The sequence below is a fragment of the Solanum lycopersicum genome, chromosome 9 (assembly GCF_036512215.1).
Source record: "Solanum lycopersicum chromosome 9, SLM_r2.1".
Classification (NCBI taxonomy): Eukaryota; Viridiplantae; Streptophyta; class Magnoliopsida; order Solanales; family Solanaceae; genus Solanum; species Solanum lycopersicum.
The window spans coordinates 17,409,460-17,481,548 of record NC_090808.1 but is presented as its reverse complement, the minus strand read 5'-3'; the positions used below and the strand labels follow the sequence as shown (position 1 = coordinate 17,481,548).

At 34.7% G+C, this 72,089-nt stretch overlaps 3 protein-coding genes across 4 annotated transcripts; 2 read left to right on the top strand and 1 right to left on the bottom strand.

The window, feature by feature from the left end:
* The first annotated feature begins 13,830 nt into the window (after window positions 1-13,830).
* On the top strand, window positions 13,831-22,100 carry LOC138338398 (uncharacterized). The gene is made up of 5 exons (XM_069289354.1): window positions 13,831-14,015; window positions 14,316-14,515; window positions 15,584-15,668; window positions 20,948-21,047; window positions 22,002-22,100. The coding sequence occupies exons 1-5, from the start codon at window positions 13,831-13,833 to the stop codon at window positions 22,098-22,100; spliced, it is 669 nt and encodes a 222-aa protein (XP_069145455.1).
* A 24,729-nt stretch (window positions 22,101-46,829) lies between these two features.
* Window positions 46,830-48,827, top strand: LOC101250246 (CBS domain-containing protein CBSX3, mitochondrial). Of its 2 annotated transcripts, none has more exons than NM_001308004.1 (6): window positions 46,830-46,862; window positions 47,227-47,487; window positions 47,561-47,642; window positions 48,063-48,136; window positions 48,224-48,284; window positions 48,365-48,827. In NM_001308004.1, the coding sequence occupies exons 2-6, from the start codon at window positions 47,233-47,235 to the stop codon at window positions 48,505-48,507; spliced, it is 615 nt and encodes a 204-aa protein (NP_001294933.1). In that variant the 5' UTR covers window positions 46,830-46,862; window positions 47,227-47,232; the 3' UTR covers window positions 48,508-48,827. The 2 variants fall into 2 exon arrangements, with proteins under 2 accessions (NP_001294933.1, NP_001294932.1); NM_001308003.1 differs by lacking the exon at window positions 46,830-46,862 and adding an exon at window positions 47,071-47,118.
* A 4,468-nt stretch (window positions 48,828-53,295) lies between these two features.
* LOC101250723 (ubiquitin carboxyl-terminal hydrolase 2) lies at window positions 53,296-61,096 on the bottom strand. The gene is made up of 7 exons (XM_004246207.5): window positions 60,863-61,096; window positions 60,007-60,083; window positions 59,385-59,428; window positions 57,226-57,272; window positions 54,611-54,657; window positions 54,375-54,477; window positions 53,296-54,285 (listed from the first exon to the last, which is right to left on the bottom strand). Exons 3-7 carry the CDS (start codon window positions 59,413-59,415, stop codon window positions 53,509-53,511), a joined length of 1,005 nt encoding a protein of 334 aa, XP_004246255.1. The 5' UTR covers window positions 59,416-59,428; window positions 60,007-60,083; window positions 60,863-61,096; the 3' UTR covers window positions 53,296-53,508.
* Window positions 61,097-72,089: the final 10,993 nt, after the last annotated feature.

The window sequence follows — 72,089 nt, the reverse complement described above, 5'->3', positions numbered from 1 at the left end:
GTTCAAACTTTACAAACAATAGTCAACTGTGCACTCAAAGTTTCAAACTTTGACTCACGATTATCAAGTATACTTAAGCTCACAAGGATTGCTTCAAAGGCAAGTTCAAACTCAAAAATATTAATATTCAAATGCCTTCACAACAAAGTTGATTCTGTATTCACAGAAAATTTCTCAAGAATGTATTGTTCCATAATCAAATACAACTCTTACACTCACAAATATGAACATATGAATGACTCCACCTATACACTTGCCGTTATTTTCCAATCAACATTTGTTTCAGCTCACTTAAGATCACCGAGGTCTTTTCAAGGCTTGTAATAGACCTGAGTGTAAAGGTATAGTCATTTAGTCTTAGTGATTTCTCCCTTCATAATGTATGACCTGAAAAATATATTTTTCTATCTTTCACATTCAAATATGTTCATAATCCACCCAATTATTCAACTAAATATAATTCATCGGATACCCCATTTCTTTTACCATCTTCACACACTTTATTTCACAACTTTTTCGCTCTTTCAATCATTTTCACCTATTTATTGTTTTTACATGGAAGGTTCCATATTTTTCAAAAACAATACATCAAGGGGGAATTTTTCACTTCTTGACACTTCTCCTTTTTCACCACACCCAACTTAGGCTTTCCTGTGAGTTTTCATAGAAATCTCGAGGGAAATCCCCATGTAATTCACAATTTTCTTGTAATGAATGAACCAATACTTCATGAAGGTTATAGGTGATTGGGATCAAGGTCAAAGTTTTTCAAGTTTCTTCCAAAGAAAAGGATAGGCTCAAAAGGTGTCAAGAAAGGTTCACACTTCTCATAAGGTGTCCAGAAAGAGGTAGATTAGCAATTTGGTTCATTCTTCAAAAACTTTTGTCCAAGATCATTTCAATCGCTTGCTTCAATTAATCAATCGGACCAATGGGAAAAATTCTAGGTGTCATCAAGCATAATGTTCAAGATAACCTCACCACACAAGGCATTTGATACAATTATCAAACAAGACTCCACACTTTTAAGTTGCGTGTAATGTTCATCACAAGAGACTTAATTGACAATTGGCTAGTCATAACGAGATGCTAAAATTCCATATATTGCTTATATAACTCAGTTTTCCTTATCGTAGCTACACATCCATGTCATACAATTAAAAGTACTATTCAATTCATCGATATTGATCACAACCGACACTAAAATTTGCAAGAGAATAGCCACAATCACAGACAAACGAGGTGGCAAATTTTTTTAAAATCGGTTTAAAACCATTCTCATATTAAAACAATGTATCAACAACCAACATATATATATATATATATATATATATATATATATATATATATATATATATATATATATATATATATATATATATATATATATATATATATATCCAATATTCACAAAACCAAAATGTTAAACAAACCAATATTCACAAAAATAGCCCAATAGATGTAGGTATGGAAATACCTCACCCATCCAACAAAAATTAGCAGTTGTTCACAAATGCAACCAAAAACAGAAATAGTATAAAAAGGGAACCCTAAACCCTATACCCTGAACATAAACATGGTTGAGAGTGTTGATGGATGGTGCGTTTATTCTTGTGCAAATTGTCATGTCTATGATGACAAATAATAATTTCAATAATATACTCATCTTGAGTAGCCCAAAATCATCATGGTTGTGATTCTAACACTACTCAACTTCGTGGAAAGACAGATGTTGAATTGTATTTTACACTATGGAAGAATGTTAACTTTAAATGCTGTACTTTATACTCCTTGTATGAGGAAAATTTTGATGTCTATTTTTCTTCTTAATAAAGCAGACTTTAAACATATTATTGAATCTAATCAATATGCAATTATAAAAGAAAGGGTATTTTTGTGGGAAAGGGGTATGTTTGTTATAGAATGTTTAAACACAATGTTAAAATGAATAAAATTTCTACGTTTGTTTATATGCTTTCTTCTACCAATTTTTTGCATGCTCGTTTGTGTCATATTGCTGATCATTATGCTGGAATCATGAGTAGTTTAGAATTAATCCCAATGATTAAAAAGAATTTTGAAAAGTCTGAGCCTTGTAGTGAAGCCAAAATCACTAAAAGACCTTATTTTCAGGTTGAAAGAAAAAGTGATTTGTTAGAATTAGTTCATACTGATATTTGTGAACTTGTTGGAACTTTAACTCGTGGAGGTAATAGATATTTAATCACTTTTATGGATGATTTTTCTAAGATTGTGTATGTTTACATATTGAATAATAAAAGTGATACTTTTGAAAATTTTAAAACATATCTCCATGAAGTTGAAAATTAGTTTGGTAGAAAAATAAAAAGGATTGGGAGTGGTAGAGGTTGTGAATATGAGTCAAATTAGTTTAATTCTTTTGTTGTATCATTGGAAATAGTTCATGCATTACTGCTCCTTCATATAATGGTGTAGAGGAAAGAACAAATAGAATTTTGGTAGAGGTTATTAATGTCATGCTTATTGAGTCATATGTACATTTTAATTTATGGGGTGAAACTATTTTGACTGCTTGTTATAATGTGTTAAATCTTGTGCCTCATAAAAAATTCTAAATTGAAACCTTTTGAATTGTGGAAAGGTCACAATCTAAGTTTGGAATATCTAAGAGTTTATGGTCGTCTAGCCTTTGTGAGGCTAATGGATTACCAAGATTACAAAGTTGGGTAAAAAATTACAACTTGTGTTTTTCTTTGTTATGTTTCAAATAGTAATAGCCTATAGATTTTTTAGTATTGAAGATAATATAGTGATAGAACTGGATATTGCTATTTTTTATGAGAATATATACCCATTTGATTCTAAAAATAGTGGGGTTCAAGGGATTGAACAAATATTTTTGTCACTACCTAGTTCTTCTACTTTTACTTTAGAAATAAAAAAATTGATGATTTTGAGTTAAGAAGAAGTAAAAGAGCTAAAGTTGCAACGACCCAGACCGTCGTGATTGGTGACCATACTAACCCTCTGGTGGGAGAACCACTACTACAACTAAAACCCAAATAACTAAAGTAATAATTAAGACATTTAAGTTATGTAGCAAGTTAAATAACTAAGTAAGAAGTTTCCATAACTTCAAACAGGATTATAAAGAACTAACTAAACATATGTTGAAGTAAGCATCTTAGAACTTGAAAGTCAATGTACGAATACTACTAAATGATAACCAAGTCTAAAGCAAGAAGCGATGCAACCGCAATGTAATGAATTAACAACTAACTAAAGCAAATGTCTATGTCTGAAAATGGTGGACATAAACTAAAGAAAATTCCATGGAAGCCCAGAAAAATGTTAGCTCACCCTTGAATTCGAAAGCAACGATCACAGATCTTCTAAGCCAGGTTGTCAATAGCGGTCGAAAGATGATCTATACTCAATAAAAATAAGATCATGTGTAGTATCAGTACACAACCACCATGTAAGGGTAGATGCGACTATCCACTAAGTTCAACATAAACAATTTAACTACAACAATATAATCATGCAATATATCAAACATATACAATATTTAATATCACGTGCTTCAACAAATGCACATTTTTCACAAGTTGTTGGTCCTATCATGGAATTCAAACCCAAAATATTAGTGCACTGGAACGTGGTAACCGACTCCATAGTCATGACAAAATGTGGAAATTCGATCCTATTTATGCCTGAACGTGATAATCTGACTAAGTTAGTTATATCGGAATGTGACAATCCGATCCATCACACTACAATCACAAACACAAGTATACTTTCAAGTCATACATTCAAATGACTCATGGCATATTGTCATTCATATATCTCAATTAAAATAAGTTTGAATCAACAATGCAACATTCGCATACATATATACATCATAATGAAGATATAACAAGAATGTATCACATAATCATAGAATAACTACCATCACCTCCGCTAAACAAGCTTGCAATATAAGAAACTTGATCCTTCCCTTTTCAAATTTGTTCCGCTTGTTCTTGGTCTACAAACAATCATAACAACACCAAAATCAACAAGCAATCGCTAATTACCCAAAACTATAAAAATTCTATGAACCCTACATTAAACCCATGATCCCAATTATCCAATTTAGGGTTGTTTCCACCATAGCATCTCTATCCGAAACCTTCCCCATCAATACTAACTCATTCTATTACGTTCTACGGATCGGAAAAAGGATTCGGGGAGTGAAAAACTTATCTTTAGCCTCAAGAATGGTGAAAAATGAGTAGATGTTGCCTGGGGTTCGTTACTTATCTCAAAAAGTCAAAAAGTTCATAATGAGTTCATTTAAGGGTCTATTAACGACTTTAATTCGTGTCCTGCTTGCCATAACGATCGTCACCCTACTAGGACGACATCACCAAAGTAGCAGAAATGCTTGCCAAGGAGGGTTCTCGAACCAGTGATTTCAAGAATTTCCAAATGCCCATTTCACAACAAACCTCTAACCCACGACGCTCAGAAAATACCTTTATGCTAAGTTCGATTACGGGCGTTCTACTCATCCATATTTAATTTTATAAAGTTATATGGATTCCTTAACAAGTTACGTAACTATTCATGAAATTAAAATCCTTCATGGTTTACCCGATTGTTACTAGATATCCTTACACCTCAAATACTCCAATTTCATTTAAATCTGGACTAGGTTGGGAAAATTCCAAATACTATGACAAAGTTTATCGACCCCAAAATTTTCCCCGCTGGATTTCCTCTTTCAACTAAAAATAGTCGTTATAAAAGTAGAATTTTTTTTATATGATTTATATGTGTTTAATGTTAGAAATGAACCTATCATTTTGAAAGAAGCTTTATCTTTTCATGCTGCTACTTTCTTGCACCGAGACTTTAAATGATAAAATGAAATCACTACTTTCTAATAAAATTTGCAAGTTAGTTGATTTAACACTAGGTTTTAAAACAATTGGTTGCAAATGGGTCTTAAAAAAAGGTTAAAACAAGATGGATCTATTGATAAATACAAGGCTAGACTAGTTGCAAAAACAAAATTTTAAAATGGAAACCTGAATGAGGAAATTTATATGGATCAACCTGAATATTTTGTTGAAGCAGGCCATGAAACAAAAATGTGTAAACTTACTAAATCACTATATGGTTTGTAATAGGTATTACAACTTGAACCTACATCCTGGACATGGCCGACACTCGAGAATCATTGTTGGTCCCCAAGCAAACCATCATACTGGCTGATTACAAGCGAAAGACTAACTCCAACATTAAATTAAAGTATACGTTTAAAAATTGTTTACTGAATCTCAAAACTACGCTGGAGATATTGAGTATCAAACATAAGTTTTAAAGAAAACCTCTGAAACTGAATGACTCTCCAAAACTGTCTATTTATGAAGCATGAGTGTCGAGACAATACCCACGACTCCTGAAAAGATATACTACTAACAAATCATAAAATTGGAGTATTTCAAAAGTGGAGAGGTCTCACTCATAAGAACACGAGCTGATGGAGTGATCTCATCAGACTTTTGTGAGGATCCTAATAATCTATATCTAAATTATTAAAAGATATCGGTCGAATGGCATCAATAATTGAATGTATGAGCATATAATTAGTTGAAAAAACAAATAACTAAAAGAAAAGACTACATTAAATAATAATGTACCCAAGATGAATGTAAAGAAAAGAGAACTTCAATTATTTAAGGCTTTAAAAAATACTTTCTCATCTCTAAATTTAACATAATAATTAATATATAAAAATAAACTTTAATTTTATTGATATATGCTCTAACAGACAACCATCACAATGAGCTACGTGTTGATACAACATCTCGCCCATGCTGTCAAAACTATCTAATATCTTGCCGAGATATAGGGATCCACAACTAAGTTGATTCACTAACCTATGCTTAAAAGAAATAAGGAATCATCTAAAAACATCATTTATGGGGTTTGTGAGTCTTCTGAACTCTCCCCCATATCAGTGCTTAATACTACACCCAATAATTTATACTCATGCTAATATGTTTAGAAATATTACTTTTCCTCTCATTTGAACTAGTTGCTAAAACTAACCTCTTAAAAGAGGTAAATGCTCTTTAAATATTTTTTGAACTGATAACTCATGTAGAAATCTTTGTTTCTCTTTTATCAATACAAAAATTTATACTTCTGGAATACAAAGTCCCCTTGTAGTCTTACTCAATTCTTACATAAATTTTCTTTCTTAAAAACATATCAAAACCATATTTTAATATGAACATTGATGACTCGAAAAGTCATATTGAATAAACATTGATGGTATTACCTAGATACCATACTGATCATGCATCGTGGCGTATTCCATTGTCATACTAATCATGTTTTAGAAAATCTTTTTCAAATATCATTTTTACTTTCTCAAAACTCAGTTTAAGAACTAAAGTGCTGGCTTTTTACAAAAAACTTTCCAAAATTTATAACTCAAAATAGGGTTCATGTTGAATTATAGACATTAATAAGTCAACTCAAGGATCTCAATAAAAAATATAAAAACTCAATAATTAGGAATAGAATTTTTGAAATAAACATGAACTCAAGAACTAAAAATCAACCTATCTCAAGAATACTCAAATATAGGGAAAGAATACTAGATTACTCTTTTACAGATCTGAAAAAGATGTAGGGCGTGAGGATAAACTAGTCCAACACTATGATAGTCTTACATACCTAGAAAAACAAGGTTCTTGAAGAATTAAGAATATTGAAGGTCAACAATTAAGAAAACCTTTCTTTAGATTCTAGAAATCTTTATGGCCAAGAATTACGATTTTCATTAGTGATTCATAATTGTATGGAGGAATTTGAATTGGAAAGAATGAAATCTTAAAGAAGACTTACCTTGAAGAAGAATCTTCTAAAAGATTAAAAGAATCATGAATGAAGTCTTCTACTTTGATTTTTCCTTAGGATTTTTCTTAGGTTTCAGAGCGAAGGGAATTATGGATTCAGAGATGAAAATATGAATTTTTTGGGCCTTTAATTCATAAATAAATTTGTTTAGGGTTTACTTAGAGGTAAAATGTGAGACTCCGTGGTCCTTTTTCATAATAGGCATAGTATTGCATGAGCATATGATCTTTATACAACTTGGTGTATCACGTAAGGAGAATTATTTTGCAAAGGTATGGTGAAAAATGAGAGAATTAGACTAACTTTATGGGCCAAGAATGTCCTTAAAAAAGTTCGAGTTAAAGAATGTCTATTCTAATACCCCGCCGGTTCGGAATGTCTAAGTTAAGCGGTACCTTAGGGGATATGACAAAGAGTGTCTTATATGATAATAAATATGTTTTATAAGGTGATGTAGTCACCCAATGATCTTAAGTTAAGTTTAGAATTCAAACAAGTTGGCAAATAAAAATTAACAAAGATTAGAGTAAGGTTCTTTGATAAACCTTCTGAAATTTAGGTTATGTCTCGGAGATGTTCTCCTAGTATATAGAGCTTTAAAAGAACTCCAATATATATGGTCAAAGGTCTACGAGTCTAATTACCAACGCACTTAACCATTTGTCCATACGACTTTAGAATTGAGAGATATTCAAATTTTAATGATTGCACAATCAGGCACATGAAGGTGGGCCCCTAGCTCCTATGTCGGCTTAGCTTTATATGACCTGATTTCTCCTTCATTTTATCTCATTTTTTCTACCAAAATAGGAATAAAACAGTCATAAATCCTCTCTAAAGTTTTGCCTATCATCCAAGAAAATATCTACAAGATTTCAACGTGGTTTCACCCTTGGAACGTTCATAGAGATTGTGTTACTTCATTCTTCCATGTTGGTTGTGATTTGAAGGATTCTTCGTGGTGAAGGAATCTAGTTTTGACATGGGGTTTCAACGTATTGGAGGTAATAATTCTCACCCTTCATTCAATTGAGTGAATCCAAGTTATAGTCACTCTATAGAAGTAAGAACATGATAGACTGCTCGAAAAATTGTATTTGAATAGTTACGTGATGTTGGGCTGTTTTGAAGTATTTTATGATATTGCTATTGCTGGAATTTTTTTTGAAATGCTTTGTATGTGTGTGGTTCTTGTTTGTATGAGTCTGTTTTTAAATTATTTCTTTTTGGTTCAACGTCTTGTGTTGAAGGAGAATGTTTGTTATTGACAAGACATGTTAAAGTTGTAACATTCCAGAAAATATACCCGTCTAGTGAAGAGTCCAGTAAGTCCATTAAAATGCGTATTAAGGTAATAGGCATCCCAATGCCCAATATTGAGAAATATTGGGCATAGTATAGAAAATTGGCTAAGGGGTGTTAGCTAATTTCTATATATACTAAAATAAGCAAAATATATTCCAAGCTTATTTAGAACTGTACCTGCAAAGAAGACCCTAAACTAAGAAAAATATTTTGTAACTATACCAACATCAAGTACTAGGCATTCAAGTGTCAAGCCTACTACCATTGTACATAACCATTTAAAATGATCATGTAGATTAAGCAGTGCCCAAGGACATAGTGAGGATCGTTGGAAGAATAAGTAAACATTCTCAAATGAATCATAAATAATAGTTAGTTAGGAAAGTACAACCAACCCATGTGAAAGCACATGTGCTGGACACGTGAAGAAGTGGGCAAGGAGGGGACCACCCTAACCGAATTCAGTTAGGGTAGTTGGGGGGGAACATGCACAAAGGACCCCTCCATGTGGGGCATTACTTCCTAACTAATTATAGACTCTAACCTACTGCCCTAAATAGCTAACTTACCTAGGACCAAAGGAAATAAACTAATTAATGCACCCGACAACCTAGGACAAAAATCAGGTTGACACTAACCTAGTACTAGTTAAAGAGATAACCTAGTACCTAACTTAGGATAGTCCAAAAGGTTAGTTATGGTCCTAAAAAATTAGTGGTACTTTTGAAATTCTCATATGTTACTTAATTAATTAATTTAAAACGTCTAAGACCGAAACTAAAAAGGAAATTTTTAGATTCCGGTTATGATAAGAAAGGGACAACCTAGTACCTTACCTATGATTGTCCAAAGAGTTAGTTAAGGTCCTAAAACCTAGGTATACATTAGTAATTACCCTAGGATACTTAAATAATTAATTTAGAAACTTAATTAATTAATTTAAAGGGGCAAAATCGAAATCACAAAGCAATTTTCAGATTTTGGTTAAAACAAGAAAAAAGACAACCTAATACCTAACCTAGGATGGTTCAAATGATTCGTTATGGTCCTAACGACTTATGGGTACTTTAGTAATTACCTTAGGTAACCTAATTAAGTAAATTAGAAATTTAATTAATTATTTTAAATGACCAAAATGAAATTCTTACACTAACCTAGTATAACTCAAGAAACATCCTAGTACATAACCTAGGATGGTCCAAAAGGGTTAATTTTGGTTCCAATGACTCGAGGATACTTTAGTACATATCCTAGGTACCTAAATTAATTAAATTAAGGATTAAATTAATTAATATAAAAGTCAAAATATTGACCAAAACCATAGTCAACACCAATTTCCAGATTTGACTAAGTGTTATGTTCTCCTATGTTTAGTCAACTTAGGAGGGGCATTTTGGTAATTGGTTAATTATTTTATTAAATTAACTTATTAAACCTAAGTTGTATAATTCAATACCAGTTCTTGAACCTAAAAATTACGTTCAAACTCATAGAAAAAAAGGACGCAAAAACAGTAAGCAACTGACGGAAAGAAAAACAGAAAATTCCATTGATTCTCCTAGGCGATTTAAAGTTTCTCCATGTTTTTGTTCAATATGGTATTATCAGATTAAATTATACTTAAGGTATGACTTTTTCTCTTGGAAATCTTTCTCCAAGATTATTTCCCTTCGAACGATTCACAAGATCTTGAAAACTAGGGTTGTTCCCGTCGTTCTCGTTGAACTTCCCTTTCCTAGTATCCTTTTAGATTTCAATGTTTATTAGGTAAGAGATAATGTTGTTGGTATGTGGTGCTGGATGTTCTAAACATTTATTGTTCTTGAATGATGAGTATCGAATGAACTTATGAACTTGTAATTGCGTAAAGTTAATCTTATCATGATAATTAAGGATCGATGATATGCTAAGTTAAGTCCGTGATGTGTTAAGTGAATATGTGTAGTTAAGGTTTTTCCTTTTAAACTTTTATTTCTTATGAAGAGAAATACATTACTCCAAATGTAATCATTGGACGAACGTATAAGATGATGATTGTAAGCGGTGAGTTCAATTTATTGTGATTATATTAAACAATTATAGGACTGCATTTACATACATTTTTTATGGAGTAAGTGGTTTGAAGACACGAGTTTAGGATTTTATTATGGTTATTTTGGGGTTGGAAAAGAAGGGTGTGGCGATACGCCGAGTTTTTTCTGTTGTGCAGGCATACTCTATTTGGTTGTTGTTGACTATTGGGTAGGCCTCCACTTCTTAATATCTGTGGAAAAAGTATATGTTATTTCATTAATTTGGGATTGTAATTTTAGAGAAAATAAGGTAATGAATCATACATTTAAAAATGGTCTAGCGAGCTAATCACTCTACTAGTGAGCTCTAAATTGCTACCCATTAATATTGTTTGCGAATTAAGGAATTGAATCACTGTAGTCATTTTTAGTTAGACATAATTTTTAGTTAATACTCTTTATAAAACTTGGATATTGAACTTGTTTTGAATTAAGAGTTGGAAAATTTAATAGAGTCTAGTTTGAAGTCCATGTGGGTAAGATACCCACCACCTTAATAAGAGCTATTATATTGCTCGTACGATCACGTAAACTTGCGTGTGCGATTTGATTGCAACAATAACATTTCACTTTCATAACCTCCCCATTATATTCATGTTAATGTAATATTTATGACTAAGATTTTGTGTGCATCTATGTTACACTATAAATAGAGGCATAGACTTCATGTGGTATACACTTAAAGATTTGGTGAAAACTTGAAAGAAAGAAAGTTATGTTGATTGACATGTTAATATTCTGCATGTAATGGTTGTGTGACATGATTTTATGTAGATTACATACTCTAAGGTAGGGGTACAATCTATATTGATACAACAAGACCAAGAATTGAGGTATGTTAAGCCAAAGCACCGTACTTCCTTTGAGCACGAATTTTTGTATCTAAATCGTCAAATATTATTTTGTTACTCTATTACTAGAAAGATCTTTGTGAAAGGCATTGAAATTGCACCTTGCATATTTTTGTGACTCTATTATGTTTCTATTCCACTCGTTCTGTTAGATAGGGTATTCAAGATCTTTATGTCATTTTGTGAATTCTCTTGACTCTAGGTCCATGTGTACAAGTTCTTATTCTTCTTTAGGTGTAGTAAGTTAAAAAGATTATGGATGAACAATATGAATTTTAAATCAGTCTTCCTTCCTCGCTAAGTTATATTTTTGAAAAACTTCAAAATAATATGTTGATCTCCAAAACTCTTAAATGCAAACTATATGTTTATACTACTAACTCTTTATGAATATCATCGGTTTTAAGTTACTTTTTTTTAATTTGATATAAGTATTCTAGTTTAATCTAGAAGCATATGGTTATATGATATATTTATATGCGGCTACAAAAGTGATTACGAGATTATGAAGATAAGAGTACCAATGAGCCAAGATTGGCAATATGATTCAGATAATACAAGTGCATTACATATCCATGACATTACATGCTATGCATTATACTTTTGAGATATAATCATTAGGTATGGGGCCTATTGCCTATATTTATATGTATGAGACTCAGTTGGCCACAAGTTGGCGAATATGATCTCGGTTCGCTACCGGAAGGCACCACCATTGCTAGCACTTGGTTGGGCATGAGATGCACATTCACACACACACACACACACACACATATATATATATATATATGTACTCGTGACATATGAAAAAAAACAAGCATATCATGCATATTTAATTACTAAGAGATCATATTGTTGAATGCCTTGAATAGGGCCCTTAATTATCTGTCAATTCTGTATTTTGGTCCCAAGCCTGCTAGGGCGTAGCTTAGCACTATATATAGACGCTATGGAAAACCCTATTCAATAATTTTTTTTTGCCTCTCCATAATAAAACTGCTCCCCCTCTTCCCGTGGACGTAGCCAATTTATTGGTGAACCACGTAAATCTGTTGTTTTGATTTTTCCATTTATATTTTCTCATATTATCTCGAATTCCACATAACAAATTGGTATCAGAGCCTCTCGGTTAATCGGTGTTCTTGAAGAATTTGAGATGTCTGCTTTGAACGTGAAAATCGACAAATTCATAGGGAGGAACGGTTTCAGTTTATGGCAGATCAAGATGCGGGCTTTGTTGAAACAGCAAAGCTTCTGGGCGCCGTTGTCGAAAGACAAGAACGCCGTCGTTATTCCTGAGATGGCGATTCTGGAGGAAAAGGCGCACTCGACGATCATGCTGTGTGTCGCGGATGACGTCATCATGGAGGTCTCGGATGAAGAGACTGCTGCTAGTCTGTGGTTGAAGTTGGAGAGTTTGTACATGACAAAATCTCTAACCAACAAGCTGCTTCTGAAACAACGTCTATTCGGTTTACGAATGGATGAAGGTACACAACTCAGGAAACATTTAGAGCAATTGAATATCAAATTGCGTAATATCGATGTGAAGATCGAGGATGAAGATGCTGCCCTAATTCTGTTAGTATCTCTCCCAATTTCGTTTGAGAATTTTGTTCAATCGTTCATTGTTGGGAAAGATACTGTGTCACTGGAAGAAGTCAGATCGGCCCTTCATAGCAGGGAATTACGGCACAAGTACGGACATACAGCCTTCCGGTCTGTTCACCAGTAGCGGAAAGGGAAGGGAAAATGGCGGAAAGAAAAATAAGCCGATGTCGAAGGGTGCAAAGCCGGATGATGTTTGTAATTACTGCAAGGAGAAGGGACATTGGAAATTTGATTGTCCGAAGAAGAAGAAGCAATCGAAAAAACAATCAGTTTCTGCTGCTGTTGCTGAAGAAGACACCAATTCTGAAAAAGACATTGCCCTAGTTGCAGATGAGCACACTCATCATTCAAATGTGTGGGTTCTCGATTCTGGGGCATCCTATCACATCTGTCTTAGGAGAGAGTGGTTCACGACTTATAAGCAGGTAGACGGATGCAGTATCTCGATGGCCAACAGTTCTGTCTGCAAGGTGGTTGGGACAGGCTCGATCAAGATAAGGACATATGACGGTAGCTTCTGCACATTGAACGTGGTCAGGCACGTTCCATTGATGACGAAAAATCTAATATCTCTCAGTATTTTGGACAGCAAGGGATTCAGCTGGTTGGGAAAAGATGGAGTCTTGCGGATCTGGAAGGGTTCAAATCTGATTCTGAAAGGTGTCATGCATGGTACTTTGTATTTTCTACAAGGTTCCACGGTTACAGGTTCAGCCGATGTTGCATCGTAAGAAGTTCACCAAGAGGATATGACTAAGTTATGGCACATGAGACTTGGTCATATGGGTGAAAGAGGGATGCAAATTCTGTCAAAGGAGGATCTTCTTGCTGGTCATAAGGTTAAGAGCCTAGAGTTTTGTGAACATTGTGTCTTTGGAAAACTACATCGCAACAAGTTTCCAAAGGCCATTCACAGAACAAAAGTCACACTTGATTACATCCTTTCTGATTGCTGGGGTCCATGCCGTGTTGAGTCTTTGGGAGGCTGCAGATTTTTTGTGTCCATTATTGATGACTACTCAAGGATGACTTGGGTGTACATGATGAAGCATAAAAGTGAAGCTTTCCAGAAGTTCAAAGAGTGGAAAATTTTGATGGAAAATCAAACAGAGAAGAAGATCAAGAGGTTGCGAACTGATAATGGGCTAGAATTCTGCTGGTCTGAATATGATCAATTTTGTAAGGATGAAGGGATTGCTCGACATCGTGCAGTAAGAAATATACCACAGCAGAACGATGTAGCTGAGCGGATGAATCAAACACTTCTGGAGAGAGCAAGGTGCATGCTCTCTAATGCTGGGCTAGATAGAAGATTCTGGGCAGAAGCGGTTAGTACAGCTTGCTACTTGATTAACCGCGGACCACATACAGGCATACAGTGCAAGACACCTATGGAGATGTGGTCAGGAAAAGCTGCTGATTATTCAAATCTGAAAGCTTTTGGTTGTACGGTTTACTATCACGTCAGTGAAGGTAAGTTAGAACGAAGAGCTAAAAAGGGAGTATTTGTGGGCTACGGAGATGGAGTGAAAGGTTTTAGAATCTGGTCTCCAACAGAAAAGAGGGTTATTATGAGCAGGAACGTTGTCTTTGATGAAAGTTCTCTGCTTAGAACCATTGTGAAGCCTAAAACTACATCAGAAACTGGGAGTCTTGATAAACAGGTGGAGTTTCAAGTCATTCAGAACAAGAGCAATTTGAAAGAACCTGAAGACGAGGATCAAGAGACACAGACAGAAACTGATATTCCAGAATCTATGCCATCAGATATCCATCAGAGTATAGCTCAAGATCGGCCAAGGAGGGTTGGAGTTCGGCCACCTACGAGGTATGGTTTTGAGGACATGGTGGATTATGCACTGCAGGTTGCTGAAGAGGTAGATACATTTGAGCCGTCTACTTACAAAGAAGCCATTTTAAGTCCTGATTCTGAAAAATGGTTTGCTGCTATGGGAGATGAGATGGAGTCCCTACACAAGAATCAGACATGGGATTTGGTCATACAGCCTTCGGGGAGAAAGATTATTACTTGCAAATGGGTTTTCAAGAAGAAGGAAGGGATATCACCAGCAGAAGGAGTCAAGTATAAAGCCAGGGTTGTTGCCAGAGGTTTCAACCAAAGAGAGGGAGTGGACTACAATGAGATCTTCTCACCAGTGGTCAGACATACTTCCATCTGAGTGTTACTAGCGATAGTTACACATCAGAATCTGGAGCTTGAACAACTTGATGTGAAGACAACGTTTCTACATGGAGAGTTAGAGGAAGAAATATACATGAATCAGCCGGATGGTTTCCAAGTTCCAGGGAAGGAAAATCACGTCTGCAAGTTGAAGAAGTCCTTATATGGACTTAAGCAGTCTCCAAGGCAGTGGTACAAAAGGTTTGACAGCTATATGGTGAAGTTGGGCTATCCTCGGAGCTCATATGATTGTTGTGTCTACTACAATAGGCTCAAGGATGATTCATTCATCTATCTGGTGCTTTATGTAGATGATATGCTGATAGCTGCAAAGAAGAAGTATGACATTCAGAAGCTGAAGGGTTTACTTAGTGCTGAGTTTGAGATGAAGGATCTGGGAGCCGCTCGGAAGATTCTAGGGATGGAGATCATTAGAGAAAGAGAGAGAAGGAAACTTTTCTTGTCATAGAGAAGCTACATTCAGAAGGTCTTGGCGAGGTTTGGCATGTCTTCATCTAAGCCTATTGATACCCCCAGTGCTGCCAATATCCATCTCACTGCTATGTTCGCTCCACAGTCAGAAGAAGAGAAGGAGTATATGTCACGAGTCCCTTATGCCAGTGCCGTAGGAAGTTTGATGTATGCTATGGTCTGTACAAGGCCAGATTTAGCACATGCAGTCAGTGTAGTGAGCAGATTCATGAGACAACCAGGGAAAGAACATTGGCAGGCTGTGAAGAGAATTTTCCGGTACCTTAGAGGTACATCTGACGTTGGTCTCATTTATGGAGGTGATACTCAGTGCTTGGTTACTGGCTATTCTGATTCTGACTATGCTGGAGATGTTGACACAAGAAGATCGATGACTGCTATGTGTTTACCCTTGGAGGATCTGTCGTCAGTTGGAAGGCAACTTTGCAACCTACAGTGACTTTGTCTACTATGGAAGCGGAGTACATGGCCTTGACAGAGGCTGCAAAAGAAGGGATTTGGCTGAAAGGGCTGGTTAGTGATCTTGGTCTGCATCATGATCAGGCTACGGTGTATTGTGACAGTTTGAGCGCAATTTGTCTAGCCAAGGATCAAGTCCATCATGAGAGAACCAAGCATATTGACGTGAGGTATCATTTTATGAGAAGTGAGAAGAGAAACAAGGTGAAGAAAGAAGGAACTGCTGATAATCCTGCTGATATGTTCACAAAGCCGGTTCCACAGAGCAAGTTTCAACACTGTTTGGACTTGCTCAACATCAAAAGCTGTTAATTGCCCTGGGGGGCAATTCTAAGGAAGAGGGGGAGGCCTGGCACTATCATAGTGCGTCTGAAGAATTCATTTGGAGAATTCAAGTCAAGGTGGAGATTTGTTGAATGCCTTGAATAGGGCCCTTAATTATCTGTCAATTCTGTATTTTGGGCCCAAGCCTGTTAGGGCGTAGCTTAGCACTATACATAGACGCTATGGCAAACCCTATTCTGTAATTCTGTTTTTGCCTCTCCATAATAAAACTGCTCCCCCTCTTCCCATGGACGTATCCAATTTATTGGTGAACCACGTAAATCTGTTGTTTTGATTTTCGCATTTATATTTTCTCGTATTATCTCGAATTCCACATAACACATATGAATAGTAGGGGGCCAAATGTCAACCAGGGAGGCTACTAGAGTTTGAGTTTCAGGTAGTATCTCTATTACCCTTTTACTATAAATATTTGTAAATCTACTTTCTGCTTTACATAGTAGTACATTTTTATTCGTACTGACTTCCCTTTGCCATCGGACACTAATTTTTGTTTCGTGCAAGTAGGTACAAGTATGGACTCTAATCGACCCACCCATTAGGATCCAGGTTCAACTGTGAGTTAGTAAGCTCCATCTTATCCTGGGGATATCAGAGGATGTTTACTTTTTTTGGACAGTTTGGATATAGTCGGGGCCTTGTCCTGGCAGTACTTAGAACACTCATAGAGGCTATTGTGGACATAGTATTATGGGTTTCTTTCTGGAGCTTCCAGTTTCTAGACACATAGGCTTGGCATGTAAATCTATGTATGTATTTGTATATGTCCTCAATTCTGGCCTCGTCGTCCAGCTAGTACTTTGTTATTTCTTTTGGATTTTCTACCTTTGACAATATGAGTATTTCTTCAGTTGATGACCTTAAGGGTCCAGTCATAGTATTTTAATTGTAATGCTGCCCAACCATCTAGGTTCATAGTCAAGTCGGTAAGTAGCTAACTTGATTGCATAAGGTATTGAGTGCCAGCACACCTTCTCTAGTTTGGGGTGTGACATAAAAATATGAAAACAACATTTTTAAATATTTTTCCGTCGACTAATTCTTAACATTGTATCATGTTACTAAAATAGTCATAACTTTTTACTCAAATCTTGGATTGTTTTGAAATTGGTGGCGTTGGAAAGAGGATTGAAATACCTTTGATTTTGATAGATTTTGTGTCACATAAATCTTTATATTCTAAGAGGTATGGTCATTTGAATTTGACCTAAGTAGAATCCTACATCAAACTTAATCAGTAAGGAGACTTTCAACCCAACTTGGTGCTAGGATATTCTAGTCACCATAATTAATATACAAAATCATTTTCACACTAAAATATTTATCTTTACACATATGGAAAATTTCATAATCACATGTATGACCCTACAAGTAATAGTCTGGGTCTTAATTTAGAAATTTTTGGGTGTTACAATATCTTCCCCTTGGGATCATTCGTCCTCGACTGATAGTTAAACTAGGAATGAAGGAAAATATAGTTACTATGACTACCTCTCTTGACTTCTAAGCTTGCCTACTAACACATGTTGAACTAATTGATACTTCTAGTTTTAAAACTGGACTAAAGCACATAAGACACGAACGATATGACTTTGAGCATAGTGACACTTTCTATGAAATTATTAGATATAAAGCTAGGATATCTAGGCATGAAGTTAGAATATGAATGAAGTAACATTATTTTTCCAGACTTCGTGTCACAACCTAGACTGTCCTGATTGGCATCCACACCAAGACTCTGGTGGGAGCACTATGATTAGTCCTCAAATTGGACTCGTCTAGGGCCTTATTTTAATGCAAATAGTGTCCTCGATTATTTATTTTATCTACATATCTGATAAAATATCCTAAGTTTTAGGTATTTGAGGTTTAGGTCAAAGCATGGACACTTCGGTGCAAAATAGAAGAAAAATGGAGAAAAAGAGTTGAAGATGAAAAGGTGTGTATCACCAATCACACTTGGTGATCCACCGTATAGCGAAGCTCCGCCTTTTCCTACAGCAAGTGAGCCCAGACTGAAGTGGATCAAAAAGCGACGAAAAGGAGCAGCCGGCACTTGGAAGATCAGTTTTGTAAAGCAGAAGGTTTCCGCCCATCGATCCAGAACACATAGACAAGGAACGAAACGTGCAAGCGGTGATGAATTGAATGAAGGGCGATTTGCTAAATCACTCGGAGAATCACGACTAAATCTGCCAAAAGTATATGCCAGCACAATTCTAAAGTCTACAAATACTAAAATCTTTTATTATTTAAGATATAGAAATTTTAAAAAGTGAAACAATTACATGTGATATTTTTGTTCTTAAGTTTTCTCTCAAGTTTGGAGAGGGTTTTTGTGGAAGCTTGAAAAAATAAGCTCTTCTTCCAATTTTGGATGTGGGTTTTCTCCATTTACATTCCTTCGATACTTTTAAGGTTTAATCATCATTCCTTTATCATTTTAGGTATATTTGATTATTGGTTGATGTGTGCCTAAAAAACTCCATTATTGGGCTGTGATTAGCAATTATTAGTTGATTAATAGGTTGGGTCTTCCTTGCTTGTAGCTTAGATTGCATTTCAATGGTGGTTTCATCTAGTGGTTTTGGTTTAATCTAATAGGTTTATAGTTTCAAATGCAAAGCCACCCATATGTTTTCGGCTTTCTTGAGAGAGAGAGAGAGAGGTCATGAAACTAAGATCACTAGATTTATCTCCTAAGGAGTGGCCGACATGAGGTTGAACCCTAGAGGGTGAGCCCTAGTTCCATATCCAAGCACTTCCATCGAAAGAGTGAGTATGCATAAAGAGTAGGATGTATAGTTTAGACAAGTGGATGTACGAGAGGAACCATTTGATATGGGGTAAGTTGCCCGAGATGGAGCTTGCTTTCACCTAAAGCTTAGCCTAGTCATCATTGTCTTGCAAAAGCAGTTACTGAAAGCATGTACCCATCACTTTTATATTCACAACTACTAAAAGCATGTCCATCACTTTCATATTCTCATATAGGGATCGCACCTGAAGAACTCTCCCCCATACTTCATTTTTCCCTCTAAGTTTTGTTATTTTACTACTCGTCACAAAACCCCTTTTTGACATTTGACACTTTAGTGTCACAAAATAAATTTGATTTGTTTTAATATTCAAAAATGTCTTAAATTATCACTATTTAAAATCAAATTATAAGTAGCTACTATTTTCACTACCACACCCTTGGGACATGATCCCAACCCTTGGTTGGGTTACTAAACTAGCTTCAATTCATAGACACTTATATTGTAGGCTAGTGTCTTTGATCACGAGCATAAAAATATTCGAAGAATCAAAATGGCACCGTTGCCGAGGAGTAGTGTCACTTGAAAATGTAGTTATTTAATATTTAAAGTTCTCTCTAGTGTAGTTATCATTAATTTAATGTTTAGCTTTGTTTTGTTAATTGTTTGAGATCCCCAAAAAGCATTAGTGTGAACGGTAGCAATGGAATTCAGGTAGGCCATCAAGACGACATTGGCAATCTGAATGATGCCCAAGAGCCCAATGTCAATGACCCACATCTCATGAGAGGTGTTGGGGCTATCCGATTACCTCCAATAGAGGGAAACGTAGTATTGCATATAACTAGTACCATGTTGTAACTTTTGCAGCTAAAGGGACTTTTTACTAGATTAGCTCACGAGAACCCACACGAGCACCTACAAAATTTTGTAGATGTATGTGGACCATTCTCATTTAAAAATATCTCTCAGGAATCAGTGCAACTAAGACTATTACCTTTCTCGTTGATGGGCGAAGCTTTCAAGTGGTTAGATGAGTTGCCACAAAACTTAATCACTTCATGAGAGGAACTGGTTACACCTTTTTAAATACGATTTATTCCCCCTTTGAAGATGATGACCATTCGGTATAACATCCAATGCTTTAAGAATCTAAATGGAGAACCCTTGCATGAAACTTCTATTTGATTTAAAAAAATTTGACTTCAATGCCCAACACATGGTCTTCCCTTATGTAACGTCCTCCTCCAATACTTTTATGGAGCCTAGACTCAATCAACAAAGGGTTGGGTTACCAACTCTTACTAGGAGGACAAATGATGCATCCATATAGTGAGAAGGTGAACTTTTTAGAAAACCAAGGTAGTGGTTACTGGTCGTACTACCTAGGGCATGGTGGTAACCAAGGTTAGGATATAAAGAAAGGATGGAAGCATAGAGACCGATAATGAAGATATCAAAATCTGACTAGGGAAGATGGGGAGAAGGATAAATATGTGTCTCCCCATGAGAAACAAAAGTTGAAGGATCCATAAGGTGGTAAATCTTAGGATATGATCTCGTGTATCCTCAATAAAGTTGAAAGGTCAGACAAAATTCTAAAAATCATAAAAGAAGATGTGTTAACCCTCAGTCAAACCATCATATCCCATTCGGTCTCAATCAAGCAGTTAGAGACCCAAATGGGACACATCTCATTTCATCTCATCTCAACCCGAGACAACAAGGGTGTTTGCCTGATGACACTATGGCTAACCCCAAGAGTGTCACAACTTTAATAACGTGTTGTTTGCGACACAACCCAAAACCATTTAATTACTTTACATTACATTGATAAAATAATAGTGTGTTAGTTGTACAAGTTCAGGATTGAAAAGTGCTTGAAAATGCAAAGTGAGGGGGAACATGTCCTTTTGGAGGAATGCCAACACGTTTGGCGTAACTAATAATTCCCTATTGATTTACTCAATGCAGCTCAAAGGTTGAGTCTGTAAAAATCAGTGGAGTGAAATTGTTTGTCGGCGATTGGCCAACCCAGTGGGTGATCTCGATAAAGACCACTGATGCACCTTTCGTAAGAGACTGGGAATATTTTCATATTCGACGATAAAATAGACACTCAGTGCTTTGCTGAGTCATTAAGCAAGAGAAGTTATTATCACCGATTGAGCAAAAGATGGATGATCACATGCACCAGGCTTAAAAGTCTTATTTTAAACCTTTCCCTTCACTTCGTCCATTTTACAAACTCACACTCGCACTTTTGTAGTTATATTTCTTATATTTTCAAATTATTTCAAGTGTCGGGTTGTTCTCGGATTTGGATCGCATTACTGCCTAGAACGTCATTACAATCTAATTTAGCACAAAAGTTAGTACGACTGAATTTCTTCCACCTTCCCTGTAGGAGTAGTGAAGAAGTATAGATTTAGTTGGTTGTTGACCAACGGAAAGCATGGGATCAAAAAATATCCCCTCAGTTATTTTATGAAAATTTGTACTCATTTAGATAATGATTGATAGTGCCAAATCTTTGCTAAGTCTCTAAGTTGATGGGACAGCATATATTATCGATCATTACTTGACATTCCTTGCGTAGTTAGTAAAGTCCCTCTCGACTGTGCTTTGAGTTGAATTGTTCTGTGTTGGGATTATGAAAATGCTATGGACCTTCATTCAAATTGATATTGAAACGATTTGGATCACATAATCAAGGGTTGCGGGGTCAAATTTGACAAAATGGAGTGAAACTAGGCACATTGGATTGTTTGGCGAGCTAAGTGCAGCTCGCAAAACTGCTCATCGATTTTCTTTAACTGAATGATTTATGTATTGGCTAATGTGTAACTTTTATCGGTCAGGTTGAGTCAAAAATTTCACTCGGCGACTCGACGAAAGATTCCTTGTTCGCCCTTTGTCTGCACCCTTATATGACTTGTATATATTTAATTAAGATCCTTAAAGAATCAAAACATTACAAATTAGCTTGGCGAAACTACTGCCTACCTTGTCATTGATGTTTTTGCAGCAATGGCTAGACCAAAAGTCGCTGAAAAATGACTCATCCAGGCACATAAGAGCACAAGAATTTAAAGATGAGGAAAAGAGAGTGGAGCTTGCCAGATAGAGAAAATACACTGAGGAAGCGAGGGACAAAGACGAATTCCCATCGACCCTAATGTGCCTCTGTGGGCTCGAGGTTTCATTAATGTAGTACATACCTTTAAGCTTATGAGATGGATCAAATAATAGCATCCAAAATCGTTGTTGAGGCAAAGGCAACTAAAAACAGTGGTGAAACTCTGAGAAGTAGCACTTCAGGACAAGTTCTCTTGTTACGGGAAGACATTTCGGGTGCTCATACCCTGATGGATGAGGAAGCTGCATAAATAGGATCTCTCTTTTTTCACTCGTCCCTTTGGGTTATTTTTCTTAAAATTTTGAATATTGTTGTTATTTACATTTGACGACAAATGTTTTTTAGTTAGGGTGGGATGAGACTCACCTTTTTTACATAATCTTGAATGCTTTTTGAAATTGTGTTATGAGATTTATCTGGGTTGTCTGTCTTAAATTATGTTTTCAAATATGATTTTTGTGGATTTTTTGAGCTTATGACTCTCTTTTAGGGTCCTAATTTCATAATAATTTTGACCCTTCCAAAAAAGATTTCAACAAAAAATTTTCACATTTTCAAAATTTTACCACCTCTTGTGTTGAAAGTGATTGTTTCTCTACAAATATAAGTCTTGGTTTTGATCAATACCGATGAGTTGAAAAATGCTCTTAATCGAACAAACATGAATGTGCGGCTACAACGAGAACGAATGAAGTTACATAGACAACATGTGAACTCTTTGCATCTCGTTGTGATTACCAATTATCGAATTGATTCTTTTGCAATGACCATTACACATTAGCAAAAGTGTGTTGTCTTGTTTGACATAAGTGTTAATGTCTTGTATGATGAGCTTACATTGAACCTTGCATGAATAAACCTAGAATTTGCCCTGTTAGTATGGTTTATTGAGATTATATTAGGGAAAATTTAATTGAGATTATATTAGGCAACATTCAATTGAGATTATATTAGGCAACATTTAAAGAGTATAAGCCAACTTTGACATATACCTATTTGTGGCCTACTCATGAGCCTGTGAAACTTTCTTGAAAACCCTTTTAGTCTTACCTCTTCTTTGGAAAACCTTGATGAAACCCAGATCTTATTTTATCCATCACCTATAATCCTCTTAAGATGTACATAATTGAATAGTCAACTTAGGCCAAAAGCCTAAGTGTGGGGTGTGTTAAGAAGGGAAAAGAGAAGTCAAGAAGTGCAAGAAAAGTCTTGTAAACTCATGTAATTGCAGCGAAATGGAAACCCTATATAAAAAAAAGTAGAAGAAAAAGAAAAAAAGAATTAGAAAGAAGGTTGTGGAATAAAAGCACAGAAAGAAATCTGATTAACAGGCAATCCATGGAGAACAACGAAAAGACGACTTAAAGGCACTTGAATAAGGATTGATGAAGGAACAAAGGGGATGTTTTGAGAAAGTCAAATCATATTGACAAAAATTCCATCGAACCTAAATGACCATGCCTTTCCACTCAGCCCCCATTACAAGCCTTAGAAAGATTTTTTTGATCTTGAGTGACCCGAACAGAAATTCAATTGGAAAATAAGGGCAAACCTATGGGTGAAAACATGCATTGTGTTCTTATTTGTGAGTGTGAGCGTTGCATCAGATTTCTGAATCCGAGTTGATCTACGTGTGTGAAAATGGAATAATTCTTTGTGTAAGGGCATGTAGATGCTTTTGTGGAGCTTGAACTTGGATTATAGCAAGTATTGAGAGCTCAAGAATCTTTGGTAATGTTGTGTCACAACTTGAATCTTTGAGTATACAATTGAGTTATACATGAGTAATTCGAGTCTTGTTGTATATATTCATGATTGGGTCTTGTGTAGCACTATTTGAGACATCTTACTTGAACGGATGAACTTGAGTTTTACTTGAGGACAAGCAAAATTTCAAGTTGGGGTGTTGATGAGTCCTCCAATTGGACTCATCTAGTGCCTTATATTAATGCAAATAGTGTACTCAATTATTTATTTTATCTTGTTATCTGATAAAATCTCCTAAGTTTTAGGTATTGAGGATTTGGTAGGAGCATGGACACGTAGGCGCAAAACGGAAGAAAAACGGAGAAAAAGAGCTAAAGATGCAAAGGTACGCATCGCCAAACACAATTGGAGATATGTTGTGTAGCGAAGCTCCGTCTTCTGTTACAGCAAGTGACCCCGGAAGGAAGTGTATCAAAAGGCTACAAAAAGAGAAATTAGTGCTTTGCCAATCAGTTCCGCAAAGCAAAAGGTTTTCGCCCATCGATCCAAAACACATAGACAAGAAAGGCAACACGCGAGCAGCGATGAACTGAAAGAAGGGCGATTTGTCGAATCACGACTAACTGCACCGAAAGGATTCACCAGCATAATTCTGAAGTCTATAAATACTGAACTCTTTTATTATTTAGGATATAAAAATTATTAAGATATAGAAATTTTATAAAGTGAAACAACTACACTTGATATTTTTGTTCTTAAGTTTTCTCTCATGTTTGGAGAGGGTTTTGGTGGAAGCTTGAGAAAAGAAACTATTCTTCAAATTTTGAAAGTGGGTCTTCTCCATTTACGTTTCTTTGCTACTTTTAAGTTTTAATCTCTTATACCCACTTGATTTATTTATCATTTTAAGTATATATGATTATTGCTTGATGTGTGGCTAAAAACCTCTATTCTTGAGATGTGATTTAGCAACTATGGGTTGATTAATTTTTTGGATCTTTCTTGCTTGTAGCTTAGATTGAATTTTAATGGTGATGTCACCTAGTGGTTGTGGTTTAATCTAATGGATTTTTTAGTTGCAAATAAAAAGGCACCCATGTGTTTTCGAATTGCTCGAGAGAAGTCATGAAACTAAGACCACTAAATTGATCTATTGAGGAATGGGTCGGCACGAGGTTCAGCCCAAGAGGGTAAGCCCTAGTCCCATATCCAAGCACTCTCGTCGGAAGAGCGAGTGTGGATAAGGTGTACGCTGGATAGTTTAGACAAGTGGGTGTCTTTGAAGAACCATTTGATATGGGGTAAGTTGCCCAAGACGGAACTGCTTTCACCTAAAGGATAGCCTAGTCATGATTGTCATGCAAAATTAGTTACCGAAAGCATGTAGCCATCAATTTTATCTTCACATATAGCGATCAAACCCCAAGAACTCTCATCCATACTTGATTTTCCCTCTTATTTTTATAATTTTACTACTAGTGATGGAACCCCATTTTGATATTTGACACTCAAATTTCACAAATAAAAATTGTTTGGTTTTAATATTCGAAAATGTCTTAAACTATCACTATTTAGAATAAAACTCGAAATAGCTACTATTTTTATTACCACTTCCTTGGGACACGACCCCAACCCTTGGTTGGGTTGCTAAACTAGCTTCCATTCGTAGACACTCAGACCACGAGCATAAAAATATTCGAAAAATCACACCACTACTACCATCCAACTAAAGCAAATAACATAAGACTAAGTCATTTATCATAATAAAAAATAAGAATTAAACTAAAGTTCTTATAAACTTCAACAGTTGATCTAACTACTAACAATGCGGAAGATAAACCTAGACTCTGAAAGTCAATGTACCAAATAACAAAAATACAAGTCTAAACAAGAATACTAATGAACTAATCCATTGATCTAAAGCAAAGGTCTAAGTTCGTAAATGGCGGGCATAAATGAAAGAGAATCCCATGGCAGCTCAGAAGATTGGCTCACCCTTGAATTCGATGTGACGATCTTTAATCTCTTAAATGAGGTCTGTCAGTAGCCACTTGAAGATGTCCTATACTCAACATAAATAAGAGCAAGTATAGAATTAGTACACAACAATAGTGCACTAGTAGGATCACGTGGCTATTCCACTAGTGTAACATAAGTAAGTCGCAAAATTATAATTACATGCATAATATATCAATATTTACATTATTATCAACATGCTCATCAACATACAATTATCGTACATCATTGGTCCTCTTACAGAACCCAAACCCAAATAGTTGGCTTGCCAAACGTGGCAATTCGATCTCATAGTTGTGTCGATATGTGTCAACCGGATCCAATAGTTGTGCCAAAATGTGGCAACCTAAACCATATTAGTTTGTCGAAACGTGAAAATCTGATCCCCAAGTACACCCCACAATCATAAGCACATAATCAAGATCATACATTTACAGCATGATTTCATGGCAACCATCATTCAAATATTTCATTTACAACAAGTGTGATTGATATTGTAACATTCATACATATACAAGTATCATAATGAAGCAAGAACAAACAAACATCAAGCAATCATAAAATCACAACAATCACCTACTTATAAATAAGCTTGAAATCTAAGAAACTTGATTTTCGCTTTCCGTATTCGTTCTGCTTGTTCTTGGTCTACAAACAATTTTAACATAGGGAAATTAATTTAAAAATCACTAAACACCAGGATTACTAACAATGCTCACAACTCTCGATCATACTCATGATCTTTAGTATCTAAATTAGGGTTGTTTCCACCATAAAATCTATCAAGAAATCTTTCCCCATAAATATTGACCCGTTATATTATGTTATACGGATCAAAAACCACATTTGGGGAGTTAAAAGTTGACCTTTAGCCTCATGAATGGTGGAAAACGAGTTAGAGTCGCATAGGGGTCATTCATTAGCTCCAAAAAGCAAAAAGTGTCAAATAAGGTTGTTAAGGGATTTTATTAATGACTGAATTCGTGCATGTCCCACTATAGCGGCACTCATCCCTTTATAGTGGCGGCACCACAATGGCCTAATGTCCCACTACAGTGGTGTTTTCAAAATAATAAGTTGTCACGCCCCGCACTAAGGGAAGCGTGACTGACACTCGACACCGTAAGTAATCGAGTGACTGAAACATACCAACTGACTCAATTGAGAGTCTAGAAGATGGGCAGCATAACATATAAAATACTATGGCTGGACCCTTAAGTTCATAACCTGAATATCGGTAAGTCATATAGACGAAGGTAGACAAGCAAAATATAATAAGGTACAAACCAGTCGACAAGGATGAAAATGAATATATACACACATACATACATATCAATACATGCCAAGCCTATGTGGCTAGAAACTGGAAGCGGTAGAAAGAAAGCCAGAATATTATGTCCACAATAGCCTCTATGAGTGACATAAGCAGCGGTCGGGACAAGGCCCCAATTATACCCAAACATTAAAATAAAATAAACATCCCACAAAATCTCTAGGAAGAGGCGGAGCTTAACAATGTTGAACCCCAAATCCTAGTGGAGGAGTGAATTAGAATCCTGACCTAGACCTACATGCCCTAAATAAAAATGTGTCCCCAGGCAACGGGACGTCAGTAGAATAAAAATGTACTAGTATGTAAGGCATAAAATAGAATAATAAATAGTTGATGTATAAGGGTAATAAAGATACCACCTGAAACAGAAACTCAATTACTTAATCTCCCGAGCAGACATTTGACCTCCTACAATTTAAATATGTATAGTATGCCGCATAATTGTATGTCGGGAGTTTATATATATATATATATATATATATATATATATATATATATATATATATATATATAAAATCCCAACCAAGTGTTAGCAATGGTGGTGCCTTCCGATAGGGAACCGATATCATATTCGCAAACTTATGGTCATTTGTGTCTCATACGTATAAATATAAACAATATGCCTCATACCTTTTGATTATATCTCGAAAGTAGAATGCATTGCATGTAATGTCATGGATTTGTAATGTATTTGTTACCTGAAACATGTTGCCAATCTTGGCCCAGTTGTACTCTTGTCCTCATTATCTCGTTATCACTTTCGTATCACATGTAAATATATTGTAGAACCTTATATGCTTGTAGCTTAAACTGGAACACTTAACATAACTTTAGAAAAACAACTTAAACCTGAGGATGTTCATAAAGAGCTTAAAGTTCTTTACTTAGTATCTATATATGTTTCCATAGTAGTTTGTAAAAGAGAGTATTTCATAAAAACCGTACTTAAGTAGTTAAACATACAATTTACATTTAAGAGTCTTGGAGATCGACATATTACTTTAAAGTTTTTCAAAAAAATATAAATTAGTGAGGAAGGAAGATTGATTCAAAATTTATATTGTTCATTCCCAATGCTTTTTTAAGTAACTACACCTAAAGAGGAATAAGGATTTGTACATAGGGACCTATAGTCAAGAGAATCAATAAGATGTCATAAATACGCCAAATACCCTATCTAACTGAACTAGTGGAATAGCAACATAAGCGAGTCACAAAAATATGCTAGTTGTAATCTCAATGACTTTCATAAAATGTCTTTCTAGCATTAGTTCAAAAGTTCGTGCTCAAAGGAAGTATAGTGCTTAGCCTTGACATACCTAGATTCTGAGTCTTGTTGTATCAATATGGATTGTACCCCTTCCTTACAACATCTAGTCTACAGAAAATCATGCCATACAACCATTACAGGCAGAATATTAACACGTCATGGTCAAAGTAGTAATTTACAACTCATTAGTAGAGTAATTAGCTCCCCATACTATTTTAAATGCAAACTTCATTACCTTCTTTTCTCCAAATTACAGCCTCATATTAATGACATAACATACATTTTTGCAACAGCTATTAAAAAGTGAAGGCCTACACAATAGTTGACAATAACAAAATAGAGTATGCCTGCACAACAATTAAAACTTGGCTTATCACCACACCCCTTTTTTCCAACTTTAAAATAGCCATAATCAAATCTTATCCACGAGTCTTCAAACCATTAAATCCATAAAAAGTATGTGTATACAGTGGTATAATTGTTAAATATAAACATAATAACTTGAACTCACCTCTTCCTATCAACATCTTATACATTCGTCCAATAATTACATTAGGAGCCATGTCTTTCTCTTTATAAGAAATAAGAAGTTAACAGAGAAAAACTTTAATTTAGACATGATGGAATTGAAGTAATTTAATATGTCTTGTTAATACAACAAATAGTCTGCTAAACACAAGATGTTGAACTAAGAAGATACAATTTGAAAATTGTAATGTAATAATAGAACCAACGTTAGACTAATTTATCCTACAATTAAATATCAATCTATACTTCTTCTTCTCTTACAGACTCAGATCAACACAAACCACACACATACAAAGCATTTCCAAAAACATTCCTGCAATAACAGTATCTGAGAATACTTTAAAACAGCCCAACATCATGTAACTATCCAAATACAATTTTCCAGTCGTCTATTTGTGTACTCGCTTATATAGCATAGCTATAACTTTGAATCGCTCAATAAAATGAAGGGTGATAGTTTTTTTACTTCAAAAAAGAAACAACACAACTTTAAAACAAGACTCCTTCACCATGAAGAATCCTTCAAATCACAAACAACGAGGAGGAAAGAAGTAACATAATCTCTATGAACATTTTAAGGGTGAAACCACGTTGAAATCTTGTCGATATTTTCTTAGATGATATGGGAATCTTTAGAGTGTATTTAGGACTGTTTTCATCTTATTTTAGTAAAAAAAAAGAGATAAAATGAAGGGAAATCAGATCTTATAAAGCTAAACTGACATAGGGTCTAGGGGCCCACCTTCACGTGTCTGCTTGTGCAATCTCACTACAATTGGAATATCTCTCAATTTTGAATTCATATGGACAAATGGATTAGTGAGTTAGAAATTAGACTTGTGAAACTTCGATTTTATAAGTCGGACTTCTTTAAAAGCCTTATATATTGCGAGAAAAGATCTGAGACATTTAACCCAAATTACAGAAAAATTTTCAAAGAAACTCTAACTTTTGCCGACTTTTTATTTCTCAACTTGCTTGAATTTAAAACTTCACTTATGATCAGTGGGAACCTATATCACCTTATAATACACCCTTTTTATCATATAAGACACTCATTGTCTTACCCAAGTTACTGGATAACTTGAACTTTCCCAACGGACGGGGTGAAGGTCATCCTTGACCCATAACATTAAGTTTAATTTTTTGATATTTATTTTTTTACCTGCCTTTTGCAATCTTATTCTCTTGAAATGATACACCAAATCATATACACTCATGAAATTATATACATATTATGTGAAAAAATCACAGGGTCTCACATGATCCCTCTCCGAAAATATACGATTTTAAGTCATGTCTCGTCGCCACATCGGTCACTATCCCGCCACAGCGGCTACTATCCCTCTGCAGCGGCCCCACCGCAGCAGCAAGGACCCTGCCAGAGCATCACAAAACAAAACAGAGAGCTCATTCTCATAATTCCAAAGTCCTAATTTATAACACAACTCCATTCCACTATGCTTACAAAATACCCTTCAAGCTAAGATTGATTCCCGGAGCTCTACTCACTCTAATTCAATTCTGTAAAATTGTACGGGTTCATTAACAAGTTATCTTACACCTCATGTAATCAAATTTTTAATTATGTCACTCGATAGCTACCAGAATTTCCTACACCTTAAACACTTCGATTTCCTCCAACTCGAGACAAGGTTGGAAAAAATTCAAATACCACAAAAAGTATTTTCGACCCCAATTTTCCCCTCGTTAGAATTTCTGTAATGAAGAAACCCGGTCATTACAATAGAAAACAAATTACCCATCACTCGTCCCCGAGTGAAAAAATAAGGAAAAGAAGGCTTAGTGGAAGAACAAAGTAGTACCTGATTCGACGAACAATTGAGGGTACTTGTCTCGCATATCCCACTCGGTTTCCCAAGTAGCTTCTTCCATCGGATGATGCTTCCATTGAACTTTCACGGACTTAATCTCTTAGTTCCTCAGCTTAAACACATCACGATCAAGAATGACAATCGGTTCTTCCTCATATTGAAGGTCTATATTCAATGTAATTGAGTCCCACTTAATGATATAATCTCTATCACCATGATACCTCTTCAACATAGACATATGAAATACCGGATGAACACCACATAAATTAGAGGGTAGATCCAATCTATACGCCACCGGCCCTTCATATTCAAAAATCTCAAAAGGACCAATGTACCTAGGACTAAAATTACCCGTCTTACCAAATCTCATCACCCCTTTCATGGGTGACACCTTGAGAAGGACAATCTCCCCGATATGAAACTTCATGTCTCTTACCTTATGATCAAAAAATTCCTTTGTCTACTCTGGGCTCCTAAATGTTTAGATTGAATACTACTTTCCTTGTCTTGAGCATCCTTCACTAAGTTAACTCCCAAAGATTTCGCATCTCCGGGCTCAAACAAACATGTAAGTGATCTAAATCCCCTACCATATAATGCCTCAAGTGGTGCCATATCAATCCTGGAGTGGTAGCTATTATTATAAGAGAATACGCACAAAGGTAAGAACTTATTACGATGACCTCCAAAATCAATCACACATGATCTCAACATGTCTTCCAATACTTGGATAGCCCTCTCCAATTTTCCATTTATCTGTGGATGAAAGGTTGCACTAAATGTGAGTTGGGTGCCCAATTCATCATGTGATTTCCTACAAAATTTGGAAGTAAATTAAGTACCACGAACTGTTCAACATTATAGTCTATCGTTACCGAAACAAAAAAAGTTGACTTAGTCAACCTATCGACCTCTACCCAAATAGAATCAAACATCCTCAAGGTCTTAGGGAGACCAAACACAAAATTCATGGCTATTCTTTCCCACTTCCATTCCGGAATTGGCATTCTTTTGAGTAAATCTCAGGCCATTGCTCTTCGTACTTCACTTGTTGGCAATTTTGACTCTTCGCCACAAACTCCACTTTGTCCTTCATGCCCGTCCACCAATAAATTCGTTTCATATCTCGATACATCTTGGTCACAGCGTGATGAATAGAATATCATGAACCATGAGCTCTGCCAATAATTTTTAAATCAAGCCATCAACTTGAGGAACATAAATCCTTCCTTTCACCATAAGTGCACCATCCGCATCAAGAGTGGTTTTTTGTGCCTTACCATTTGCCATCTTCTCTTTGAGTTCTTTTAAATCTTCATCCTCAAATTGTTTGACCTTGATCTCCTCAATGAATGTGGACTTAACTTCAATGTTAGCTAACACCCTGCCCCTTCAGGAGATGCCAAACTGCATGAACTTCAACTATAAGTTCTGAGTCTCCTTGGACAAAGGTTTCTTGGTTACACTCAAGTAAGCTAAGTCACACATACATACCACTTTTCTACTCAACGCGTCTGCTACCATATTAGCCTTGCCCGGATGGTATTGAATGGTCACATCATAATCTTTGATTAACTTCATCCATCTTCATTGTCTCAAATTCAAATCCTTTTGGGTGAACACATGTTGCAGACTACGATGATGAGTAATAACTTCACACATAATACCATAAAGATAATGACGCCAAATCTTAATAGCAAATACCGTTGTTGCAAACTCCAAGTCGCAGGTTGTATAATTCCTTTCATTTACCTTCAGTTCCCGTGATGTATAGGCTATCACATTCTTATCTTGCATTAGCAGATCGCTCAAACTCGAATGAGAAGCATCACAATAAACTATGAAATCCTTACCTTCCACCGGTAATGCTAGGATATGTGCATTACTTAAGAGAGTTCTGAGATCTTGAAAGCTCTCCTCGCATTTTCATGTCCATTCCAGTGGTATCTCTTTCTTAGTCAAATGAGTGGCAATAGAGGCAAAATTATTCACAAATCGACGGTAATAGCTAGCAATCCCCATACAGCTTTTAAAATTCTGTCATAGAGCTAGGACGAACCCAATTTTTAACGGCCTTAATTACCCCTTTCTTTTGAAACTACTTGCCCCAAAAATGCAACGGAAGTCAACCAAAATTCACACTTAGAAAATTTTGCATACAATCTTTGTTTCCCAAGAACACCCAGAATAATACAAAGTGGTGGGCATGCTCTTCCTCGCTCTTCAAATAGACCACAATATCGTCAATGAAAACTATCACAAACGAATCAAGAAATGGCTTGAACACCACATTCATCAAACTCATAAAAGCTACAGACGCATTGGTCAAACCAAAAGACGTAACTTGAAATTCATAATGCCCATAGCGAGTTCTAAATGTTGTCTTAGGCACATCTTCTAGCCTAATTTTTAAATGATGATAACCATACCTCAAATAAATTTAAAAGAAGACTGATGCACCTTGCAATTGGTCGAAAAGATCATCTATTTGAGGCAAGACTTTTTTCGAATAGGACCCTATTCAATTACCGGTAGTCTATACTGTTCTCATACTCCCATGTTTTTTCTTAACAAACAACACATAGGCACCCCATGGAGAAGCACTAGGTCATATAAATCCATTATTAAGGAGATATTGGATTTTAGCCTTAAGCTCTACTAATTCTGTCGAAGCCATCCGATCACAGACAAGAATAGTACTTTTAATCACCGCGTCAGATACCTCTACCTCATTCTTGTCCGAAAAAGCTTAACATTGTGCTATATTATCTTGATGAACCACCTTCTTGCGTGGTTGCACATTGCCTCTGTCTGCATTACTATTACCAATTCCTCTACATCCACAGCCTTTTTGTTTACCTCCTCGCCCACCCTGTGAACATCCTCGATTATTATTACCATTTCTCATAGGTACTACTGCTCTAGACTACTGCCACGTGGAATCTGAGACATATGCATGAGGAAAATCTATGCTCATATATCCAAGTTCTCCATGGTTATAACATATTAGATAGGAGAATGGCTTGATGTATGCCAAAAGCGCGACTCCCTGGCTATCCTGAAAATTATAAGATGAGCTTCCCCAATAGATACAAGTAAACGCAGGCATAGAGGACTGAATTGGCTTGGCTGCCAGCGTTGGCCTACCGAACCCCTTAGAATAAGAGCCTTGAAAAATTCCAGAATTATTGGCTCTCTTAGACAACGCTTTATCCTGACCATGTCGCCTCACCCCCTCTAATTTCTTCACATAGTATGTCACCTCACTAAAGCTCCTACCTGTAGAACTCATATGGATAGATAAAACTTGCAACTCAGAATTCAAACCTCTTATAGACAATCGGATTCTCTCCTCTTCAGTAGTAACCAACTGCATAGCATATCTTGATAAGGTATAAAAGTTGGTCTCATAAGCAACCACAGACATCCCACCTTGCTCCAAGGCACTAAACTCATCCTTCATGCGATCCCTCAAAATTTTAGGCATATATTTTTCTAGGAACAAAACATGAAATTGGGTCCAAGTAAGTGGAGGTAAAGCAGAAAATTTGCATTCCATATAAGTTCTCCACCATTGGTTGACCTCACCTTGAAGTTGGAAGGACACGAACTCAACCCAATGTCAGTGAACAATGCCTAATTTATACAGCCTCTCATAACAATTTAAGATGAACTCATAAGCATTCTTAGTATCCAAACCAAGAAATTCCTGAGGCTCAAGCTTCAGGAACTTAGTCAACATGTCATGCTCATTCCATTTCATAACCAAACATAACAAAGGACGGAAGAAAGCATCATTACCTCCAATTTTGCCCGTCTTGGGAGTAGTGTTGGCAACATGAGGGTTGATGAAAGCTTGAGTTGCTTGGACAGATGGAAGAATTCCAGGACCATCCAAATGCTTCAAGAATGGCAAGATCTACTGATCCAACACTAGGTCCAAGGAGGAACGCCTGCATTTCCAATCGATACCCCTCCCTCTTTACCAATCTCCTCAGCATCCTCAAATTTCTCATTCCTTTCCATCTCTTCATATTATGCAGGAGGGTTCTTATTCACGGGCACATTCTCAATAAGTACCTAATCTATCGCGGGTGCTAATCTTCCAACAGCAATAACCCTAGATCTTCTTCTACCCCTGCCTCAGTTGCGACCTCTTGTTGTAGGTTCTTAACCGGAGAATTGACGGGGCCCACAAGTCTGATGTCGTTGAACCTATTATTAACCATCTGCGGACAGAAGAGTGAAGGAGGTTAGATACCAATTTGAATCGACAGATACCAATCAGAATGAACTTATAGCACGAAAGGAGACAAGAGAATATATAGAGGCTTACTAAAGTCCTATAGCCTATCAAAGAAAAGTAAAGGTGTCCCCATACCCTTCGTTGACACTCCATTAGACTCATTTTGTTACATCAAGATCAACGAACCTAGGCTCTAATACCAATTTTTCCATAATTCATACCGTCGTGATTGGCACCAAGACTAACACTCTGATGGGAGAACCACTACTACCATCCAACTAAAGAAAATAATCTAAGACTAAGGCATTTATTATAGTAAACAGAATATGAATTAAATCAAAGTTCTTATAAACTTCAACAATTGATCTAACTACTAATAGTGAGGAAGATAAACCTGGGATCTGACAGTCAATGTACCAAAAGATCTAACAAAGATCCAAGTCTAAAAAAGAACACTAATGAACTAATCCACTTATCTAAAGAAAAGGTCTAAGTCTAGAAATGGTGGACATAGACGAAATAGAATCCCATGGAAGCCCGGAAGATTAACTCACCCTTGAATTCAATGCGGCAATCTTTAAACTCCTAAGCGAGGTCTGTCAATAGCCGCTTGAAGATGTTATGTACTCAACAAAAATAAGATCAAGTGTAGAACCAGTACATAACCACAATGTACTTGTAGGATCACGCGTCTATCCACTAGTGTAATATAAGTAAATCGAGCAAACATTATAATTAAATGCATAGTATATCCACATTTACAATTTCAGCATTCTCATCAACACACAATTATCATACATCATTAGTCCTCTCACGAATTCTAAACTGTTAGCTTGCCCGAATGTGCCAATTCGATCCCATAGTTGTGCCGAAACATGGAAACCCGATCCAATAGTTGTGTCAGAACATGGCAATCTGATCCAATAATTGTGCTAGAACGTGGAAACCCGATCCAAATTAGCTTGCCGGAACGTGGCAATCCAATCCCCAAGTACACACCACAATCACAATCACAAGTAAATTATCAAGAGCATACATTTACATCATGAGTTCAAGGAAAGCATCATTCAAGTGTTTAATTACAACAAGTGTATAGATATTGCAATATTTCACACACATACAAGTATCATAATTAATGCAAGAGCAAACAAACATCACACAATCACAGAATCACAATGATCACCTACCTCAAAATAAACTTGAAAGATTAAGAAACTTGATTCTACTATTTACGGATTTGTTCTGCTTGTTCTTGGTCTACAAACAAATAATAACATATGAAAATCAATAAACAATCACTAAATACCCGGATTACTAACAATGCTCACAACCCTTGATCATACCGATGATCTCTAATATCTAGATTAGGGTTGTTTTCACCATAAAATCTATCAAGAAGCCCTTTTCCGTCAATATTGACTTATTCTATTATGTTCTACAAATTCAAAAATTGATTCAGAGAGTTAAAAGCTTATATTTAGCCTCAAGAATGGTGGAAAACAAGTTAGAGTCGCTCGGGGGGCGTTCCTTAGCTCTAAAGGTTAAAAAATTCCAAAAAAAGATTGTTTAAGGGTTTATTAATGACTTAATTTGCGCCTATCCCGCTACAACGGATTTTTTCCCACTATAGCGATGTCGGTGCAGCAGCCTAAAGTCCCGCTACATCGACATTTTTGAAACAGTTATCCCTTCCCAAAAATCTATGATATTAAGTTCCGTCTCGTCCGCCACAACGGTCACTATCCTCAGCAACGGCCCCGCCACAAAAGAGAAGATCACGCCAGAGCGGCACAAAGCAAAACAGAGAGCTCATTCGCATAATTCTAAAGTCTTAATATACAACACACCTCCATTCCACTATGTTCAAAAAATACCTTTCTCTCTAAGATCGATTCTCGAAGCTCAAGTCACTCAAATTCAATTCCATAAAATCTTATGGGTTCATTAACGAGTCATCTAGCACCTCATGTAACCAAATTTTCAATTCAGCCACTCGATTGCTATCAGATTTTCTTACACCTTAAAGACTTTGATTTCCTCCTAAACTGGACAAGGTTGGGAAAAATTAAATTACTACAAAATATTTTTCGGGCTCCAGTTTTCCCCTCGTTGGCATTTCTATAACGACGGAACCCGATCGTTACACTTTAAGAGCAAATCATGAATTTATGAGACTAAGCATATTATGAGACATGAGTGCTTATATGAATAGGTTCATATCGTCGGGCTGCTATCTATAACTTTATGGAGTAAGATTGAGATCATTAGGCTAAAGGCTTTTCCCCTCAGTCTAGAAACTGATCATAAATTCGAATCTCTCTGAAGTGTATAAGTATAGGTCATAGAAACAATTCTAATATTATAAATGCCAACAAGATGTTGTAATAACTGAACTTATAAGAATACGCTAGAGTATGAATGAAATGATATCTCTCTCTAAAACTCTTTATGAAGACATCTCTATTTCATCATCAACATTCATTTACTCTAATACTCAAAATAGACTTATCTCATGGCTACTAAACTCTCCATAAGCAAGTACTAAGACTCTTTCTTAGACCTCTTCCTAGTATACTTCTATTAACCTCTTCTCAATGGCTTATAACGCCTCTTCATCTAACTCTGTAAGGGAAAAGTAATGCTTACTAATTCCGCATTCACAACTCAATTATACTCTCTAGGAATACATGAGAACAATAAATTTAATTGGAACCTCTTTTAATTACATACAATCTTGTGTTTACCTCTTAATGCTCTTCTTATTCTATGACTTAACCAAACTTCAATACCTTTAGTTAAAAGTTAGAATGTCATATTTGTACCACTCAGACTTGTAAAAGGCAACAGCTTGTTTTCTTAACAAGATTCAACACATAAAATAAGATTCAAGAAAATGAAAATTTTATTCCTTGAGAAAGAAATGTGATACGAAAAAACTCCAGGGGTTTATTCAGTTATCACCTATTAACAAAGAGGTGATATTCAATTAACAACCCCATACATAATTCAAGTTACTCGCTCATCACGTAAGATATATTCGAACATAAAAAAGTTAAAATGGGTGTACCAAAAAGTGGTGCAATCATGGAAAATGGGATGTATGAGCTTAAGAGATTTGTTCTTTGCCTGCAGTAAATATGTGTTGGGCATAACTATTGTCATGCCCTGAAGCTACCCCGAGGACGCGGACACCAGACCTAGGGTCACGAGTGACCCCATGCTAAACCTGCTGGTATATCATAAGAATACTTAAAAATAAACTAAATAAATGAATTACGTGTGGAAGCTAATCAATAGATAATCTATAATGATGGGGAATATCCATACTAGATCTATACATATAAATACTTAGAGTTTAACAACAACTGAAGAGTCAAACTTAAATGCTAAAGCTGAATCTAAGTATGTCTGAAATAAAGCCTCTATTTGCTAGAAATGCTGGGACATGCCCCAGCTAAATCTAAATAATCTGAAATCAAAGACTAAAAGCAGAGAAATATGTGAGTTATCCTCAAAGAATGAGGACTCAACACTGATACTGTTGAGCTAAAGATCGGAAACCGATTTGTGCGTGATTTGGAAGTCGAGAACCTAAACCTACATCATGAGAAGATGTAGTGCTGAGTATGTGTTAGTATTTGAAGGTACTAAGCATGCAATATAGATTAAAGTTGAACAATATACATAAATGAACAAAGCATATAACTGAGCAATGATATAAGATAAGCATGATACTATACTGAAAATAATGAGCATGAACTAACTAAATGCAATGACCAAGTTTATACATGTTGAAACTGAATACTGAACTGTGACTTGTAACCTGATCAATCTCTAGAATCTGACTGTGGGAGCTACTAATAACTGATATAAAACCACATGAACTAAATATGGAGCCTGGTGTATATGCCTCATCGAGAAGACCCAATATACCCTGCCAGAGGTAGAGGCATGAATGGCGTGATCACTAAATCGATGCCCCACAGAGGGGACTTATAACCTAAGGGGGCACACAATTCTGGACTTTGAGGGTGATTGACCCTAGTCCTGTAACGACCTTTAAAAGAAACTTAGTGAAACTAGAGCCTATTATGTGTTTGTCTTGAGTTTTGATGGTGTTTCGTGTTGTCCCAAGCCATGGTTGAGGTGCTTAGGGGGTTAGACGTCAAGGTACGACTCCCTGAGGATCACCCTAAGGGTCTTTGAGGAGGATCCTAATTTAAGACCCCAAGGCCCCAAGGAAACCATGGGAATGCCCAAAACAGGGTGACCTACAGAAAGGGTCCACGCCCCGTGGATGGCCTCCGTAGGTCAGGGCCCCAAGTGAGCAGTTTCTGATCCAAACGACGAGCCAAAAACGTTCCCCATCAATCCATCCACGATCCGTGGATGGAGGTCGTCGATTGGCACCTGCAACACTATTATTTTTTGTATTTTAACATATTATAAAAGTATTAATACATTAAAAAGGTATTTTTTAACTTTATAATTTTCAAGAACCCCAAAGTCAGAAACATGTCTTTTCCAAAACTCTCTCTCTAGGAAAACTCCATTAGAGGTCAAGAACTCAAGGTTGCAAGGTCAATTTTTCAAGTTTTCAAGTCAATTTCATTGGATTCTTCAAGTATAAGGCATGGTGATCTTTCATTCAAGGAATCAATTCAAAATATATTTTAAAGTCTTTTAATGATCAAAATCCTACTTTCTAATATAAGCATGGGTTCATTGATAAAACATTTTCAACAAAATTCTATTGATGATTTTAATTTTATGTTATATTAAATTCCTTCAAAAACCCATGCCTTTCTTTGAATTCCTTAATTGATTGAAAATTGGTTGATTATGGATGTATAATAAAAATGTGTTTATATGAAGTTAGTTTATGAATTCATGTCATTAATTCTGTCTTACTGTGGTGAATTATTGATGTATTGATGATGTGAAGATCATGACCTAGAAAGGGAAGTTATGAATGAGTAGATAATGGAATTGGTTATGGAGATATGTCAATTGTCTTATATCTTGTAGTTTCTTGGATCTATGGGTTAAGAATGATTCCTAATGATATTGAATTGTGATAGATTGATGTGTGATCCACTTATGGTGAAGGTGTTTAACTATATTCTACATTGTGATTATGGCCTTGAAGGCATATTTTGTGGGAGTGAAGTATTATCATGATGTTGTATTGACGAATATGATGTAAAACATGTGTGCAATCTAAATGAATGAAATATGATCTTGTATAGAATGTCAAGGTGTTGTGGTTGAGAGTATATTCTCACATACACACACACTAATGGATCAAGAGTGAATGAATAATTATTGAATGTGGGGGTAGAGATGGATGCCCTCACGTGAGTTGAGGCGGAGTATCTAGTAACAATCTCTAAAATCCTTCTTAACGAATGAATGTGGGATTTGGGATGGAAGATCTCACGTGAGTTAAGGCGGGGTTTCTAGTAACAATCCCAATCCCTTTGAGCTTTCTTAATGAATGAATGAATGATGGATGGTGATGGATACTCTTACTTTGTAAAGGCGAGGTATTTAGTAACAATCCCTTATTCTATAATGAATGAATGAAATAAAAGTATTATACTCCGTGGATAATAATGCTAAGCACCGAGTGGATAGTGATATGAGATAGAAACTCTCACGTGAGTTAAGACGGGGTTTCTAGTAGCAAACTCTTGAGATGGATGCTCTCACGTGAGTTTAGGTGGGGTATCTTGTATCATATCCCTATTCCATAACTATGTGCCCCACATAGGTCTATAGCTAGTGGATTCACTTAAGCTAGAAAGAATGACCTTACCTTAGGCAAGTAGGGATCCCTTATCCGGTGAGGGTGACACTAGGATTCCATGAATTACCACTTGTCTATATCAGTTAGGATTAACCCCCACAAAGAATGTAACGAACTATGTCTTCTTAAGGGTGTACTACTTAGTATAGGTGGTGGAATGGTATATTATCTATGCATTGCACAAGTAAACATTTAAGAGAAGTCATGACGTGTTCCTTATAATGCTAATGGAATGAATGGGATCTTATAATGCCTTATTGAGAATGTGACCTTATGTTTAAATAAATAAAGGTGTTCCTAATGTAATGAAAGTTAGTGAAGAATGTTGACTTACACATAATGTAAAGTTGTATGTACACTTGAATACTTCCTTGTTATGTCTTATTATATATGAATGTGCCTTCTCTATGATGACTTCAAAGGAGTACTTAATGTGAGTAGTAGTATGGGATTCTACTTGCATATTGCACAAGTATGACTTAGAGTTGTCTTAGATGTTGGTCTTAATCTGATGCTCTGGTTCATATGATGTTTTTGCCTCTTAATGCTCTACTGTGTAAAGGTTGAAAGGGTTAATGGTAAGTTCACTTGGGTGACCTTAAGGTGGTACCTTGATGTGGATGGTTCTATGAAACGCTATCCACACATTGCACAAGAAATAACATAAGGGTTACTTGAAGTAGAGGCTTAAGGTAAAGGTACGGTGTTATATACATCATTGAGTTCAAATGTTGAAATGTGGCTTGTATGTTGGTTGTGACTTATATATGCCTCTATTGTTCAATGTTCAAGAAGTTTACTAAAATGATATATGCATGACTTTCAACAAAATGTCCCCTTTTTAGCATGTTTTTGCATGATCATCATACTTAGTGCTAAATTGTACTAACATCATCTTCTTCATGTTTTTACTACAACTGTAGGTTGATGTTGCTAGTAGATTTCTTAGTTGAAGGCTTGGATAACTATTTTCCTCCAAGACTTGGTATGTCCCCATGGATTCAAGGACAAAGAAATATTATTTTTCCTTTTTGATGTGGTAGACATTTTAGTATTTCTTTCAATTGTAAAGGGACATGTCCCTATGATGTTGAGATTGTGTCTAAGATGGCTATGTGAGACATGGTATTCTGTTACTTTAAAATTGAGTTTTTAAATGCTGGTTTTATTGGGAAAAGTTTTAATTCTGCACTATTTTTATTACTTATGTGATGAATAAAAGCTAAGAGACTTGTACAAGACCCCTTCGGGGTAAAATATGTTGTGCTACAACCTGGGGGTGCTCTCGGATCGTGACAAGTCCACTTGGTATTAAGCCTACTCCCAACTGAATATATGTAAATTGTAACATAAATGAAGTAAACTAGATAGCTCGAGATTCTTACATGCTAACTGAAAATGCAACATTAAGTACTGATGAAGCATTCTTGATTGATGCATGTACTCCCAAATGCAATATGTATATGATACATTATGACTAAAATATTGAATAGCTCAAGATACTGACATGCAAGAACTTATACTTGAAACTCTTTCTAAAAAAAATTCAAAATCATATTATAATACGATCCTTGATGACTCGGAAATTCATATTGCATAAACATTGATAGTATATCTAGTGTCATATCCGAGTTTAACCCCTAGACGTAACAGGCGTCGTCGTCCTCTTTGAGGACTAAGACTAGCCCCTTAGTTTTCATCATTGCATTCATAAGTCAAAAATTCAAAAGAATTTAAAACTTTTATTAATTATACATTGAGGTTTACATAGACCTCTACATACACATACAAATAATTATATAAAGTATATATAGACCCTTCGTATAAGAAGATTACATAGTTTTCTACTTATACGCGCGCGCACGCACGCACGCGCGCGCACGCACATACACACACACACAAAATACCAATATGTATATGACGTGTGTGTACTTTAGTTTGTATTTATATGTCATTCTGAATATACATTTATATAAATGATTATATACATAAATTAAAGCTTCATACACAAATTGCATTTGGGAGTACATGCATCAATCAAGAATGCTTCATCAGTACTTAAGAATCATATATCACACGATATGGATTTTTGTATTTGTATAAGAATCATATATCAAATTTAGGATGAAACTGCACTGTATAAAATAAATCGATAATAGTTTCATATACGAATTATACATATCAACCGAATCATATCTAAGCACCTATACATATAAACTCTAAGCAAATCATAATACAATTTCATCTTCATTCATAGTTTTGAACTCAAATATACAAATTTAAATAGAAATATTATTGTGAAATAAGTGAATCTCCGATCACAAATTCAAAATTATCAACAATTTCACCCCAAAAAATTTACTAATCACAAATTTTATTAGATTTCAAATTAACTGTACAAATCACAAGTGTTAAACTCTATTACGAACAAAATATACACCTCTGAATATATATTCAACTAAAATTGATGAAAGTTAAAAAGGAAATCTAATTTTGAATACACGTTAAACATCATTTTCGATCAGAAAAAATAAATTAGAGTATGTTTTCTACCTTTTATTGTTATCTCTAAAATCAATATGATCTTGATTATTTATATACTACTGGCAACAACTTTATTGATTTCTGAACTGGGTTATATGAAGTTCTTACTGTTGAAGAAGACGTAGAATGAAGGAAATTCGATTGAAACAGAATGTGTTTGACTTCAACGATTTTTTTCCCTTTTTTTTCTAACTGAAATTACTTGTTCTTTATTTAAATTTTTTAAACAATCAAAATATATATTAAACAGATGGAATACCAAAATTATGGAGTGTAATTATATAAACTATAGTCATAACATACAATTGTGAATTTTATATTTGTTATATGTAAATTTACTCTTTTTAATTCTTTACCTTAATTTGATCATTACTCTCATTCATAACATTGCCTTAAAACACTTCTTTTATTTTTATGTTTTTTTAACTTATTTATTTATTTATTACATAAAATTAGTTATTATAACTTGTTAACAATTATATATACATTTTTAGAAAATTTGATTTATTTTATTTAATTTTATATCGTTTTTCTACTAAAAATTCATATCTATACATAATAATAAAGTTAAACTTTGAGAAGGATAACACTCTTCTTGCTTTAGATATTTATTTTTTTTAATCAATTTTTTTACATTTTCTCTTGTATGTTCTTAAAATACTTGCTAAAAATTCTGTCAAAAAGTTTATTTTTTTTCTAATTTCTTTTTTGGTATTTTCCAAATTTTTAATAAACTGAAAATTTTACCTTAAAATTTTACAAAATATCAAATATGACCATATTTAAATTCTTTCGTCATTGATGTTAATAATTTTTAAAATTTTCTTTCTCTAATCTCATCATTTATATCATTTTCTTAAATCACTCTTTTCCCTTCTTTGAACTTTTATTTATTTTAAACATTAATTGTTATAATTTTATAAGAATTGCAAATTTTCTTTTATACAGAATTTGATTTGTCATTTATTTCTTCTATTTTTTTTATAAAAAACAATTTTTTTTCTTATCTATCTTATATCTTTAATTGAAGTATGTTATTTTCTTTATATATGATGTGACATTTTTTAAGGCCTAAAATTTTATTTATTTATTGGTAGTTATTATTATTTTTAAATTTATATCTACAAAATTTTATTAATAAATTTTTTTGAATATAAAAGGTGACTATATGAAATTCGATTGATCATCAATAATACCTTTTTTTTCCTTACTTGAATTTGATCATTACTATCATTTTTTACATCATTTCCTTAAAACACTTCTTATACTTTACTTTTTTTTTATACTTTTTAAATCTATTTATTACATAAAATTAGTTATTATAACTTGAAGAATTAAAAAAAAAACATTTTTTTTACAAATTTGAATAATTGTTTTTTTAATTTAATTCTATTGATCATCAATCATACCTTTTTTTCCCTTACCTCAATTTGATCATTACTATCATTTTATATCATTTTCTTAAAACACTTCTTTTACTTTTACCTTTTTTTTTTACTTTTTAAATCTGTGAATTACATAAAATTAGTTATTATAACTTGAAGAATTAAAAAAAAATAACATTTTTTTTTACAAAATTGACTAATTGTTTTTTTTTTTGAATTGATTGTCTAATTTTTGTTTATATTTTTTTCAAATTTATATAGACTAAAAATTTTACCTTTAAAACTTTAGAAAATATCAAATATGACCATATGTAAATCCTTTCAACATTGATACTATTAATGTTTAAAATTTTCTTTCCTTAATTTCATCATTAAAGTTATGTGTATCATTCCTTAAATCACTTATTTTTCTTTCTTTTTACTTTTTTATTTTTATATTTTAAGCTGGAAGTTTTTTATTTATTTTTCTAATTTTTGTTTGTGTTTTTCCAAATTTTCGAAAGACTATAAAAATTTTACCATAAAAGTTTATAGAATATCAAATATGATCATATTTAAATACTTTCATCATTGATGCTATTAATATTTAAAATTTTCTTTCCTTAATCTCATCATTAATATTTATGTGTATCTTTCCTAGAATCACTTATTTTCCTTTCTTTGTTCTTTTTACTTTTTTTTTATTCTAAAAATTATTTTTTATAACTTTATAAAAATGGCATATTTTTTTTATATATAAATATAATGTGATATGTCATTTTTTTTAAATTAGATCATTTCTTCTACTAAAAGATCTACATCTATTTATATATATATACATAGAGACAGAAATTTTTTTGTCCAAATATTTATTTATTTGTACTAATTTTTTCCCGATATTTTCTTTTCTATTTTTCTTAAACTAATTGCTTAAAAATAAAGCTACTTTATCTAGAGATGATAATGGGCAAGTGCGAGCATGGGGTTCTATCAACTTCTTATATACATTGAATAGTACCTCTCATGATTGTTTAGGTTATTTACTATTAAGTTTTCTATTTTGCTAATTAATTCTTATTTTTTGATTTTGTTGGAAGGTCCTTTTCTTTTTATATATAAATATTATATTACTGTGCATCTTTTTTTCTATTTCTGCAACACATTATTTTTAATCTTTTCTTGATTTATAGCACAAGAAATTTTTGAAATGAAAAGTTTATTTACATATTAAAAAAGTTATCCTGGAATTAGATGCCAGAAAAAGACAAATGAATTAACAAATTAATTAATTCGATGTTGATAAGATTGAGTCATTCATAGTATTATTATATCTTCAGTTTTATTTTTATTTTTCAATAAAAGTTGATGGCCTCTAAAATTCAAATTTTATTCATATTGTATTACATATTTAAAAGTAATCAATTTTAGATTGCAAAATTATTTACGATTCACTAATTTTCTACTTTGCTAACATCATATATTAAAAATATTAATTTCATTCTTATTCTTGATTGTCATTTTATTATTATAACTTATGAATTTAAGGATTTTGACCAAAAAAAATCATATAAACTTAAAATCTTGCAAGTTATATTAGTAAAGAGTACTTTATAAAAAATTATTTTAAGTTATTGTTATACCACAAAGTAGGAATTAATTTTCTAGTTAAATATTAAGTCAGAAAAATCATACTTATTTGCAGTTGTTAAAAGAAAGCGAGCGAGTTAAATTATGATTTCAAATGTCAAACATAGGTTGATAATAAGAATTAGCAAAAGATGTCAGGATAAAATAAAAAATAAGATTCGATATTTTGATTATTTATTTTAATGTGTATTTTTGAGTAAAATAGCATAGCAATATATATATATATATATATATATATATATATATAAAAGAAGGGATGAAATGTGTGGTACCCCTAGTAAAATGTCCGTGGTATTAAGTGAATGGTGGAAAGGTGAAGGAAGGGTGACGATCATCTCGACAAAAACAGTGGATGGTCCGATTGGAACACACATATCCTCCTGTTATAAGTATAGGATAAACTCTTATCCAAACCCTTGTTCTTTTCATTTACTTTACTTTCACTGTCAAGGTCTCTTCTTCTTCTCCTCCTCCTCCTCTAATTTCACTCATCGTTCTTCTTTTGTTTTTCTCTCTATAGATCTATAGAAGATTCATTTGATTATGAAACAAATAGCCTTGGGATTCATATATATATATATATACACACAGACACATCAGCTTCTCTTCTTCTGATCTGTTCATCTTTTTTTTTAAAAAAAAATTAAATCCGGTGAAACATGTGTTGATCTGTTCAGATAAAACGATTGCTACTTGTTTTGGTTATGGTAGATTTAGAAATAGCAAAATGGAGCATATCCAGCTTCTTTTCTTTATTTTATTAGTAGCTAGCTAGGGATCTATTGGACCTATGATTAAAGTTTATATATTTCTAGGCAAAAATGCAAGGAGGATTGAAGCAAATGCTGTCTCATGGAAGTGTGTTGAAAAGTGCTGTTTTACGACATGTCCGATTGGGGTCGGGATGGAGGCAGCTTATGTTTGTGCGCCAGGAAACAACTTTAACTGCTCGTATAGAAGAACATGGTTTTGAAAGCACAAAAATATCTGACATTTTGAAGGGCAAAGGTAAAGGTGCTGATGGCTCCTGGCTCTGGTGCACTACAGATGACACTGTTTATGATGCTGTCAAATCGGTTAGTTACATATATACTATTTATTTATTTGCATTTTATGCTATTATCAGAAACTCATTCTTTGTATGCACAGATGACACAGCACAATGTAGGAGCCTTGGTTGTTGTCAAATCTGGGGAAAATAAGTCTATTGCTGGCATTATTACAGAGAGGGGTATAATAATCATCTACCTATCCTCCCTCCTATACATGTCATCTCATTCATTTTTAGCTCATCCTCTGTAACCAACCTTCATTAGCAATCATGTTGTATGTGAATGAATTGTGAACAAAATGGATATTTACATAATCTATATGTGAATGCATTGACATGAATGTCGAATTGGGCTGTCTGTTTCTTTCATTTTCACCTGAGGAAATGTATATCTGAATAATGCCAACTGTTCCGGAATCAGTTTTTCACTAAGTGTTTTAAAGCCAAAACCACAAGTTAGAAATCGATTTTTTGGTTTATTAGCCATTAAGCTATAAGCTCATCCAACCCACAATGTTTTCAATTTCACACAGTTAAACAAGTAGCACACTTGTGATTATTCTGTTTTCTTCAACTTTCTCATTAATTTTCTAAAACCAGATTATCTTCGGAAAATCATAGTTCAGGGAAGATCATCCAAATCAACAAAGGTCGGGGACATCATGACGGAGGAGGTAAAACTTTCTTATCATGAGGAAAAGAAAAGAAATATGGTGGCATTTGGTATAACATTATTAATAATGCAAAATGACTAATTGCAGAACAAGCTTATCACTGTCACACCTGAAACCAAAGTTCTGAAAGCAATGCAACTGATGACAGGTGTTTACTAGCTAGCTATTTCCTAGTAGATTTCTGTTATTCAGCTCCGCTCACGCGCTTTTCCATGTATGACTTGCCAGATAATCGAATCAGGCACATTCCAGTTATCGATCAGACAGGTATGATAGGGATGGTGTCCATTGGAGATGTTGTCCGTGCTGTTGTGGGTGAGCACAGGGAAGAGCTGAAACGGTTGAATGCCTTCATACAAGGAGGTTACTAGATAGATGATGATTGATGACGACGACAACAACAAATAAATAGATGATAGACTGCAAGGTTTCTGCTTTGCAGTTCAAAGATGTCTCAATTGGGGGAGAACTCGATCTGGATCTTGTAAATGTTGACATCCTTACATCTTCTCTAGCTTGATGTTTGTTTGCCCATGGGATATGGGACCTTTTCATTTTGGGATCAATGAGATACACTACTGTTTTTGAACTATTTGATTTGCTTGCAATTGGCCAATCAGTTTCTTTAACCAATACGGATAGCTTATTTTTCGCATTTTGATTTCTATAACGGGATTGTTTTAGGTTCAAATTGTTCCATAACCTTTTAAATATACAAAGATTAAAATACCCATACTAGACACTAGGGAAAATATTGCTTCAATTTTTTATTGAACCAAGTTACTGTGAATGTTCTATAAATATATTTAGACAAAGGGCAGTGAGTATACCACCAATGACGAATGAGGCAGCTCATTCTATAGGTGTTACGATTCAAAACGAGTCATGAGCAGTACCAACCTCATAGGTGAGCGAATCAACGAAATCAATCTCAACTTATATCGATAGTTCTACTTAGCGGAAAAAAATCACAACGTGAAAGCTAAAAACTTATTGAAGTAACCAATAGAATAACCTCTACAGTCAATTAAATATTCGCAACATGTGAAAGTCATCCCAACAAGGGTATCTATTCTCAAAATATTAAGTCTAAGAGTATTAAAGACATCAAAATAAATAATTAGAATAGTCTATGTCTGAAATCTAAGGACATCATGTCATGACCAAGAGAATCCAACACAAGCTGGAAGTAATAGCTCACCTTGAAATCTTATTTGCTAGAGGCTGACAAGAGCTAAGGGTGAATCAAACTCGATGTTACACCGGCTGCACTCCAGAAAAGAAAAATGAAGAAAACACCAGTAGAGGTCAGTACAGCACAATATGTACTATGTTGATATCATCAGTCAACTCAAAATAGAAACTAATATGTAATAAGTAATAACATAAAATCAACTATGACACTTAGCAGGTAACAAGCAACAAACAACATGTATAAGTAGGAGCGGACTCACGTGGGTTCCAGGGAGTTCACCATATATATAAGGTAATTTTTATGTATTTATATGGATATATATATTTTGGACCCCCTCAATGACAAGGAGAAACTGACATCCCAGCGGCGTATCCCTTGAAATTAAGCTTCATGTCGAGGGTTTGAATCCCTATGTTCAGGGGTGGACCAACTGTATGTCTAGGGGTGTCACCCGACACTGCTTCGTCGAAAATTCTAAATATTATATATACAAAATCTGAAAATAAAATAAAAAGTACTGATAAAACTAATATAAATCCGAGTTCAAGCCTCATTAGGCACATATTTTTGTTTGATTTTAGCTTTTCTAGTAATATTATTGCATAAAAGTTGATATTATTGATATTCGAACCTCCAACCTTCAATTTCTAATTGAAATAAAATGAGCCAGTTGAACTAGAATATAGTTCGCGTGATATTTTTGTAATTTAATGACTTGTTCAAAATGAAACTAAACAAAAATATGTTATAAAGTTAAAACTAAGTCATTTATATTGTTGTTATTTGTTAGTACACTTTGAACAATTTTATTAATATAGTGTTATCATATCAATATTGTCTTTATTTATTATATATTGACACCACTTACAAAAAATTTTTGCGTATGTCACTGCCTATGTTAGTATTTTTTTTGGAAAAGGATTAGAAATACCCCTCAACTTTGTTTTATTGGTTGACTATGCCCTTACCGTTAAACTAGAGCTATATTTGCCCATTACCGTTAAAATAGAGTTATATTTACCCTTATTGTCACTAATTTCACCATTTAAACCCCCTCAATTGGATGAAAACCCCCAAATAAATAAAAATTATTCAATTTCATTTAAATTATCCACCACCCGACCTGAATATACAACCCATTTTTTGTTCATCTTCATCTTTAAACTTGTGTTCATTTTCAAAAACAACATAATCATCCGATACATCCAAACAATATTGAAAATAATGTAATAATGACTACGAAACCAAAAATACAAGAACACTATAATGATTAAATATAGGCAATCAGAGCATTATTTTCTAGTTAGGTCTTAAAAATTGTAAAAATTATTGTAGCTTGGTGCTCTAATTTGTTGTTGTTGATTTCCTTCGATCTATCGGAGTTGGGATTTCGCGGAGGTGGATGGATACTGTTTGCGATGCGGGTCTAGAGAAAGTCGAAAAAGTGAATTTTGGTTGTTTCAGATTGGGTTTTGTTTATTGGTTGTTGGTTGGTAGTGGCTCGTCAGAGATGGAGATGAGAAGAGAGGATTGCGGTGGGCTCGGAACTTTGTACAGTGAGGGTGGTTGTTGTTTGGCTGCTGAAAGAGGAAGGGTTTTTGGTTGAAAACCCTCCAATTTATACCATTTCATCTCCATCATCTTTTCTACTCGTGGACAACTTACTGCTGGTGAAAGAGAAAAAATCCGGCAAAGATTACAGCGGCGCAGGTGGTGGCTATATTCTTGTAGCAAAAAAAAAATTGTGTGCTTTTGAATTACTCACTGGCTATCTTGAGAAGGAATTGTAGTTAGAGCTCGAGAGTATGGGATGAGATTGGGTAAAAATGAAAGAAAACACTTCATTGTAAAGAATAATGTGATTTTAAAAAAAGATGATTTAAGGCTAATAAAGTGGATATAAAAAGAGAAAAATGAGTTTTTTGAAAAAGAAAAGAGGGAGAAGATGAACAAAAATAGGTTATAATATTAGGTGGGTGGGGCGGGTTGAAATTGAGTAATCTGATTGATTTGGGTTTTCCATCCAATTGAGGGGCATAAATGGTGAAATTAGTGACGACATGGGTGAAAATATCTCTATTTTAACGCCAAGGACATATTCACCAATAAAACAAAGTTGAGGGGTATTTTTAACCCTTTTCCCTATTTTTTTTTCTTCTTTTCTAGTATTAGTTTTTTGTTTTTAGATTTAGTTTCCTTTTTTGCACTTTTTTTTTGTTTTTTATTTCATAAAATATGTTAAAAGCATGGTTTTAAACCTAAAAAAATTCAAGGGTCTGCCACTAAGACTATATACTACTATGTCCTTGAAATTTTATTTTGTTGGCTTATTTACATGTTTATACTTTTATTTTTGTTGAACCTCCTGAACGAAAATTCTGAACACGTCACTGTGTACAAGTGATAACAACACCAAAGTAAGTATGTGATCATTCAGCAATATGAAGAACACAAATGAGAAGTCATGTCTCTACACCAAGCTTTTTTGGAGATTGAGTACATTAATTATTTTGATATGTTTCCCTTTAATGTTATCGTGTCGAAATGTGACACCCAATTTAATAATATCGTGCCAAAACGTAACACCCGATCTAATAGTATTGTATCAGCTCGTTAAATTCTCGTTTTTTTTTTTTTTTAACTATTTCACCACATGTGTGGAAGTGGTGGTGCCAGCACTATCTAATTCATTTTTAATTACTCATGCACTTGGCTATTGTTTAAGTTCAGGATAACACATTTAACTTTTGCATATATTTACAATTAACGAGAAATCATTTTGAATAGAGTTGATGCCATATAATAATAATTCTTCAACATAACAAAACTTGTTATTTTCATCATAGTATAAATAAAATTATAACACTTGAAAAAAGAAATATATTTATGGATATACCATAACCAAAGAATAAGGCATTTTAGAAGGAATACAAAGAGATTTTTATCAAATTTCAATTTAAATAGGATGCTCGGGTATTACAATCAAACTTTCAAAAGAATAATCTTAAACACCCAGGTGTTGCAATAATATTAATAGATATTAATAATGTTATAACTTTATAAAAGAAATAATGTTTATTAATCAATTTATATGATTTTAACAAAGATAAAGACTTTAACTACTCACAAAAATTGAGCGATTTTGTACTTTGACAACGGCCTATTAGAAGAGAAGATGTTGCCCTTTAGAGATTGAAGGTATTTTTTCTTTGATGTTAGTATCATAGATATTGTTGCATGTCAGTATTGTTGAAGGCATTATAGAAATTAGCTTTATATTTTGCAAACATGATTTGTAAGAGAAGAGATGTACTACCCCACTAGGCATGTAAATTAATTGCAATCACAAAAACAAATGAAAAGTGATTATTTTGTGCATCATTCTTAAATTTTCAGTGTGATTCGATAGTGGATAGTAGTATATATTGATAATTTGAACTTCCTTGAGATATCTTGAGGAACTTGATTACCTAGACTTTCAGAAAGACAATATTTGATATCTTGATCTTTTAATGAATATCAAAAGCTCATAGGATATTCAATTGCCTCTTCGAAATATATTTACTCCTGGTGTGAGCTAGGATTAGAATAGAATAACCTTTAAATCAAAATTTGACGTACATTTCACTTTTTTCATAGTAGAAATGAGACTAAAAGAACCATAGAAATTCTGTAACAAGCAGTACTAGTGGTCATTTGGGCGCTACACTAGTACTGAATTCAAGGTCATTTTCCATGGTAGCTGAATGATGAGTTGTACAGTTTCGTAAATATGTGCACAGTTTGGCCATTTGAGCACTACACTACTACTGAATATTCACTGCATAATCTCACAATGATTCTAAACTATAACAAATATATAGCCCAGAAAGAGGCTGGCCCAACTAAAATGAGATATGATCACTTTGGTATGATCTAACATTCTTGCCAAATGCACTGGATTTCTAAAATTCGCCAAATGCAATTAAGAGAAAGCATCTAACACCAAATTAGTATTGCCTTCAACAAGAACTAAAAGTTCAAATTAGTGCTCAAACTTGGCCTGGGGAGCATGCAGCTCTCAAACAGGCACATAAAACCACAAATGGAACAGTAAATTGAGAAGAATTGTATTAGGTGTTAATCCAGAGGTCAACTCAAAACCAGTCATAACAACACTTGATCAAATACGACAATTTCATCTAGGATTGGTGGTTTTCTGTTTGGCCTTCTCTATAAGAGGTCTCAGCTGCTTCTTTTCAGCTAGAATTTTCAAAAAGTTGAACAGAAATGGTATATAGTTGTGCTTCCGACGGATATTTTCAGTTTTCCATTTCTTGAACTTCTCCTCCTCCCTCAATATCTTATCACTAACAGCTTCAATACCAGAATTTACCTCTGCTAAGGATTTATTTAGTGATTCCACTTGGCTGCTATCCACCACTCTCTCCGACTGGGATGCAGCCAGCTGCTGCAGAATACGCTCCCTCCTCTTTTGAAGCTCCTTCAGCTCTGCAGTATACACCTCTTTCCTGTTCTTTACTACAGCCATCAGATTGAATCTTATTTCACTTTGGGAATACCTCTCAATACGTTCCTGAATAACTGGTTGCACCATGCGCAACCACTCAATATCACCTTGTCCACCAGGGCATGGTCCAAGACTGATTGGTCCCTCCTTCAATCCATCAAGCTCATACAACACACCGTCCACAGGTATATAACTGATAAAATGATACACATCATCATCTTTGCCAGCAGCTTTCTGCTCCTCAGGCACAAATGGCTCAGGTCTTGCAAAACTATTATGTGCTGTGCGAATTGCTTCACTGTTATTGATAGCTAAACCTTTAAGCTCCGGTGGGAAATTCTTTGTGAATTCTTTTAGTGCAGATAATTCTGGGCCAATATCAACATCTGGACTGTTCAGGAGGATTGAAAGGATTGCTTGGGTAGCACAAGCATTGTTTATCACCTGTTTCACATCATCAAGAAAGTACATGTCATAATGTGCTAAGTAACTCCTAGTAGTTTAACCACATATATCATGTAAAGGTATTTGACCTGACTAGCAAAGAATAGGTTTGGGTTTGGGTCCTTGATCACAAGGCGATCATCTTTTTCACCAGGACGCCATTTGAAAAGGAATATCAAACCGAACACAGGCCTGTAAAAAATAAAAAGATAAATTATTATTTCCTTTTTGAAAAACTTGGAGAATCGCAAGCTTGAAGCTCCTGAGAACAAAATTGTTCGCACAAAACCATACAACTAATGCTCAAGTGGCAGATTTGATTCACCTAAGACTGTTGAGCTCATCAAGATCCAAAGAATACAACTCCTCAACCTGTTTCAACATGGAATAGTATGAGAAAATAAAAAGTCAAATCACCCAAAATGTGGTAAACCAACCATTTTAACAGTCCATCCTTCCAAATCCCCCCACCTATTCCTTTGGTTTGTCTTATAGGAAAAGCATATCAATCATAGCTTATCAGCTTCTACAGTGAGGGCAGAAGAACTCCTCCATATAGAAATGAGATAACCACAAAGATATTGAAAGAGTTTTTTTTTCTTATTCTCTGGAGAAAATAACAACTTGTATTCTATTTCCACAAAATAAAAAATATGCCACAACAAGTTACAGGTTTCTTAATTAAAATTGAAGTGTATCAGGAAGATCTTCAACCCTTTAACAAAAATCACAAAGAGATTTAGACATCTGTAATTGATTCTAGACCTTCCATACACTCCTGTTTACATCAAAGTGAAACAAGGCTAAACAATTCATCTTCATCTTCTAAGTTGCTCTTGTTCTGGAAGCACCACGAAGATACAAAGGGTTTAACAAACAAACAAACACTTGTCAGCTTTTATACAGTTGAAGTACTACAAAAGTAATGAGCTGACAAAATCCTCAAGAAACATCAAAATTATTAACAGGGGAAAGGTTAGCCCAACTAAATAGACTAACCCACATCTAGCCTCCAAAATCCTGTTGAAGTAAATACGCCATCAAAGCATCTGTGATTCCTCTCAATCCAAATACACCAGAAACTATTTGCAGGCACCATGTTTCAGATTTTTCTGATGGTCTGGTCAACTTCCGTGGAGCTCCTGCTCACATAGGCATCTCTTACGGATAAAGGCACTGCTAATTTCAATCTAAAATCTTTAGAAACAGATTCCAGATGTCTGTGGCCAGAGGGCAGTGAAGGAGCAGATTGACTAGAACATGAAACATCTGTTTGCTAGTGAAAGTTCTTTTTAGTTAGGTTGTCTTGGGTGAGGCAAACACCCTTTAGAGCCAACCAGCACTTTAGGTGGAAGTTTTGTTTTCCAAACTAGTTTTGGCCACAAGTCAATTATAATATTGTCTAAGAGTTGCCCCATTTCAGTTTGTCCTTTATCTGGAGGTTTGTTGAGTATTTCTCTAATGTTTTCAGCATGTCAATAAGCTCATCTATCTTCCAGTTACTAAGGTTCCTCGTAAGATGAGTTCCATGTGTTGACTTCTCTATTATTGACAAATAATAGAATTTGAATTGCCTGCAACAAGGAACATATTTGGGGATACTTTCCTTCAGTCTACAAATGAGGCCTAAGACCTTCCATGGACATTATTATCAAAGGCAAAAAGTGCAAAAAAGCTCTAAGGTCCGTGAGGGCTTTAAGCGCAAATAAAGCGTGGGCTATAATGGAAAAAAAAGGTGCATAGGGAGAAAGGAATACAAATATATATGTTTAGTCCAAGACTAATAATTATAAACATGAATGACAATAAGACCAACGAAATTTAAAAAACATTACGATTAAGTCAAATATCAATTATTCAGAGTCACTTCTTAATACGAGACTCATTGGCAAGGAAATGTTTACCTTAGAACCTTGATTACGACATTGAAGCACACATAAAGTGAGGCGAAGTGCTCAGCACGTTTTAAGCCTCGCTTCATGGCTTAGGTGAGCCTTTGATAACACTGGTATGAAAAGAGGGGAGGGAGGGGTGGGGGGTTGTTATAAGATAGGGACATCTGAGTTTGTCATAGGCTTTTAAACATCAAGCTTGACTAGGAACCTATTTCCACCCGACTTTGACTTCCAAGCCATAAGCTCATTCGCTATGAATACAGGATTAATTATTTGTCTTCCCTTAATGAAAGCAATCTAGTGGCCTGAAAACTTGTGGGTTTGTATTTTCTAAGTTCAATAGCTCCTTTTCTTTTTGGAATGAGAATAAAGGACATTGAAGGACTTGACCATGTGACCATGACGGTGAATATGATTGGGAACAGCTAATATGGCATGCTTAATGGTGTCCTAAGCTTTCTGGTAGAAGGCCGTTGTGAATCAATCAGGACCTAGACTCTTGTCAGGAGCACATCAGTTGATGGAATCTCTCACTTCCTCTTTAGTGAAAGCAATAATTGTATAAGACAACAGGATGGATAGAGGAGAGAGATGAAAAAACCACTATGGAGGGAAAAAACAAAGGACAAGCTTTTTGCTATTTCCTTTCCTAGCTTATATACCTTTTCCCTTCAGCTAAGATCTAACAAAAGGTATTCGCCACTCACCAAAAAAAAAAAAAGGTTCCTTGAAACCCCTAAGCTTAACAAACATACAACTTGCCTCAAAGCTCTATACGGTGCTAGCAAAGATAACGACCCCATGAAGTCGCATTACATGCATCTGGCATGTAACTGGTTAATACAGAATTCAAGTTCATGATTGCACGTACAAAAGCAATAACTACATGGGAGATATATGATCATCAAATTAAGGAGGAAAAAAGAAAGAAAATCGCCAAAAAGCATATTCTCGTTGCTTAGTGGAACTGTTCCACACAACTAAGAAATTAAACCACCTAAGATTGAAGAAAACAAATCATAATTTAAGAGTAAACTGAAAATACCTGCACACCTTTTACTTGCATCTGCTGCATAAGTTCGGTAAAAACCCCTGCATGCAAGCAATGTCAGTACCTTTCATATTCAAGGGTTTTACCAAGTGAAATGAAACAGGGAGATCATCAGAAAAGCTTATCATAGCGACTAAAAATTTAGAGATTAGATGGATTTAGAACCACAAATTTAGTAGCCATCATCAACAATGAAGTTAGATTGTTCCCACTCATATTGAACACTATAGGAAACCAGTCTCCTCCTCCCCCACACCCAAAACCCACACTGAAGAATTTTAATTTTTATGGGGTAATAGTTGTGTCCAGACCAGCTTGCGTGCATCACAATAATAAAGATGAAGAAGAATATTGCATTGCATTGTTTCTTCTCCTCTTAAGCAGCACAACAAACTGGTCTTCGAGCCACACATGAATCTCTGCAACCCTTCTTCCCTGTCACTAAAAACTCATCCATTAAAAAAAAAAGAATCACCAAATAGTCATTCAAGCCCTTATTTGACTAAGTTTGATGAGAAGATATGGTATGTACGTTTGATACAAGGTTAGGAAAAAGATTTCAGACTCTGGCCCAGATCCCTATGCCTAGGGGTTGCAACGATTGAGAGAATTAATTATCTTTACATCAACAAGAGAACAAAATAAATGTATCACTCCACTTTAATTGAGAATGAGATCACTCCACTTTTGGCACCCTAATTTTACTGGAAAGAGATTTTCTGAGTGTCCCTATCCAAGCACTCATGCCTAGGGCCGCAACAACTTATTTTAACTTTTATCACTACCTGAGCAAGACAACATAACTGTCAAAAGACATAATAAATATATATTAATGTACTCTCCACAACAATTTAAGATTTTTGATGATATGGTCAACACTTCAAACATAGTATCACTGCATGGAGACGTTTTGGGCATGAGACTTACTGCCACCCATTATTAAATAATAAATAAAAAACTTTAATTTTCATATAGCAATAGCTCATTTTGTTTGAAGAATTCGCATTTAAATGTAATAAAATTCATATATCCCAAAGATCACCAGTAAAACCGTGCTATAAGAAAGAGAAGTTGCACATCAGAATTCAGACGTTACACAAGTTATCAAAAATGAGCGGGGTATCCTTCAACAAAAGGAGATCCACCCAATCAATGAAGCAATATGATGTCATCTCAACATACAACTCCATAAGTTGCATTCACAAACTACCAAAATTAGGAAAATAATTTATGACATGTGGATGATAACACTTATTAATACTTAATGATGTGAATAGGTAGCCTGATTGCTTAACCTCTGCTGATGGATGGGTAAAATAAGGAAAAATTTGTGTATCATCGCATGCAGCATATATGCCCTGAAATACTTTTCAGACTAACTTTTATTGTCCAAAGGCACAGAAGACGGTGCTTGAGGGGATGGGGATAAATGGGGAAACATTGGCTAGTAAAATGCAACAAAGTGAAGGATAGCTTCTTTCTGTCAATGTGACACAAGTTTGCAAACATTTTACATATATTAGCAGAACCACAAATTATTCTTTGAAAACATTTTTAACCCTATAGCTTAAAACAAAATAGCGATAAAAAAGAACTTCTCTTTTCGGAGGTCCATGAACTATTGATGATTTAATTGACAGTAACTGTAAAAGCTTTTATTTTACAAGGACAATCATAATTAAAACTAATAGTAGCTACTTCTCCAGAAGCCAGGAAGGACATCTAAAGTTATCTTTTATCGCATCTACAGTTATATTGCTGCAAGACCATTGCAGCAATATTGCAATCTAAACCAATAAAAGTTGAATTACAAGCAGGGAGTGGAACACAGGGAGAACAACATTGTGGCATGACTAACATTCACAATTTAAAGTGTTAAGTCATGTGAGATGAGACTGAAGCAGCTAGAGCTGATATTGAGTGTTGTGCCTTAGTTTCTATTAGAGACTATCTTCCTGTTTACATTAGACTGAAGTACAATAACCTAACAATCTTTCTATTTTTTTATTTTCCTTTAAGATTATAACATGGTCATCTAATACATCATTCTGTTGTCTTACCCATTTGGCTAGAGACTAATGGCATGTTCAGAAAGCCATTAGGAGTAGGGATTATACTTTCAACTCTTGATCAAATAAGGCTGGGACACTTACCAGGATCAGATTCGATAGTGCACCACGACATGATTGTTAATTACCTGAAGAAGTAGAGAGACCATTAATAAAAAATAAAAACCAAGAGCAGCTCAACCCTAAAGCCCCAAAAAATAAGGGCCTCCAAACAACCAAATTCAGTTAGCTCAAATATGAAAACATACCACAAAAAAAAAATACAAAATTAACCAACAGGCAAGTTCAAGGAGGAACCAAAATCTGATGAATGAAGGAGATACATACATATACATACATAAAAGAGACAACCAGATCTGATGAAGGTGCGCCGTATTAAACAATACCACACTTAGTACTAGGTCTGGGTGTTCCGATTCAGTTCGGTTTTTCGATTTTCGGTTTGGCATAAATGTGAAACCAAACCAAATTGAAATAAATTCAGTTTGGTTCGGTTTGGTTTTTGATTTGACCAAATTTAATTACAATGGTACATTTTCAAAATTCAATCACTTTTGTTCAATTTCTTCAACCTCTCATGTTCTTACATGTCACATCCAATTCTATGGCTTTGCAAATGTATTGACAGTTCAAGAGAAGTTGAAAACTTAATGGGTAGAAATTCAAAAATTAGGCCATGACTTAACTCAAAAGGACATAATTTTACCTGTTCAAATATCAAGTTTGTGCAAAAGGAAAGTTTTCACCTCAAAACCTCATCAGCTGTGGCCTGTGGATGTGTTGCTGTTCAAATAATACAACAATCAACATTAACTTTTATAACAATCAACACTCAACAATACTCTCCAAACTCCAACAACCTATGCCATACTGTTTGGCTTTTGCCTTCAAATTTCAACAAGCATTTAACTTGCAACTTACCATATCATTGACTAAAATATCCAAACAAAACTGATAATTCTTGTCAAGCAATCCAGCAGGCAGCAACATTAACAAACTAGTCGAGTATAAGAATAAAAAGACTATCCAGAGTCATGACAACAACACTAAAGAATTCAACAAACTTGTGCTCAGCCCTAAAACAGAGTTACAAACAAAAGTCCAGCTTCATAAAGATAACTTAATTACAGAAAGACGCAGTACATTGCAGTTCACAGATCACACAAATAATCACATAGTTGCATACGCTGCATTCAATGATTAAAAGAAACAATAGAGGACGCAGTACATTCTTTTTCATATTCTTGCCATGGGTTTTCACTAGATTTTGCTCTTAATGTGTATGTAAAAATTTCTTTTGCTCTTGTGATGGTTTTTTAACAAATGTTTGTCTTAGTAATGTATGCTTATGTTTAATATTACAGCAATAGAATTCACAAGTTATACATGTACCAACACATCTATGTCTAAAAACGGCCTGTGTATTTTAATTTTCCTTTCTATAACCAACTTCTAGAGTGCTGGACTGCTACTCGTGTAATAGTGTGGTATTCCACAAGTTCATCAGATTCCGTTACTAATTTATCATTCCAGATGAGAGTTGGGACGAGATGAGCACTGACCTTCGAGGCGCGACTCGCGAACGAGAACTGAGCAGTGGCCAGTGAGAAGCGGCTTGCCTGAACTTAAGAGTCGAATAGCTGAGAGATGAGAGTTGAGGGACGAGCTGCGGCTTAACGTAAGACGAGTTGAGAGATGGGAGTTAGGGATTTTCTGATTGGAATATGGGTCACATTCGAATATGGGTTGTGGGCCGGCTTGGGGCATGAGCACCTGTGTTAAAGCGGAAATTACACGATCTAAGGGGTCTTTTTAAACGAATATTGATAATACGAAGATTAATAATTCAGAAATTAATAATGCAGTAATTATATTTCATCAACTTTTTAATGCAGTAATTATATTTCATCAACTTTTTAGTTCATAACTTTTCAATTAATTTTGTATTTGATTTAAAACTCTACTACAAATTTTTTTAATTTTATATTCTTGTGTTATTATGAGATTGTTAATTTTCATTCCATATATATATATATATATATTGTTATTAATTTTAATGTGTGATTATCACTAAGAAGATCATTAATGACACGATGTATTTCTATTTTTTTTGTGGTCAAGTATATCTTAAATTTAACACAGATATAAGACTACTTAAATTGTTCAATGATAAAGTTTTTTTTTTAATATAAAAAAAAACAAATACTTCAAGTTGTTTATCGATAAACTATCTTGAATGAAAAAAAAATTAAGAAAAAACAGAGAAAAAATATTAGTGAAATCATTAAATTTTAGATTTGGAGAATTAAAAAGAGAACATTTATAACAATTTCAATATAAATAAAAGGAAAGTAAATTACAAAAGAAATTTAAGAAAAAAAATAACGGAATAGTTTAGTCATTTAGGGTCTTTTGGTGTGATGGATAAGAGGAATTAATCCTAGAATATTTTTTGAGTGACCTTTAATTCATAGTGTGATAGCAAAGGTAATTTATCCCAGGATTAACTATTAGTTCTGGAATAAGTTATTCCTCACTGGGATAGTGTAGTAATCTAAGAATAAGCTATCACAGGATAAGGTGTGTAAATTAGTCCTGGATAAGTCATGCCTCACTGTGGGTTCCTGGATAAGTCATGCCTCACTATGGGTGGTATAATAAATTACATATTTTCATTTTCATTAAGTAGTTTATTTACTCACTTAAAAGTTATATTTTTATCTATAATTAAATGTAGATTAATTCAATAATAAATTTTTTTTTACTTCGATAAACTTAAAGTGAGTTTTTTTTTAAAGCTAAATATGATGGAAATATTATTTTAAAACTAAATAAGATGAAAGTTTTGTTTTTAAGCTAAATAAGATGAAAATATTATTTGTAGCTAAATAAGATAAACATTTTATTTTTAAGTTAAATAATATGAAAGTTAACTATTTAAAACACACGACACAATTACGAAATGCACATACAAAAATATTTAAGTTAAATAAGCTGAAAATTTATTTTTAAGAATAAATCACTAAAGCTTACAAAGAGAATGTAAAAAAAAAATACTAAATGAGGTGAGGGTATTTTTTTAAATAAACAACTTATTCTTAAAAATTATACAATGAATATTAATTTGAATATGACAAACCAAACAACCAATAAAAACTAATCCAGCGTACCTTATCCCAGTATAATTTATCCAGCATAACTAATCCTAACATAACTTGTATTCAAACCAAACGACCTCTTAGAGGTCTTATCCAAGGTTTGTTATCCCTTGGATTAGTTATCCCTCCACTTTTAGTTATCCCTAGACATGACTGGCGTCTTCGTCCTCGAAAAGGCCTTAAACTAGCCCTTATCATACATCATTGCATATCATAGGTAGAGAAAATGCGAAAAAATAAATTTTTTACATATGAAGTATACTTAGACTTTTCGTTTATCCATATATGAAGTTTACATAGACTCTTCATATATGAAGTGTTCATAGACTTCTCATTTATGCAACATAGCCAATTCATTAATGTAGTCTAATATTGTCTCACACATAACCATCTTCATAGAAGTATAAGAATAGGACATTAACCCTTACACTATTACAATATGCCTCATAAAGGCTTACAACAAAGTTTCAAAGATAAGGAAAGAACAATTGTCTTAGACACAGTAATACTAGTAAAGCTAAAAGTGACATCATCCTCGGACTTGAGGACTCACCAATAACTTGGTAAAAAATCCAAGTCTTCCATGCTTTTTCCATATCTTTCGTATTTTTTTTATCTATCTTGGTTTTTGTTGTTTTAGTTTCTTTGCTTGGTGTTATATTATTCTTCATAAAATGTCTTTCTATAATATTCCCTTTTAAGTAGATCTAATCGTTGTATTTCATTAGCATTGTTAATAATATATTCTAGATGTTATACTTCTCGAGTTCTTAAATAATCGAATAAATTTTCAATTAGTAATTTTTCAAGTAGATCTATGTTTTCTATGGTTTTTACCTAATATTGTAAGTATTCGTAATTTATCATTGATCTCTGAATATATCTATATCATCATATAAATCATTTATGTCATAGTAAAATTCATCATAAAAATTATCTTGTATATCTAATTCTGTCCAACCTTGAGTTGTTACTTCTATTACTTCATATGTTACTAATAAATCATAAATTGCTCTTTCTATATTTGTATTAAGATCTTTTAAGATATAGAATATTAATATCTTATAGTTAACATCATCGTCTAGTAGGTAAGTATTCATTTTTATTATTTTTCACTTTCGCTAAAATTTTATTCCTTCCAACCTCTTAATGGATTATACTTATTTATTATGTAATAATAATGGTTTAATAAACATCTCGTCTGATCACTACTACATTTTTCTTCTTTGATCAGTTGCCCTAACAGCGCCTCAACTTTGTTTACTCCCCTAAACGGCCTTCTTTGCCTATCGGTTTCAACCTTAGGATGGCATAGTCTGGGCATACTTATTCGCAGAATATTTCTGTAGCAAACTTTCTAAAGATGGTTATTATAACATTATTAAGACATGATAAACAATTATAATCAACAAAAGATTATCAGGAATAAATTAATTTAGCTACTCATGAAGGTAAAAATGTATACCTACTTTTGTAGATTTGTTATCTCTGATGTGTTTTCCATATCTTCTCTTTTGATTATCTAGCTCTGATACCAATGTGGGGTGGAAGCGGAATTAAGAGGAATTAAGAGTGAAAGAGAGATGTATTTGAAAGGGATGAAAGAGATGATTTTATTATGAGGGAGAACCCTCTATTTATACAAGAAAACTTGTCACCCTTTGGCCAAATGACCGACACTCCTACTTTACACCTGGCCTTTTTATATTTGGCCGACACAAGAAAACAAAAGACCTACTATTACTTCTTTACATAATGGCCTCTTCTTATATTTGTGACCGACACACTAACTATTTACTTTACGACTTTTTACATAATTGACCTTTTATGGCCGACGCAAAACGACAAAATACAATATTATTACAATAATACTATTATTACATAAAGTATCTTATTTTTGCAAGTTATCTTATTCTAGTTGTACCTCAGGGATTATGTCATCACCTTGGTTACATTTAGAACATATATGGTCATGATATTTGTGACCAATTAACTTGCAATATCTTGTCATTAGTTCCTATTTGTATTCCTAGAAATTCTATCTGTGGTTTCATAATTTCTGCTTTCTTTTTACTTAAGCTTATACCTGAGTGTTTAATTATGTGTATAAATTTTTCTAATAATCTTACATGTTCATCTTGTGTCTTAGAATATAGTAATATATCATCTATATATACAATACAATTTTCTAACTGGTTAAAACAGTTGTCCATAAAGTGTTGGTGTCTTCCTGGTGCATTTTTATATCCAAATGGTAAAGCATTCCATTCATAGAAACCTTGCGGTACTGTGAATGCTGTTAGCTGTTTAGATTCTTCTTCTAGTTTTATGTGGTAAAATCCTGATTTACAATCAAATTTACTAAAATAATTATATCCTTGTATTTGTCTTATTTTTAGTACTTTGTTTGGTATTGGATAATTGTATGTTTTAGTTTTAGCATTTAGATTACGATAATCAATGACCATTCTACTTTTACCTCTTTTTTGTTCACTATGTTTTATAACTATAAATGCTGGACTTGTATGTTTGCTATTGCTTTCTTGTATATAATTATTTTCTAATAGTTCATCTATATGCATTTTGAATTCCTTTAAATCATCAAAGTTATATTTTAGTGGTTTCTGTGTTATTATACTATTTTCATCTATTAGTTCAATTTTTACTTTTGTCTTATGTTTTTCCCATCCTTGTAATGGATCTTCGTTATATAGTTGTTCTAGTTGTTCATTTATTATTTTAACTTTATCTATTGTAAATATAATAATTTCTAATTGTGATATTTGTTTCTTACTTAAATTTTCCATTTCTTAGTTTATTTTTTCACTTCCTTTTATCCATTCTATAGGTTTTCGTTGTTTATTATTTACTCCTTTTGCTCCTATTTTGTTTCCGCATGGTGTAGTAAACCACCAATGTGTTTTTATTATTATATGTGGATAAAATCTATCCAAAAATGACATTCCTAATAGAAATTGTAAAAGAAAGATTAAGCACTTCAAGCGTACCAAATACGTTAACAAGAGTTACCTCATCAAGAATGAGTACATCTAAAAGAAACTATGAAATCCCACAAAACATACTAGATAAGGAAGAAATAACACCATATCATTATTTCATAACAGGAACAATAGACCAAAGAAAATATAAAATTTTAATAAATACAGGACAAGAAGAAAATTACATAACAAGAGAGTTAGTATTAGAAGAAGAAATTATAAAACAGGACACATATGCCCTGGATTACCTAGTGAGATAGTAAACACAAATGAAGAAACAACGGAAAAAGAAATAATTATAGGAGGAATACCCTTAGTAATACCATTTAAAATATATCAAGGAAACCATAATATTACATTAGGAATAAAATGGTTAGAAAAAGTTAAACCGTACAACATAGAAAATAAACAATTAACAATAACCTATCAAAATAAGAAAATAATTATCAAAAGAACAAAATGATTAATGAAAATATTTATACTTGCAAAAATTATTGTAGAAGGATATCACAACAGATATTATACCCCTATGATAGATACAAGAGCAGAAGCGAATATATGTAAATATAATTGCTTACCAAAAGATAAATGGGAAAAGTTAAAAACACCTATGGTAGTAACAAGATTTAATAATGAAGGAAGTATGATTAAATATAAAGGAAAAAATATAAAAATACAAATATGGGATAAAATATTAACAATAGAAGAAATGTATAATTTTGAATTTACCACAAAAGATATGTTATTAGGAATGCTATTTTTGGATAGATTTTATCCACATATAATAACAAAAACACATTGGTGGTTTACTACACCATGCGGAAACAAAATAGGAGCAAAAAGAGTAAATAATAAACAACGAATACCTATAGAATGGATAAAAGGAAGTGAAAAAATAAACCAAGAAATGAAAAATATAAGTAAGAAACAAATATCACAATTAGAAATTATTATATTTACAATAGATAAAGTTAAAATAATAAATGAATAACTAGAACAACTATATAACGAAGATCCATTACAAGGATGGGAAAAACATAAAACAAAAGTAAAAATTGAACTAATAGATGAAAATAGTATAATAACACAGAAACCACTAAAATATAACTTTGATGATTTAAAGGAATTCAAAATTCATATAGATGAACTATTAGAAAATAATTATAAACAAGAAAGCAATAGCAAACATACAAGTCCAGCATTTATAGTTATAAAACATAGTGAACAAAAAAGAGGTAAAAGTAGAATGGTCATAGATTATCGTAATCTAAATGCTACAACTAAAACATACAATTATCCAATACCAAACAAAATACTAAAAATAAGACAAATACAAGGATATAATTATTTTAGTAAATTTGACTGTAAATCAGGATTTTACCACATAAAACTAGAAGAAGAATCTAAACAGCTAACAACATTCACAGTACCGCAAGGTTTCTATGAATGGAATGTTTTACCATTTGGATATAAAAATGCACCAGGAAGACATTAACACTTTATGGACAACTGTTTTAACCAATTAGAAAATTGTATTGTATATAGAGATGGTATATTTGTAATGACCTGTTTAGTCGTTTTGAGCAGCAGATTTTATTACTGAAAAAACAGGCTGAGGCGATGGACCCCACGACGGACCGTCATGGGCACGACGGACCGTCGCAGGGTCTCGTTTCAAAACACTTAGAAAATCTGAAATTGGGTACTGAAAATCGACTCTCTGAACTTTGTAACGAAATGGCAGGACGGACCGTCACAGGCGTGACGGACCGTCACAGACCTTTCAGAGAAATTGAGTCTCTGAAGTCTGTGACGGAGCAGCAGGACGGACCGTCGCAGGCGCGACGGGCCGTCACAGACTGCGTAATCCCAGTCTGGGTCGGATTTCTTTATACGTTTTAAGGGACGTTTTTGACTATTCCTGCTTTAATTATAAAGTTAGTGGGTTAATGTCAATAAGTCTAATTACTTGGGGGTTAAAAGAGGTAACCTTAAGTTAATTAGTGGGTTATTATTGCCATCTTTTATTCTCAATTATATACTAATTAGGGTAAAAGAAAGAGGGTTTGAATAAAGAAAATAGAAAGAACAAAGAGAAGGAAAGAGAAACGATAGAGAGAGGATCGAACGAGAGGAAAAACACAAATCTTGGGAATTTGCTTGCTTGATCATGAATCTTCGGTGGAGGTAGGTTATGATTTTTATGCTATTCGTAGTGGACTCTTAATAGCGAATGATATGTATTGTAAACCCTGCTATGTGCTTAATTGTATGCTTGCATGAACGTGATTATCTTAAGCATGATGAAGCTATTGAATCCCAAATCTTGATAAAAACCTAATCTCTTGTTAATGATGATGCCTTGGTAAGGGAGAAGGCTTGATGAACTAAAGTCATGAGATTGATGATGCCTTGGTAAGGGAGAAGGCTTGATAAATTGATAGAATGAGATTAGGGTATCGGGTGTCACGAACCGACACGTAGATTAGGGGATCGGGTGTCACGAACCGACACGTAGATTTAGGGGATCGGGTGTCACGAATCGACACGTAGATTTAGGAGATCGGGTGTCACGAACCGACACGTAGATTTAGGAGATCGGGTGTCACGAACCGACACGTAGATTTAGGGGATCGGGTGTCACGAACCGACACGTAGATTTAGGGGATCGGGTGTCACGAACCGACATGTAGATTTAGGGGATCGGAGTGTCACGTTCCGACACATAGTAGTAGGGGATCGGAGTGTCACATACCGATACAAAAGGATTAATGAATATGAGGGAGCGGAGTGTCACGTACCGACACAAGAGAAATAAAGATAATGAATCTTGAAAGATGTTAATATACTCAATCTAATGAACATAATTCCCAAATGAGTATGACATTGAGGCTTGAGTCCTCATGTGTGAACTTGACGGTAATTGTTAATGATATAGTACTTGCTGTTGCTACATGTTGAGTATCATAGTTGATTTTATGATATTACTTGGTATATATTGTTTTCTATTTTGAGTTGGCCGATGATATCTACTCAGTATCCGTGTTTTGTACTGACCCCTACTTTTATTGTTTTCTTCTTGTTATTTGTGGAGTGCAGCAGACGTACCGTCGTCATCAACTCAACCGCAATTCTAGCCAGTCTTCGTCACATCGGATCTTCAGGGTGAGCTAATGTTTCTAGCTTGGATTGGATCTTCTTCCTCATGTCTTGATGCCTTGAAGTTCCGGCATGGACTAGCTTTCATTTGTTTTAGCTTCTTAGAATACTCGTAGTTTAGTAATTTGATCATAGATGTTCTTGTGGTGATGACTTTCAGATTTTGGGGATAATAATAGTTATTGATTTTATTAATGAGTTTAAGTCTTCCGTATTACGTTCTGTTGATATTATATTGAAATGTTAAGGTTTAGATTGGTTGGTTCGCTCACACAGGAGGGTAAGTGTGGGTGCCAGTCGCGGCCCGATTTGGGTCGTGACAAACTTGGTATCAGAGCATTAGGTTCGTTGGTCTCTTCACACAAGAACGAGTCTAGTAGAGTCTTAAGGAACGGTAGGGGGACACCTTTACTTTTCTTTGAGAGTCTATAAGACTTTAGGAAAATTCCATTCTTTCTTCGTGCTATTACTTGGGTCCAATTGGTATCTAGGTGATACGAATTGGTATCTGACCATCTTCACTCTGTTTCGCAGATGGTTAGAACTAGAGCAACAACTGCGCCAACACCAACATCGGCAAGACAAGAAGCGTCCGAGCCAGCCACTGGGGCTGTAGCTCGAGGAAGAGTAGCGGCAAGAGGCCGTGGTAGAGGTCGTGGGAGGGCGTCCTCTAGAGGGAGAGGACGAGCACCTAGCCCGTCTGATTCTAGGGCGGTGACTCCCCCACCGACTGAGGAAGTGGTAAGAGAGGGTGAGGGAGGGGAGAATGAGCAAGTGCAAAATGAGGAATTGCCACCCCAACCTACCCCAGAGATGATCAATCAGGTTCTCGCTTATCTTAGTGGGTTGTCTGATCAGGGTCAGGCCCCTCCAGTGTTTTCTGCACCAACACCTCCGGTTTCAGAGGTACAACATGCAGCCACTATGGCTCCTCGTATGGATGCCTCATTGGACATAGGCACGTTTCCACGTCTGACTACTGGGCCTATAATGACAAATGATCAGTATGAACTTTTTAGTAAGTTCTTGAAATTGAAACCTCCAGTCTTCAAGGGTGCTGAATCTGAGGATGCTTACGATTTTCTGGTTGACTGTCATGAGCTACTACACAAGATGGGTATAGTAGAACGGTTTGATGTTGAGTTCGTGAGTTATCAGTTTCAAGGGAACGCCAAAATGTGGTGGCGGTCACATGTTGAGTGTCAACCAACGGAGGCACCACCTATGACTTGGGCCTCATTCTCTAGCTTGTTTATGGAGAAGTATATCCCCCGGACTTTGAGGGATAGGAAAAGGATGAGTTCTTGAGCCTAGAGCAAGGTAGGATGTCGGTCAATGCATATGAGGCTAAGTTTCGTGCACTATCCAGATATGCCACCCAACTTTGTTTAAGTCCACAAGAGCGGATTCGTCGTTTTGTGAAGGGGTTGAGGTCAGAGTTGCGGATTTCAGCCTTACAGGTAGCGGCTACGGCAAAATCCTTCCAAGAAGTGGTAGATTTCGTGGTAGAGGTGGAAGGAGTGAATCCAGATGAATTCACCATGGCATCGACGCCAAAGAGGTTTCGAAAGGGAGGTGAGTTCAACGGTTCTTACTCTAGAGGACAGGGTTCCGGAGGTTACTCAGTTCGACCCATTCAGTCTTCACTACAGACTGTAGTTGGGGGTCCACCTCAGACTGGTCAACACTTCTCTGAGAGACCCATGCTTGACTCTAGAGAGTGTTATGGTTGTGGGGAGACTGGACATATTAGGAGAAATTGTCCAAAACAGAGTTATAGACCCCCAATGGCTAGAGGTAGAGGTGGTCATGGTAGAGGCCGTTATTCTGGAGGACGTGGTGGCCGAGGTAATGGTGGTCACCAAAACGGCCGGGGTGATGGGCAAACTGGAGCCACTACAACACAACATGGTAGGGGCAACGAACAGACAAGTAATGGGGCCCATTGTTACGCTTTCCCTGGGAGATCTGAAGCGGAGACATCTGATGCTGTCATCACAGGTAATCTTCTGGTTTGTGATTGCATGGCTTCTGTATTGTTTGATCCTTGATCCACATTTTCTTATGTATCTTCCTCATTTGTTAATGGTCTAAATTTACATTGTGAATTACTTGATATGCCTATTCGTGTTTCTACTCCGGTGTGTGAGTCTGTGGTAGTTGAAAAGGTATATAGGTCTTGTTTGGTGAACTTTGTGGGGAGCAACACTTATGTAGATTTGGTTATCTTAGAAATGGTTGATTTTGATGTAATTCTGGGTATGACTTGGCTTTCTCCGCAATTTGCGATCTTGGATTGTAATGCTAAAACGGTGACGTTAGCCAAGCTTGGGACAGATCCGTTAGTGTGGGAGGGTGACTACACTTCCAATCCGGTGCGTATTATCTCCTTTCTTCGTGCTAAGAAAATGGTTAGTAAAGGGTGTTTAGCTTTCTTGGCACATCTCAAGGATGACACTACCCAAGTACCTTTGATTGAGTCGGTTTCGGTGGTCCGTGAGTTTCTGGATGTGTTCCCTGCAGATCTTCCTGGTATGCCACCAGATAGGGATATTGACTTCTGTATTGATCTTGAACCAGGTACTCGCCCCATTTCTATACCCCCTTATAGAATGGCTCCCGCGGAGTTAAGAGAGTTAAAAGCCCAACTTCAAGAGTTGTTGAGCAAAGGCTTCATTAGACCAAGTGCATCTCCTTGGGGTGCTCCGGTTTTGTTTGTAAAGAAGAAGGATGGGAGTTTTCGGATGTGCATAGACTACCGGCAGTTGAACAAGGTAACCATAAAGAACAAGTATCCTCTTCCTCGCATTGATGACTTGTTCGATCAGTTACAAGGTGCTTGTGTCTTCTCTAAGATTGACTTGAGATCCAGTTATCATCAATTGAAAATACGGCCAACGGATGTGCCAAAGACTGCTTTTAGAACTAGGTATGGGCATTACGAATTTGTAGTGATGTCTTTTGGTCTTACGAATGCCCCTGCTGCGTTCATGAGTTTGATGAACGGGATTTTTAAGCCATATTTGGATTTCTTTGTGATCGTATTTATTGATGATATACTGATATACTCTAAAAGTAAGGAAAAACATGAGGAGCATTTGAGAATGGTATTGGAAATGTTGAGGGAGAAAAAGCTTTATGCCAAGTTCTCTAAGTGTGAGTTTTGGCTAGATGCAGTGTCCTTCTTGGGGCACGTGGTTTCTAAGGATGGAGTGATGGTGGATCCTTCTAAGATTGAGACAGTGAAGAATTAAGTAAGACCTACTAATGTGTCAGAAATAAGGAGCTTTGTTGGGTTAGCTAGCTACTACCGCCGATTTTTCAAGGGATTCTCTTCTATTGCTTCCCAACTGACGAACTTGACTAAGCAAAATGTTCCATTTGTATGGTCGGATGAGTGTGAGGAAAGCTTTCAGAAGCTCAAGACTCTGTTGACTACTGCACCAATTCTCACCTTGCCAGTGGAAGGTAAG

Bases quoted from the DNA above. Each gene is read 5' to 3' on its own strand.
- LOC138338398 (XM_069289354.1), top strand. From the start codon at position 13,831: ATGGAAAATCAAACAGAGAAGAAGATCAAGAGGTTGCGAACTGATAAT. The intron at 14,516-15,583 runs GTATAGCTCAAG...GTACAAGGCCAG, and splicing joins GCCATCAGATATCCATCAGA to ATTTAGCACATGCAGTCAGT. The intron at 15,669-20,947 runs GTACCTTAGAGG...TACTCAATGCAG, and splicing joins GCTGTGAAGAGAATTTTCCG to CTCAAAGGTTGAGTCTGTAA.
- LOC101250246 (NM_001308003.1), top strand. The intron at 47,488-47,560 runs GTTAGTTACATA...TTGTATGCACAG, and splicing joins TTTATGATGCTGTCAAATCG to ATGACACAGCACAATGTAGG. The intron at 47,643-48,062 runs GTATAATAATCA...TTCTAAAACCAG, and splicing joins TGGCATTATTACAGAGAGGG to ATTATCTTCGGAAAATCATA.
- LOC101250723 (XM_004246207.5), bottom strand. From the start codon at position 59,415: ATGTCGTGGTGCACTATCGAATCTGATCCTG. The intron at 57,273-59,384 runs GTAAGTGTCCCA...GCTTGCATGCAG, and splicing joins CACTATCGAATCTGATCCTG to GGGTTTTTACCGAACTTATG. The intron at 54,658-57,225 runs GTATTTTCAGTT...ATGTTGAAACAG, and splicing joins TGCAAGTAAAAGGTGTGCAG to GTTGAGGAGTTGTATTCTTT.